The sequence below is a fragment of the Eulemur rufifrons genome, chromosome 5 (genome assembly GCF_041146395.1).
Source record: "Eulemur rufifrons isolate Redbay chromosome 5, OSU_ERuf_1, whole genome shotgun sequence".
Classification (NCBI taxonomy): domain Eukaryota; kingdom Metazoa; phylum Chordata; class Mammalia; order Primates; family Lemuridae; genus Eulemur; species Eulemur rufifrons.
Genome location: NC_090987.1, coordinates 8,021,083 through 8,093,171, shown reverse-complemented (window position 1 = coordinate 8,093,171; position 72,089 = coordinate 8,021,083). Strand labels below are relative to the sequence as shown.

The window sequence follows — 72,089 nt, the reverse complement described above, 5'->3', positions numbered from 1 at the left end:
ATATGTTCAAATCTTTTCATACTGGTACATTTATTTCTTTAAGATAAAATGCCTGAAATGTGATTTTAAGACTAAAGAGTAAATATATTCTTTTTATTTTAATTTAAAAAAATTCTTTGTCTAAAAATTATCAAGAAGTAGCAGGGTAGTAATCATAATGCTGTGGGTAGAGGAGTGACAACAGGAAAATTAGTTACATACTTCCATGTGTAGATAAAGTATTGTTAAGATGGGATAAATCAGTCAAGTTACCTTTTTGTTATCTAGTTGAACTTACAGTTGTATCTTCCATAGGCATGGAATGGATATGATATACTTTAACACCAAATTATTTCTTACCACGAGAATTCAGTTGATGGGAGGTAAAGAGTTAACTTTGGTATGAAAAGACACAAAATGTAGAAAATAAACAAAAAACACTAAATAGGGCTAGGTTGTGGCATTTGTGAGGTAGTTTTCTAGGCCACAGGCAGATTTTTCAGAGTCACAGATAGGACTGACTTGTGGTCTGTTGGGGTTTAATTACTTGAGGCAACTGACCTCAGCAAATGTCTGAACTTAAGAAAAGTGAATGTAAAGAAAGAACCTAACAGAACTGACAACCTTTGGGATAGGTGGTTCCAGCACTGGCTAACAGAATTATATTACAAGACACAAATGTAAGATACACATACAAATTTTAATTTTGCAGTAACCATAATTTAAAAAATAAACAGGTAAAAATAATTCCAATACCCTATTTTACTTAATTGAGTATGTCCTGTGCATTGTCATTTTCAAATGCAATCAATATTAAATTACTGACATGATATTATATGTTGTTTTGTTTTCACTTTAAGTCTTTGAAATCCTGTGTGTATTTTACCCTTATATAACATTTCAATCTAGAATAGCCTCATTTCAAGTGTCAAATAGTCACATCTTTCTACTAACTATCATATTGGACAGTCTAGAGTTGGTCTTCTCATCATGTTTGAGCTATTGAATTCAACTGGTTAGAACCAGTTGAATTTACACAATGTATCACTGGAGCATAGCTGAATAGGATCTTATGTGCCTTAAATTTGGGGTAACTGTTAGAAAATAAACAAAAGTGTTACTCTTGAGAAGAACAGTTTTTGGAGAAATTGGGGCATCCAATCTAGGACACCAGTATAATGCTAAGAATGACTCTATGGTTAATTTTGTAAGTTTCGTGTGACTCCCAAACTTAAGCAGCTGAGATCTCCATTTGTTCATTCTTTAATATTTACCAAGTGACCACACTGCAGAAAGCACTGGTCAAAGTACAGAGTTGCTAGTGTTTTAGAAACAGACTATGTTCAACTTAACAGTGCAGTCAGTGGAACAGAAAATAAGTAGTTTAGCAATAAAATTTATAATTAAAAATTATGTCAAGTGCTATGTAACATTTTTTAAAAATATATTTAGAAAATAATGATAAAAGTCATGCTTTGAATGAATTACCTTTAAATGTCCTTTCATATTTAAAACAGGATTTGAAAAATAAGTCTTATAAATAGTAACATAAAAACTATTTCACAGAGGATAAATAATGTGCAAGAAAATATATCAAGATAATGTCAGTATGTGCAAGACAATGAAAGAAACTCATTGGGTCTGGAACATTGTGAGTGAGAGAAGAGAGAAAGAACTTGGAAAAATTAACAGTAGCTAGCACAGAAATGCATGGCAGGCTATCTCTAGTTCTCATATTGATTTGTTGAGTGGCCTTAAATAAGTTGTATAATCAATTGTTTCATTTTCTCATTGATAAAATAGAGATAATAAGAATGTGTACCTTCTATGGTATTTCTAATGCTTCGATAGGATAACAAATAGAAAATCATTAGTATAGTTCTTGTGCATAGCAAATATTTAATAAATATTGAGTTTTTTATTGCTCATCCTATTTTAAGGGGTTTGTTTTTATTTGAGTTCGGGGGAAGACAAAGTAGTCTAAATAATGGCATGGCATAATATAGTAAGCACTTTAGAACAATGACTCTGACAGCTTAGAAAATATAGGGAAGACAAATCCAGTATTAAAAGTATTTAGAGACCAGCTAAGAATCATTGCAACAGTTCATGTGAGGAAGAATGTTAGCTTGTAGTTGGATGATAATGGTAGACATGGAGATAAGTGAATATATTTGAGATCTGTTTAAGAAGTAGACTCAAAAGAACTTGATAATGGATTGCAAGTGGATGATAAATGGAGAAAATGACATATATTTCAACTAACAATCTTGCCCATTATCTCCTGGCATTCTCTGGTATCTTAGGGACAGGGAGCATTGCTAGCAAGATTCAGGTTGAGGTTTTGCTAGTGAAAAGTTTGAAAGGCAGAGAAGGAAAGCCAATTTGGAAGGCAGAAGACAAGTAGAAACTATTACTTCTCCCCTCAGTGGCCTCAAACACGTGCATGGTTTTTGGCAAATATGAATTTGTGAAGCTTTTCTGGTATTTCCCAGAAAATCTCTCAATTTCATACTTTGAGACATAGCAGTACATTTTTTGTCTTTAACTTCCCCAATACTCTAAAGGAAATTTTAGCATATCATTTCTTGGATTAAATAACTATCTACAGGAAACAGTGTTTTATTTATTTATTTATTTTTCTGTCTGACTTTGGCTGAACTGTGCTTGATTTCAGAAATGGGCTGAAGTTTCCCTCCATCCTCACTGTTTCAATTTTAACTCTATGAGTAAGAAGCAGTTATGTGAATTCTGGAAGGTAAAACATAAAAAAATAAAAGTGATTATTCCAGTAATGATGGGCAGACCCCTGGGTTTCTGAGGAATTAATATTCTGAAGCTCCCAGACTTTATTATTTTTTCTGCATATTTCCTGTAAAGTGCTATAGGTATCTGTGATCATTGACATTTCCCTGCAAATCTGATAACTTTCTGATCCCTGAAAATGAAAAGGAAACTATGTAGCAAAGTTTCTCCTAGACTTTTGCAAATCAAATCTTCCAATAATTCTCAAGCATTTAATTTCCTAAATTAAATTTTATCTCATTTGACTTACTCAGAGTGATGAAAATCAAACCTCAATATCACTCAATCCTGTAATTTATGTTTAGCAATTATATGATTAAGAAATAGAGTAAGGAAATAATGTGTCTTGATTTTAACAGAAACAAAACCCTTGACAGTGTTTGTTACAACATTTTTGTGGATGTCTCAGAGAAAAATAGGTTCTGGGATAGTGTTTTTAGAAAGTGTATTACATGTTAATGAAAGTACCTAAATGAATTCACCATTTGATACCTTAAGGTATTATACTAATGATCTTAGATAGAAGCCAATTGTTGAATTTTACACTTTCAAAGTGTCCAAGACTTCTATTAAAAAAAAGAAGAAATGTCATCATATTATCAGATGCAATAAAACTGAGAGATTGAAAGAACAAATTGTATAACATTAAAACTTCTCTTCATCTTGTGATTTTAGCCAGTTTACTAGTGAAGTTTATTTTGACACTTGTCAAATCCAAATCTTTAGTTAATTTATTAGAAGTCATGGAAAATCTTTCACCTGCTTGGCATATTTTCCAAAGTTTGACATAGGCTATGTAAAATAATGTTGGTGTAAATTCACACAATATAAATGCATGATAACATTCAGGCTGCCTCAGCTCATTTAATTCTTATTAACTTGAAATAGAAGGCGTCTATGACCCAAAAAGAGCAATCTTCTCTCTCAGCCCAGCTTTAACCATTCCTCTCTTTGGATAAGTGAATTTCCTAAGGATAATTTATACCCATCCTAAGAGCCTAATTTATGATTTCATTGATCACCTATTAAGCACACAGCTCTGTACTATGCTCTGTGATTATTAAAGAGATAACTTTTTGGCATCATAAATTAGGATCAATTCAGAAAGGAGTAACAGATATGAATAAAAAAATCAAAGCCACCTAGTGATAAAAAAGATAAATAACCACTATATCTTCATATGTCCTGCAAACTATCACTATGGGACTCTGCAAATGAAGTGACTTACATTTAATCCCTTTTTTAAATGTACTTCTTGATGCATTTAGAAGTCTCTGAAAAGTGCATGTAGTTGGAGACAGTGCTTTAAAATTATTTCAGAATGTGCTTTCTTAGTATTAATTTTGAAATCAAGTAGACTGATTCACACTGGGCTATGTTTCAAAATAAAATTGCCCATAAGAATACTGTAGTTACATCCTGACAAATTCATGTTTTAGAAAAATTTCCATAATTCTTTAGTAAAGCATTAAACCCACTTCACTGTTAAATTATATAACAAAAAAAATGATCTACAGGCTTTTGCTTTAAAGAAATGACAGGGATGGCCACTACTTTACAAAGATCTGTATCTTCTGAGAAGTAATGTATATGATAATCACTCTACCGAAAGTGTCCATTCAAAGAAATGGCTGCATTGGGAGAAATTATGGATGAAATGTGGAGTTATGGGCTAAAAATCTAGGTTATTTCAAAGTCATGTACTCTTCTTTTAACCAAGCCAAGTAAAAGCAGAGCAGGCTGGCAAACAGAATTGAAAGCCCAGAAGCTGAGCCATACACATTATAGACAAGTGATATTTGAAAAAAGGATAAAAGGGACTTCAATGACTATAAAATACACAGTTCATGTAGTCAAATCTCTCATAGTGTAAGGACTGAGGAGAGACATAAAATGTAAAGGACAAGAGAGTGTATGGTAAATCTGCTAACTTGGATATGCACAAACCTTATGGAATATAGATGGAAGTCTTCACATCCAACATGTGAATCCCAAATGACTCCCTAAAATATTTAATATTTGCTCTCATTATCGAGGAAAAATAGGTGATGTCCAGGTAGATTAAGGAATGAAAGCTATTCTTAGATAAGGGAACATCTTACATAACAATGTGCTCTAGATATATTTGGACAACTGAAATATATTTTGTATTAGCAGAGTGTAAGGTGAAGTGTTTTGTGAAGAACTGCTCAGCAATAAGGCTAAAGAACCCACTTAAAGCCAAATCATGGAAGGCACATTATCATGAGCATGCCAGATTCTGTTTTCATATGATATCATAAAATTTTATTTTTTCTATTTTTTCTATTTAAGGGGAGGAGAAGATTTTTTAAGAGATACCAAACTTTCATGATTTTATAACTGAAAGCATTTGGAGTAATAATATCCCTGAAACTATATGCATTACTTTTGCAGTTTCCTTCATAAAAATTAATTTGTGTACTTAGAATAACCAACACATCATTACTAGAAATATCCTCTTGGCCACCAGTTTAATAGCTTTGTACTCATTAACATTGTTTTTATATGGTGTGAAATGGAATACTCTCTAGTTTGTATTCTGCTTTATATATACTTTTCTAGATATCTGCTACTGAGACAAGTAATTGGACAAGCTGTTTCTTTGTTTTTCAGTTTTTAAAATCATAAGAACCATTATTATAACTTCCAGACATTATCAGCATGGCAATGTAAACAAAAGAAGTCTATAATATGAAAGACTAAAGGTGATATATAAAATAAATAGAACTTTCAAGATTACGAAGTATCTTGAAACAACATTAAGAACAAATCTTGCTCCTTCTGCTCAAATAGAAACATGCATTTTTTATTTACCTTAAAAAGGAAATAGACTTACGTTCTTTATTATAGTGTGTAAATGTTGAAACTATATTAAAAATTCAAGTGTTGGCATAATAGAGCATATTATATTACTTGTAATAAAGTAATGTTAATCTTGTACCTATGCCTCAAGTCTTTAAAAAACCCTGGCCCTGTTTAGGACTTTCGACTCATTTTCTCAAAAATTTATAAATCAAAGTAAATATTGTATTAGAAACAGAAATTTCATACGTTTTTAATACTACATCAAAAACATTCCTTGAAGAATTATGTGTTTCGATCACTGAAATTGAGAACATGTATGATAAAGCTCTTAGTATACTAACACATCTTCATCTATTAGGATGAGAAAATTGTCCAAGTGTGCTATTATATTGAGATCATATTACATGAAATCAAATCCTGTGTTAGGGATATTGTGGAATATTTGCCTTCATCTTTGCTACTGATATATTCATTTTTTCTATGGTCTGAATATTTGTCTCTCCTCAAAATTCATATTTGAAACCTAAACACCGATGTGATGGTATTAGGAGGTGGGATCTTTGGGAGGTGGTTAGATCATGAAGGTGGAGCCCTCCTGGGATTAGTCCCTTTATAAAAGAGGCCCAAGAGAGCTGCCTTTCTTCTTTACTGTGTAAGGACACAGTTGGAAGCTATCATCTATAAATCAGGAAGCAGGACCTTATCGGACACTGAATCTGCCAGTGCCTTGGTCTTGAAATTCCCAGCCTCGAGAACTGTGTGAAATAAATTTCTGTTATTTAAAAGCTACTCAGTCTATGGTATTTTCTCATAGCAGCCTGAACATACTAAACTATTCCCTACCCAATTTAGAAATCTGTACTGTTCATACTTAAGAAAAATTTTAAAATGTATATACATATACCCCCTTGTATAATGACATATATAGTGTATTACATTGTTTCAAAAATAATAAAACCAGCTTACTTCTGGGAGAAGTCTGGTTTCTTTAGACTTCAAATGCTTTAGCGAGACATATTGAAAAACAATATATGTTCTTTCAGTGATCCTGAGAAAGAGTCATAATTTCTTGCTTGTTTATGTTTAAATCTTTTCTAAAAACTATGAAATAAAAAAAAAATCAACCTCGAAACCTAATAGGTTTAACCACACCAACTCCCTTAAAATGGGGTGTTACTTTTACACCATTATCAAACAACCATCCTAATACACAATCACTCATTTTTGCACAGGTCTCTGAACAAAATAGAATTTTCTCTACTTTTTAATCCTGAGTGACATGAAAGTGTGCTAGATGAGTTAATGAACTTGACCTGGTGCTCAGTAGTGATGGTGCCTATTACCTGGGTATTTAGCGTTATCCATTGGTTAGTTGCTGTGTCCTTTAATTAAGAAGTGCTGTATTCTTTGATATAATAGAGAACATGCAGTCCAGACACCTGCATGGCAGGAGGGGAAAGTTAAAGAAACAGGTTGGACTGATTATCTTGCTCTCATTCATAGGATACAGAATATTGCTGAAAAAAATAACTCAAAGAATGAGCCCTGTGTATTCACGTAAGCTTACTTAGTGTTATCGGACAATATCAGCATAGCTTGTGGATTTTGGGGTCTTGGTGCTCAGTTCTTAATCTCTACGAATCTCAAAGGTCATTGCTTAGAAATAGCTAATGTCTATTGCTAGTTGAAGATTAAAATATGAAAAAAGAGAAAAAAGAAGCACATGTGAATATAAGTGCACATGATACAAAAAATGTGCAAATGGAAAGAAGAGCAGAGGAAGGAGGAGGAGAAAGGGCCAAAAGTATGCGCGTATATGCAAATAGATGGCAGTTGCTCTGAATTCTCCAGTGTGAATTTAGTGCCTTTTTTCTACTCTTGCCTTAATCTTCTTGTTTTTCTTTTGTTCATCATTTATTTGTTACTTGAAACAATATAAAAATCACACACGAGTATTTCTTTGCATGCCTTTTGTGAAAGAATCATTACTGTAGATAATAAAATGAGATATATTAAGTAAATTTATATAGTAGTTGATATGTCATTGTCTACTATAACGCTGATTTAAGAAAAATATCCTTGAATAAGTAATGTTTTTTCTGTACCCACAGGTGTTCTGAGTGTGTCACTTCTTGGATGTGTAGAAAATAATGAATAATATATAACAATAATGGAAAAGAATATGCTTGGCATTTTATTTAATAATAGAAACTCAGTCTTAGTAATAATAATATAAAAATGGGAAGAGGTTTTGAAAAAAGAATGTTATTCACCTATTTAACCCATCTGTGTGTATATATACCATTTATACAGTGATACCATCTAAAGTAATGAAAAAATCATCAGCACCAAATATAATAAAAGCTTCTATGTTAATAACCAAATAGTGATGTAAATGGAGAGCCTGCATGTAGTCATGGCTGAAAGCCTGGAATCTAGAACTCGCTTGCCTAAATTTAAGTTACAGCTGTGCTCCTTCTTAGCTGTATGACCTCAGGTAGGTTACTCAGTCCCTCTGTGTCCCAGTTTCCTTATTAGCATCCTGGTGGAAACAACCATAGCTACCTCGTTAAGTGAAATAGCACTTTGAAAACAGGTAATATAGGGGCCAGGAAGTATAACTGCTTAAAGAGAGAGAGAGATTTAGGAGAACAGATTTGTTTATCATAGTCATAAAAAATTGAGAAAGTGAAAATCCTCTTATTATTAATATTATCCTCTTTTGATCTGGAGTGTAACTCCATGAGGACCTGTCAGGAGAAGCGGTATCTTTGAGGAGTGTGGAGGGAGCTGAGTCTCCCCTCAGGAACAGCTTCTCATCCTGGCCGCATTCTCTCTTCACCTCCAAGTGTTCTTCATCATTATTATTTCATCCAGGACACAGATATTCAATTTAAGATTCTCTCCAGGGTTAGTTGCATAGCACTCAACTTGGAGATGCTCAGCAGATGCTATGAGGATAGTAGACACTACGAGCATAAAATGTTTGATGTTTGTTATTTACTTAATATAATATTATCTGGGATGATTGAATACAAGCATGAGGGAATCTTAGAATTTTCACATTTTACACATTTTCCTAGTTTGTTCTTTGGTATCAATTTCCTTTTCTGGTCTTTATGTAAAGAAAATAAACTATCATGGATGTAGATAATATGTTATAAAGAGAGAGATTTTTGCTGTTGTCCCCCTGAAAAACTGTATTATTGGGTCACATTAATTTAATAGTGTGTGATAATGGTAAGTTACCATGAATAAATATACTATATGATGTATCAACTTCTAATTTATCTTTATAATTAGTAAAACAAACTGTTTTCAAATTATTGGTGAAAGCCTCTCTATATCAATTGAATATGTCAAGTGTTAACATGTGTAAGTTTTTAACAGAGTTAAAAATAGATAATTAGCTCTACAGTGGAAGATTCCAGAATAATATAAAGGTCATTTTGGATAAGAAAGAAGTTTCTGAAAACTGAGATGTCAGTTTCAGCTGGAAAATTGCCTAGAACTTGCCTCAGCCCTAAGATTGGCTCAGATATAAGAAGACGGGATGATAAAAACTTATCAGAGAACATATGGCAATGTGACCTTAATTTTTGTTTTTTAAAAAAGGAAGAACAGGAGAAAGCAGATAGGAGAAGTCAAGGGTACAGCGTTTTATTTTGTATTGTCAGAGGTGATGAGAACAATCTGCTGGTAATTTAATTTTTATTTCTTAACTTAAAATTACAACTATGGATATCAGATGGTAGATATTAACAACATGTTTGAAAGGCTTTCTGTTGGAGCCACAAGCATGTTTATTTTTTTCCACGTAGTTATAAAATAATGTAGAAATAATTTCTTTCCTCCATTAGTTCCAAAGTGAGCAAAACCAACTCTTCCTTTTTTGATGGCTTTTCTTGTAAAATATCTACACCTAGAAAAACTAACCACAAAAAGTGGGTTACAACTTAACTTCCCAGATTTTTGTACCCCAAATAAATGCCATAGAGGAGTGGCTTTCCATATCAGAAGACTTCATACATAATGTATAACTAGAGCAATTAACTTCTTCCTTTGGTAATAGAAAATTACCCTAGGAGAGTCAAGGTGAAGAGGCAGCAAGTAACGGCAAGCTAATTATTATCCTGAATTAATTCATGTTCTCTCTTCATGTCTATACTAATTCTAGTACTTGAGTAAGGAGATATGTCTATGAAGATTTCTAATGGTAAAATTAATGTAATTATTATCATTACTTTAACAATAATAACAATAAGTGAAAATGTCAAGTATTTGCTATACATTTGGCATAGTTCCACATTCTTTTTGTATTATTTCAGTTAATTTCTACAGCAGCCCTATGACTTATGTATTTTTAATACCCCCATTGTACAGGTGAAGGTATCAAGAGAGAAGGTTTTAAATAACTTGCCCAAGGTTAAGCAACAAAGAACATTAGCAACTGAAAAATAATTAAAATGAACTTCATAGACCACTTATTCTCACTAGCATACAAATGAAGTAAAATTATGGAAAAGTTTAACATTATCACATGTGAATACAGTACATCATCTCCACTCCTTTTTATAGATAAAAACATTGTACTGATTTGTGCCTCTATAAAATCATGGAAATATTGTGGTTTCCATGTCCAGGTTTATTTGTAGCTGAGATAAATCAATTAGTACTGTAGAAATCAATAGGACATATCATATTTTAATATTAAAATGAATACATACAAAGGAAGTATATGAAATAAATCTGTGTAAACTATTAATACACTCTCACATGTTTTAAGGATATTATAAATTATATTTACTTTTGCTTATGGTTTATATTAGAAAATTGAATTTTAAATTATTACTTGAACTATATGAAATGACAAATTGATTTAATATGTTAATGTGTCCAGTTTATTTATTAGCTTGGAACTTGAAGGTAGTCACCAGCAAAATGATTTATTTTATTCGGTTTTAGACATATTTGCATTGATCTTTCTGATGCCCACCTTGACCAAATATCAGACAGTTTCCACAGTTTCTGATCACTTTCAAATATTAAAAATAAAATCCTTTTTCCATTTACTAGAAGATCTTAACCTCACATCCTATCCTATCCCAATCACTCTGTTGCTTCTGGTTCACTGGGGTCTGTATAGGAAAGGAGAGAGAGAAAAGGGCCACTGTAAACATGCTGGTGCCGTCATAACCTCATGGCCAGTGTCCTCTGTGACTACAGGCATCTGAAGCCTGGCCCAATATCCTGGGGTGCATTATTTCAAGGACTTGAGATCTCTGTTGTTCCTTGACCTATGTGACATATTTTTTGGAACACTGTTTTAAGCTCCCTCTCAGCTCCGTCTCTGCGAAATTTCTATAGCTGCAGTTACTTAACCTATGGGAAACTCATGCAGCTTCGCTGTGTGAAATGCTAGGAACTGCATTTTCCCAGCTACTGTCCTCTCCCCTTCCATGGTATTTCAGACAGTTCTGCAGGGCATCTTAGGAGCTCTCTAGGAAAAAAGGGCAACAAGAAATTCTAATAGTTCCCAAGGAACTACCTTGGAATTGAGATGCAAGTGTCTCCTCTTCCAGGAAATCACAATTTCCATAGATTGATAGACAGACATATTTGAATATATAAAATGCCATATATTCCTTTCTTCCATTTACCTCTTTAATTAGTCTCCCTTCCTTTCATCTGTTTTCTGTCTATTACTGTTGTAGAGCATATACAAGAACTTGAAGTTACCTTGTAGGTTTTAAGTAGCCCTGGGAAAGGTACAATGTACTCATTACTAAGTTGTACTGTAAAATGTGAAGCAGGATTTTCATGTAAGGCACATATTTTCATATTCCTCACACTTCATGGGCACATATTCATATGAAACTTTCTATAGCAATCACAGGAAGACTTGTTTTGACTCAATAGTATAACATCATCAAACTTTTGTTCTCCCTATACAATGAGTTCAAATAAGTTAAAATCGTTAACATATGATTTCTAGAGTTTTTGAAAAATCTTTACTCAATCCAGTAACTACTCAGTGTTAACCTATTTTAAAAATTATGTTAATTCCATATTAACATTCAATATGAACCAATAGGACTTCTATGCATGACTGAGTAAAATAGATTGGATTCCTTATTACATTATTCAAGGAATATTTATTGGTCATTTACTTTGTGCTAGAAACAATTTTAGACAATAGTAAAGAAACAAGACTGACAATTCTTTACCCACTAAGGGTCATATTATATAATAATAAAAGAGCAAGATAACAATAATGCCAGGTAGATGAGTGATTTGACAAAGACTAAACAAGGAAAACAAAAGCCACAGGAAGTGGATGGTGGTCATGTAGGCCTTTCTGAGGAAGGTGCAGCTGATCATACACCTGAATGAAGTAAGGGAATAAAACATCAACGTGTTTGGGGGAAGGTTGTTTTAGTAACTGAGGTGGAGAGAAGAAGGAAGAGAATCGGCAGAAATAAGTAGGTATAGGAAAATACATGGCTTATGGATCAAGGCAGAAAGTTGATTTTTCAAATGTACCCTGAAGCCATTGGGATGACTCAGTGCTGGAAAAGAAATAGATCCATGTGTTCTAGCAGAATAACATCAACTGTTATAAGGGTACAGTTATTTACTGAGCAGTTACATTTTGTTAGGTATGGTTTATGCTGCTTGTTTTCCATATTATATTACCTATTCTTCATAACAAATATGTGAAATAGGTAGGTTGGACCTCATTTTAAAGATTAAACTGAGGTCCAAAAAGATTAGAGAGTTTGACAAAGTTCAGTTATTTAAATAGGAGGGAACTAATTCAAACGCTTGTCTGTGAGGCTCAAGCACATGCACTGAGTGAACTACTAGTATTGCTGATATTTTCTGATTCCTATAAAGGACTTTCAATATTTTTTTATTTCTATCAGTCATTTACAGCTTACATGTAAATCCATGAGTCAACTAAGGGTGATATTTAAGTACTGTGGATATTAATGTGAAGCTGTACTTTCTTAATAAATATCTGTATTAATTTAGACTTCATTAAAATTTACAAAAACAAATTCTTCATGTAATGTCTTTAGCTTAGGAGACATCTGTATTCTTGCAACTACTCTTATGAATAGAAAAAAAAAAGATAAAATAGTTATTGAAACAGTACAAAGTATAAATTCTAGGAAATTGCTGCTTTTTTTACTAGAATCAACAGTATTTTTTGATATGGTTGAAAGAAACAATTTTAAAACGAGCAAATAGATATGCAATCATGTATGTGCTTTTCCTACATATCCTATGATTGGCAGTCTTATTAATTAAACTAGAATCTACTTTAACACAACTGCTTAGTGCTACTGGACACAAACATTAAAACTATTGGTACTGATTTTGCATCAGTGTGCATTTTTATAAGTTGTTTATTCAAATGTATAAGGTCTTTATAAGGCTTTCATCAATACAGAGTTTACTGTGATCCCCAGAAAACCCTATTTCTTTTTTCTAACCTATTTTCCATAGATTGCTTCATCTGTTGTTTATCATATTTTACAGTTCTTCAACCAAGATTATATGGTGCTCTTTATTAAATACAGGGACCAATAATACTTCATGGAATAATTTATGCAATATTTTCTTACTCTACTCTTTCAACTTTTATGTCAATATGATAGAAATATGAATTTTCCCTCAAATTGCTCATTGCTATTTTACTTGCAAGGTTTTGATCTTTTTAATCTTTTGTTTAGTGTTTTCAATCTTTCCTAACTAAATAATGATATTAATGTATAAGGACTTACTACATCTTATGTCCTTTCATCTACTTTTAATATCTTCCTAATTTGTTATATTTCAAATCTGATTTTCTCATGATTTTGTAAAGTCACAATATTTATGTCACCAATGCAATCGTGCCTGGTTCATACTGATGAAAAACTTTCTTTTATTACATTATATAGACGTTTAAGTTTCTAAGTACAGAGAAAAAAATACTATAACCATTCAACTATTCTATCCATAGTTCAAAATTATTCAAAATATTTGATTTAAGCATATATGGCCAATTTGCTTCATCTCAGTCTCACATGCTATTAATAAAAAATGGTCATATAAACCAATTTTAAGAACTTTGTAATCACTACTTTCTTCTTGTTCAAACTATAAATTTTGAAGTCTACCTTTATTTGGATATAATAAAAAGGATCATTCTTAAAAGGTTGATTAAAATTAAAGTGTTTTATTATATTATTATCCACTGTTACCATAAACTTTATGTCCAACAGCTTAGCATTTATTTCCTTCATAAGGCTACAATAAAAGTAACTATTATGCCTAATTTTATATTCAGTAATAAAAAAATGACACACTGAAGGATCAGTCATATTTTAAGTTCTTAATAGAATAGGAAATGTGGAGAATTATATCGTTTTATTCTATGAATGGTAAGAGTCAGTGCAGTTGATCATAATACTTAGAATGAATAATTGAAGTGTGAATCCAATATTCCTTCCACTTATCTAAATAATTTGTAGTAAAAATAAAATACACTTAAAATTTTCACACTTTCCACCAGTTTTGTAAAGTTTAAATTTAATGATGAGTAAATATTGACATATATTTTGCCATTGCATTTTGACATGATAAAGTATATTTTCCATTTCATATGAAAATAATCCAGCTATAATATCAAAAATAATACAAATTCATACACTATATAACTCTGATTAATTAATACATACCAAGTATCTGTCCAAATTTGAAATCAGTTTTAAAGACTGGTCTTGGCAAAGATTTTAAAATATCAAACTAGAATGAATCATGGAATCTTAGTCAGCAACTTGTCACCTAAAGTAAATGTTTTTAAACTTTTATGTAATCACCCAGATTCTCCTAGGTGTTAAAGTTTGTCTCTGTATAGTATCAGGAACTTAACACACAAACGTTTTACTCCCACTTTCTAAAAGTAAAAGAAAAAAAGTATAAATAAAATAAGACAAGATGGCCTAATTCAGTGCCTTTCTTACATTAGCCATTCAAAAATTTTAAGAATTTGCATTAGACAATATTGAAAAATGCTAGAGGAATATTTCAGTCATATGCTAGAGTTGCCTTGCACTGGCGCCCCTGAAAGCTGATTGTTGGTATCTCTTCTCACACTTTGTTCAATGACAACATGTGTGTAGCCTGAAACAATCATGGAGTATTAACTCAAAGGAAGTCAGAAAACTCTATAAACTAGGGCTTCCCGCCCCCCCCAGAGAAGCAAAGCACACAGCTCATTACCAAGAGACTACAATTTGGCCCAAATATATTATCACTTTTTACATTTTGATGGTAAAATGCTCTAATTATTTGACTGCATTGCAGAACCAAACATGCATGCTAATCTTTTAAAGCGAGGTCCCAACTCATTAAGGTAATCATAGTTTTCATCCTGATCAGAGACTGCTGATCCTAAGGAGCTTAGGGATCCAGCTAAGGACCCCGTTCCTTCAAAAGCGTAGGTCTGGAGGGAGTCAAAGGGAGGGGCACACGGATCAGTATTAGCTTCTTCCAGCTTTTCTAGAATGAATTTCCTGAAGATGGCACTGTCTGGGCCAACCTGCAAAGACTGCCTGTATAGGCTCCTGATCTCCGCCCTGGTGGTTTTCTTAGTCTTGCGTTCCCGCATTATGGTGCTACTCCTCAGCTCTGCAATATCAAACGCCTCTGTATCTTCTTCTCCGCCTCCTTCATCATCATATCTGAATATATTCTCTCTGAAATCTTCACCTTTCTCAGGAAATAGAGTCTGTTTTCTTCGTTGTTTTAGACACAAGATCAAAAAAATAAACCCTGACAGAAAAAGCATATCAGAATATTAATTAATGCATAAAGACTATTATAAACATAATAGTCCTTGCTCTTGTTACAAGCTCAAGACAAATGCTTACATTTTATGGCTATAAGATAAAACGACACATTTATCATTGAAAATTTACCAAAAGGACTTGCAAAATGACAAAAGGAAGTATCACAATCTTTCTGTCTGCTGACTTAGAGGAATAACACTAGAAAGATTTAGTGAACTGTGTTTAATGATAATCAATTTAACTTAAAAACTTATTTTTTTTTCTTAAATATAAAAATAGAACAAAGTAGATAACGGAACATTTTCCAATCTGAATGCACTTGTCAATCTTAGTAACCAATCATCCATGTTAATAAAGGTTCACAACAATAGAATAGATATTCCTCATTGAGGCCAAATTCTGCAGCATAATTATTTCCTAAGTTAATATTTGTTGACTACAAAGTATATGTGGGGAACGGTTCTAAAAGCTTTACATTTATTTATTTATTTTGTTCTTATGAAACCCACATGTTATCATATGCTATTAAATATGGGAAAACTGAAGCACAAAGATGTTAAATCACATTCCCATAAACACACAACTAGATGAAAGATACAATGGAATGCTATTTAATGCTATTTAGCTATAAAACAGAATGAAATTCTGTCATTTGTGGCAACATGTATGAACCTAGAGGGCATTATGTTAAGTGAAGTAAGTCAGGCATAGAAAGACAAGCACTGAATGATCTCATTTATATGTGGAATCTAAAAAAGTTCATATTTTAGAAGAATAGAGTAGAATAGTGATTACCAGAAGTTGTGGAGGGTGGGGGAAGAGGGGATGAGGAGAGGTTGGTCAACAGGTACAAAGTTATAGTTCAATGGGAAGAATAAATTGTGGGGTTATATTACACTTAGGGTGACTATAGTGTATGGTTTAGTTTAAGATAGCTGAAAATGAGGACTTTGAACATTATTACTATGAAGAAATGATAAATGTTTAAAGTAATAGATATGTTAGGTACCCTGATTTGATGTACAATGTACACATGTACTCAAACATCACATTTTGACCCCAAAATGTATACAATTATTGTGTCAATTATAAATAAAATAAAATTTAACAAAATAGACAAAAGCAGAAAGTTGGTTCAGAGCCTGTTCTCTGTGATATGAAATTAATTTCAGAAATTACAAATCTATCAGGTATTTGAATGATATAGTTTGTCCAGAATTGATGTTTATTACATGAGATAATTTTAGTATCATGTAGAAATAGAAAATTTTCAGAACACTTCTTTTTTATATTAAGGAAAACTCGTGTGTGTGTGTGTGTGTGTGTGTGTGAATTTATAACCAACCCTACCTCAACCTTGGATCTTATGTAGCTATTCATAATATTACACATAGGATTTGAAACAAACATGAAGTAATGTTATTAATATTATCACAAATAGAGCTATATTCAGTATGTAATATTTTATATAAAACTTACATTTTAAATACTTGAAATTCTGCTCTTGAAATAAATAAGGTCAGCATGTTTGAATTCATGTACTATACTTTAAAACTCATATGATATATATGGTTAAAATAGAAAGGGTCTAATAAATAATATTCTAATCACTTTCAAAGGAAATTAATGACTATTGGTTGTCTCATATTCCCACTTGTCCTAAATGTCAGTCATGCCTGTCACTGTGAAGCTGCCCCTAGGGTATTTGTAGGTGTTCAGGGCTTGATTTAGGTCTGTATTTGTAGGTAGGTAAGTGCTTGCCATCCTCCAAATAGTATACTGTGATTACTGCTTCTTTCTTCTAGTATCTCGCTACATAGCTCTGAATTCAGTTTTATGCAAAGACCATTAAAAATATTTGAAAAACTGAAGTGGGGCCCAAAGGAATAGTAATGTTAAGTGGTAAAATAAGAATGGATGGTTTTCAAAGCTTTGAGAAAGATGAGGAATGCAAGGCAAGTCCTGAAACATATCTTGTGTCAGTTTAGGATTCTGGAACCAGTGGCTGATATAATTGATGTCAGTACTCAATATAGTTGTGTTGGCTTTTGGGGTGAAGTTACTAGGGAAGTAAGAACAGGGTTTGTATCATATATATTGGTATTAAAAAAAGAAAATGAGAAAAGTTTATATTAGATGAATCATTTGTAATCTTGAAAGCCTGGGTAAGACATTGTGGGGTTCAACTGTGTCATCTGTAAAATAGATATAAATTAAAATGGATATAAATGGATATAAATCTGCTTATGAAAACAACAATAAAAGCAACAATAATAGGCAAACAAAAACAAATGAATCTATTTTAATTAGATTTCTTTCTGTTTAATTCTTTGATTAAATAAGACTCTCTCTTTTACATTCCTTGATCCTAACATTTACTGTCTTTTTCATTCACAGAAAAAAAATAATGAAATTATTATTTTTTAATTAAAAAATAGTAATTCTATACATTTATGGTGTATAATTTGATGCTTTGATATATGTACATACATTGTGCACTAATTAAATCAATTTAATTAATATACGCATTGCCTTATATACTTAAAAATGAAATAAGTATGGTGAAGAGAGATCTGTACTCCCATGTTCATTGCAGCATTATTGGTAATAGTCAAGATACGGCATCCACCTATGTTTCCATCAGTAGTTGAATGGATAAGGAAAACGTGGTATATATACACAATGCAATACTACTTAGCCTTAAAAAGAAGAAAATCCTGCCATTGCAACAACATGGATGAACCTAGAGGACATTATGCTAAGTGAAATAAGCCAGGCACAGGAAGACAAATACTGCATGATATCACTTATATGTCAAACCTAAAAAAATCTAACTCATATATAAGTAGAAAGTAAAATGTTAATTAGAATTGGGGGAATAGAGGAATGTGGAAACGTTGGTCAAAGAACACAAAATTTAAGTTAGACTGTAGGAATAAGTTTAAGAGATCTACTGTACAACACAGTGACTATAGTTGATAATGTATACTGAAAAATTGCTAAGAAAGTAGATTTTACTGCTTTTTTTCCTCCTAGGGCTCTATTCAGTTAAAGTATAGTATTGCATAGTGGTATGTTGTGGTTATGAAATCTCAGCACATAATTTTTTAGCTGCATGACCCTTGGTAAAGCATATAATTCTTTGAGTTTCAGGTTTTTCATCTATACAATGTAGGGATAAGAGTTGCTACTTCATAAGGTTATTGTGAAGATCAAATTGCATAATACATGAAAACACTGAAGGCTATCTCCAGAAGTATAATAAACACCCAACAGAAGCTCATCATTATTATTACTAATTTTTACATATATTTGTTGCAATGCATTTGTGTCAAAACATGCATAAACAGATGTGCACAAACATGCATACTCATACAATTCTAAGTTCATTTATTTTCAGCTTGAAATGCATATTTATCCACTCTATTTTTCAGTTACTCCATTTAAGAATTGCATTACATTCAGAGGAACAATAAACACACACACAAACCCACGCTATACTGCTATAATAGAATTAACTATGTTATATATTATGCCTTCAAATAAATGAGTATATGTTCAGTTTAGCACTACTTACCAAATATTACCATAATGCAGATAAGAATAGCAGTTATGACTTCTGTCTTGAATCCCATGGAAAGCGTAAATTCCTTATTCCTGCAGATCTGTGTATTCCCATTTTCATCACAATCACAGACATATATGGTAAGGGTGTTTGTACTTGTAAGTGATGGGATTCCATTGTCAGCAATTAAGATGGATATGTAGAAGACAGACTCTTCTTGTAGGCTAAATCCAGTTCTCTTAGTCAAAATTGTAGCTGTGTTATCTAAAACAAAAATCCATGCACTAATTTTTTCAACAACATAAAAGAAATTCATATGTCATATATACTAGAGACAATAGTAGAGATATGATCCAATAAGCTCAAATAAAAGGAAAGGAAATTTCTAATAAGAAGACAACTAAAATATCTACACCAAAATTGTTATTGTTGACATTACCAAAACCCTACTTATGTGATTGAATGAATTATTTAAACCATCTAATTTTATTTAATATAATTAAATATTGAATTGACATTATTGAATATGATTATTTACATCACTATTTAAATTATTTCATTATTTATATTATTATTGAATTATTTAAATAAATTCCAAAATGTCTTTGACAAAGGAAAGATATATGTGTAACACAGAAAAGAAAACAGCTTTTTAAATAGATATCAATATTTTGTAGGGGCTACGAGCATTACATTTATGCTGATAAAGCCATCTCTGTCTGGGTTAATTACACATAATTAGTGCATTTCCTAATAACTGGAACCCACTGTTTTCACAAATACTGGAAATACATAAGATTTTCAACGTTACCTAACATAGCACATTATCTTAATGTATTTTCTATTGAGACAAAATAATCTACAGTTCAGAAAAACATTTAACTATAGTCATACTGATTCATTCATCTAGAGAGGACATTCAAAAATTTAAAAAATAAACAATATATACTTCAACACATATAAAATTATTCTTCCCTAAGTCCCAAAATATTTCTAAACAACTTTTCTCAGTGCAATTTTTTGTGCCTCAGGACTGCATTTTTGCTTTAGCTTTTGTTGTGTGTGAGATTTTTTTTTTTTTGATTGCCTTCCCCCAAAATATTTTCTCTAGTCATCAGACAAACTTTAGAAGACAGTATCAATAAAATACAAATAAATAAAAGCCTTTTAAAATGAATACTTATGACTTTTGCCAAATCATCTCTTTTAAGCCAATTCTCTATCAAGTTCTTGAAGTCTGTAAAGCCCATATGATTTTATTTACCAGACAGATCTAAGAGGTGAGAGAGATGCCTGACATTTTTAAAATATGCATTTTATTAAATTACTTAAAATTGCAAACATTAAACCAAATCAATATTTTATGTTGCAATATACTTATTTTCCTCAGTAATTTATTTTATATTAATATAAACAAATCTAAGAGGGCTTTTTAATATTAATATTTGTGTTTTTTATCCTAAGTATATTTGAGTTCCTCCCTGTGGAAATTTGACAAGAGCAAAATGGAGAGAAACACGTTTGTATTTATTCTTCCACAAAAGATCTCTGGATCAAAGCTTAACCTCAGGTGTTCGGACAGCTGGAGGTATTTGGTTACAGACACTTGAGTAATAAATCTTACAGTGTTTCATATCCTTGAAGTATAAAGGAAAGTTAAACTTGAAATCCATATTATGACCAAGAATCTCTTACTGAAGCAAATGTAAAAGGAACAGGGGGCTTTGTATAAAGTTAATCCACTTCTACACAGAGAGGAAAAAAAAAATTTCTGTCTCTACACATAAAATTCATCAGAACACTTTATCCATAGATTGATAAAATCATTTAGTTTTGAAGGAAAAATAACTGTCTTAAATCAATTTCATATATTTATAGCTCCTAATTAATGATCCCCAATATCTTTGAATCCATCAAGCTAACATGGCTGTAAGTTAAGTATTTATCATTTTCTCTCTCAGACATAGATTGATATTTGAGTTAGATGAGCTCATGAAAGGAGCCATGGTGTCAGAACTGCAATTATATTTGTAGGGTCATTTAGACTTTACAAGGCTTTACAACCACTGATGACTTTAAAAAGTGCTTCTACTTTGAAGAAATGCAGTGAGAAACAGAGCAAGTATTTTTAGTACTTTACTTTGGGTTTTATTTTTCATTTTTATCATCAACCCTTTGCTATATTTCTCAATATTACCTTGTTGGAAGAGCAGTATAAATTTCATTACAGTCCATTAAAATGCCATAAATTCCACTGAAATCAAACATGATTCACAAAGAACAGATCAACAATCATTATGAGTGAATGATATTACCTTGATTATCTTTGATTGCAAAACTTGAGTTGTTTGTGTCTTCTAAAGATAGATTAAAGTAAAAATGGTGATCCTCTATGGATTCATCTCTATCTACTGCACTAATGGTCTGAATTATCTAGAAAAAAAAAATAGAGACAGATTTTTGTTATTTTTTTGGATTCAGGAAAAAGATCATTGCTGTTATTAATATTAACTTTGATTACAATTGCTTTACCAAAATCATTAGGGACATTGCTTAGAATAACTGTCAAATTGGTGTAGATTATTAAAATATTTTCTCAAGTTAAAAATATGTTGATTGACTTCTTTCAAAAGAGTGTTATGACATTAGATAAATTCTTCTTGATGATTCAGGTGAATTTCATAAGCTAAATTTGTTAGAGGCTCTCAAAGCTTTACTGTTACATCGCAAGACTTCCTCCCACCCGCACTACCTACAATTCTCCCTTCTTTCTTTCCTCCTTCCCTCTGAATGCCAGTCATTATAGTTTGCTAAAATTATATATTTCCGGCTTATACTGAGAGCAAAACTGTGGTAGAGTTATTGGTTTACTAAAGTATTTGTCAAAGTAATGAGATTTTTAATTGATTTGAGGAAATAATGCATTTAAAGCTTAGGAGCAATATGCGTAATTTTTTGACCCATAAAGATTATAGGAAAAGTGTTCCACATCAAATAAGGTTCTCTCTATATCTCAGATCATAAAACAGTGAAGTAATACAGATATGAACAAATCAGTTCTCAATTAATTCTTTTCTTTCAAGACATGAATGTGTCAATCAAGTAGTTCATTATTGTCAAAAAGATATGCTGTCAAGATCACAGTGAGATGGTGATTAATTCTGAAAATTAAAGTAAATCGATTACAGAAGTTATTGTTTTGAATTTTCTAGAATTAAAATGCTTTTAACAGTATGTCAAACAAAAATATCCTCAGATGCAAGATGACAGACCGAAATTTATGTTATACTTTAAAAAATAGTTCTCTCTCTATAGACATAAAAAGCATTATGAAACTAATGTAATTTGTACATTATTTCTCTATATTGATTTATTTTTTCTCATAACACATTCCTAATTAAATAAAAATCATTTAGTGTTGATTAAATTATCTAACAAAGCACATTTTTATTCAATTTATGTTTATAATAATAAACGTGGATGTTAGGGTAAGGCTTTGATTTTAGAATATCTTGTGATTTTGTACAGGCTAGATGAAGGGCAGGGGCTTGGAAATCTAATATTATGAATCCAGGCTTTACCATTAATAAGTCTTCTAGCCTTGAAAAATGAAGATTCTAATACTGACCTTTTAGAATTCATTTTTAAGATTCTGCGACTTAGCTTGTGAAAGAGATTGTCGCATGATGAGTACCTGCCTGTTATGTGTTCCTCATGAAAACATTCTTTGGTTCAGATTTTAATAGAATGGCATACTGAATATTGTTAGTAATTTATTATATGCGTATTTTTATGTAATATTGATAACAAAGTATAAAATTCATGTTTATCTTGTTAGCATAGACAGTTATTAGTTTTTGACAAGGAATATTTTATTTTACTACCTGATGTTCTATTAAACAGGACACCTAACTAAATATTGAAAATGTTTCCCTTTTGTGTATGAAGGGTTCAGAAGACTAGAGAGATTTTGGCTTCATATATATTTTTAAAAGACTCTTAATTAATCAAACCACCTTATAGATATATATGGGTAAGCGGAATGAGCAGGGTTTCAACACTTTGCCCCCTTTTCAATGAACTTCCACTTACATTTGCTTTGTAAATTGGTTACCGAAAAGATATGTTTTATTGGGCTCTATTTCTTTATAAAAATAGAAAGGCACTGGCATAAAAAAATCAGTCATATATCAAGTATCATTAATTCTATTGAATTAACCTTGAACATGTACACTTTACATGAAAACACAAATCTCATACAAGGTACAAATTAGTGTGCACATAAGTCTTGACTGGGGATATTCATTTTTCCTTTTAATATGGTAATGGAAAAGTTTTCATTTTAATATTCAAATGAAATGTTATGAAAAATCCCTATTTGTTTTATTGGTTGCTATTTACTTATATCTATTTACCTGTGCCTATGGTTGGCCATATACTTTTATGAAAAAAAGCAATGACTAATTAAAAAGTAAAAGTGTATTCAAAGAACAGTCATCACTTGAAGGACTGGGAAAACAGAAAAAAAATAACCATAATTCCAAATTATGACAAATTTTGAAAGATTTTTTTTTAATTTTCCTTTAGGTCTCTGGGTAGAATTTTGTCCAATTTCTTTGTGACAAAATGCATTCAATTTTCTATCTATAGTACTTTGAAATCTATGATGGAAATGTATTGCATCAGCTTTGAGAATCTACCTTTTAATAAGAACTACATATGCACTAGATTCTGTTCTTTTTATCATATCTAATCTTCACAATCTTCCTTTGGAATAAATCTTATTATCATCCTCATTTTTAAAATACTTACATTAAGCTTCAAATAAGCTAAGTATCTTAGATAAATAAATTGGCTGGGTCAGAATTAGAATGAAAGCTTGTGCCATGGCCAGTGTGAAATATAAGTGGTACATGTGGCTTCCGCAGAGCAAGTTGTTCATACCCTAGACCTGTTCTTCTCCTTGCAGGTGTGCATATAAAATAATATTATAATATATCATCAGCAAAGAGTGAGAGTTTGATCTCTTCTTCCCCTATTGGGATGCCCTTAATTCTCCTCTCTTGTCTGATTGCTCTAGCAAGGACTTCCAACACTATGTTGAATAGAAGTGGGGATAGTGGGCATCCTTGTCAGGTTCAAGATCTAAGTGGGAATAGTTTAATTTTTCCCCATTCAGAATGATATTGACTGTGGGTTTATTGTAAATGGCCTTGATAATTTTAAGGTATGTCCTGTCTATGCCTATTTTGCTAAGAGTTTTTATCATAAAGGTGTGCTGGACTTTGTCAAATGCTTTTTCTGCATCAATTGAGAGAATCATATGGTCTTTGTTCTTGCTTTTATTTATGAGGTGAATTGTGTTTTTGATTTGCGTACATTGAACCAGCCTTGAATCTCTGGGATAAAGCCCAGCTGGTCGTGGTGGATTTGATTTGCTAAAATTTTTTTGAGGATTTTTGCATCAATATTCATGAAGGATGTTGGTCTGTAGTTTTCTTTTTTGTTGTATCCTTTCCTGGTTTTGGTATCAAGGTGATATTGGCTTTGTAGAATGAGTTAGAGAACATCTTCCTCAATGTTGTGGAATAATTTCTGTAGTGCAGGTATGAGTTCTTCTTTGAATGTTTGGTAGAACTTGGAAGTGTAGCCATCTGGTCTGGAACTTATCCTTTTGGAAGGTTTTTAATAACTGCTCCAATTTCTGTGCTTGATATTGGTCTGTTCAGGAATTCTAATTCCTCCTGGGTGAACTTAGGGAGGTTGTATGTTTCCAGGAATTTGTCCATTTCCTCCACATTATATAGTTTTGGGGCATATAGGTTTTTATAGTATTCAAAGATAATATTTTGTATTTCTGTGGTGTCTGTTGTGACTTCTTCTTTTTCATTTCTAATTGAGTTTATTAGAGTCCTTTCCCTTCAAGTTCTTGTCAATTGGACAAGAGGGCTGTCAATTTTGTATATCTTTTCAAAAAACCAGCTTTTGGTTTTGTGATCTTCCGTATAGTTCTTTTATTCTCAATTTCATTTAGTTCTGCTTTGATCTTAGTTATTTCTTTTCTTCTGCTAGGTTGGGACTTGATTTGCTCTTCCTTTTCCAATTCCTTGAGACTGTTTGTTAGATTGTTGATATTTGAACTTTCTGTTCTTTGGATGTGAGCATTTAAAACTATTAGTTTTCCTCTCAGGAATGCTTTTGCTGAATCCCACAGATTTTGATAACTGTGTCCCTGTTATCATTAAGTTCCAAGAATGTTTTGATTTCTCTCTCCTCCTTTACCCAACAGTCATTCAACAATAAATTGTTTAATTTCCATGATTTTGTGAAGTGATGTGCATTTCTGTTGGAATTGAACTCTAATTTTATACCACTGTGATCTGAGACAATACATGGTATTATTTTAATTTTTTTAAATTTGTTGAGGTCTGATTTGTGGCCTAGTATGTGATTAATTTTCGAGAAATTTCCATGAGCTGATGAGAAGAATGTATATTTGGCTTTGTTTGGGTGGAAAGCTCTGTAGAACTCTGTCAGACCCTTTTGTTCTAGAGCTCTGTTTAAGTCCATTATTTCTCTGCTTATTTTCTGTTCAGAAGATCTATCCAGTTCATTTAGTGGGGTGTTGAAGTCCCCAGCTATTATGACGTTATTGTTTATCATGCCATCAGACAGGATTTTCTTTATGTATCTGGGTGCTTCTGAATTGGGTACATGAATATTAAGAATTGTTAAGTCTTCTTGTTGGATCTTCCCTTTCGCCATTATTATAGTGGCTGTCTTTGTCCTTTCTTACTTTTGATATTTTAAAGCTTATGTTATCTGAAATAAGTATAGCTACCCCTGCTTTCTTTTGACTTCCATTTGCCTGGAGGGTTGATGTGGAATACAAAAACCAAGTAAAAGCATGTCTCATAAAAGACAGAGACATACAGAGAAATAAGTAACATAATTGCTAAGAATAGATAGAGATAAAAAATAATGGTTAAAAAAAATAATCTGAGTTTTGATATTGGAGAAAGGAAAGATTTTCTAGAGTAGGAGTACAGAAGATGAGCATGTGTAAAAATATCTACTAATGGGGAAAGTATGATACAGAGCAAAGAATACCACACAAAATACATGAAGTCAGGGAAATCATATATTAAGTAGAAATGAATGAAATTAATATTTTTCAGGAAAAATGTCAAATATTGGAAGTTTCATCAGTTTCAACTTAGATATTTTACAAAACTACATACAGTATTTGATTTCAAAGATAACCATGGGAAGAAAGATAACCATTTTCCTACTATTAATCATTTCGCACTGTGTTTTTTCTAGAAAGAACCACACTTGGGCAGTTTACTAAAATGCCATTCTAGATTAATTATCATGATTCAAAAATTAGTTCAATACTCACGCCTCACAAACCATACATATGGCCTATATTAAAAATGCAATTTTTGGATAACTAATCTAAACAGCAACCATTGTACACCATGATTTGGAGCAACCACTACATTTGTGTCTTTTCCCTTACCTTCACAGCAAGTAACAATGAAACCAACTTCCAGGATTAGTAGAGGAACAAATTGTTGATTAAGATTATAAGCTAAAAATTAAATTATAAACTGCAAGTCAACATACAAATATTGAGTATTAGTTTATATAAATTATTAATTCCTTGTACTTAATAATTTGATTTTTCTTTCTTAAATTAGTTTTTTTTTTTTCAGAATATTATGGGGGTATAAGCATTTTGGTTACATGTTATGACTTTGTCACATCCAAACCATGATTTGAGGCGTGCCCTTTCCACGCCTACAAGGCTCACCGCATCTGTTAGTTGTGAGATTGCTCAACCCCAATTAGTTTTTAAGAATACTTTTAAAAATCACATACAGATCAGAATATATACACGAATAAAGTTAAATTATAAAAGATATCTGATTAATATCTCAGTTGTATCCATTTAACACATCTTTCTTTGGCACTTAGAACACTCCAAGCAATCTCAGGGCTGGGGGATGCAAATCCCGTGGTGGATAAAATCTCATGTCTCCGTCACCACTTTTTAGTGGAGCACAGGGCCAAGCAGAATTGCAAACTTAAAAAGAACTGAGGAAGTACATGATACCTAGAGTACATAATAAAAGTACCTAAAACACCTAAAGTATGTAATACTTAAACATATAGGGTGTTAGAGGACCTGGCATCTAAACTGAAATTAAAAGATCATACTGCAGAAGTAGGCCAGGCATACATCACAAACATTCCAAGAGGGCATGTTGCAGAGTTTGTATTTTATACAGAGGGACACTCACAAGTTCTATGTTGGGAAAGACATGATCATTACTTTTATTTGGTATCCCATTATCCCAGGGAAAGAAATGCATTTTAGAATGTTCCTTTTGAGGACATCCTTAAGGTAGGTCTGGAAACAGAGAACCTAGTCAGCAACCTGTTGTGATGCCAGTGAGCAAATGCTTGGTAATCAAAACCTCTTGATATGATATACAGAAAGACTCTAACAATCACAATTATGGAATATAAGCTACTTTTAAAGAGAAACAATACAGAAATCACTGAGCTGTTTCCTTAAACTGAAGATGGTACAACATGCTTCCAGATGGAGCTATAGTTTCCTGAGTCCCCAAATGTCCCTAAGAGTATGCTGAGTTCCATATGATGTCACCAAAGCAATGTCTTTTCATCATATCCAAGAGGGCGTGCACACTTGCGTTCTGTCTTTCTCTCTCTCTCTCATATATATATGAGAGTAGTAAGTTCTACTCCAGAAGAGATGTTACATCCCTACTAGGGTAGAAAGAGTGGGGATAGAGAGAAATTGACACATTAAAGATATATTTAGCAGATGGTATCAACGAAACTTAATGATTGATTGGATATGGAGAATAAAGACTAGAATCAATTAAGAATGACATCCCCTTTTTTTCTTGAAAAACTTGATGAGTAATAATAATAATTTTACTACGGATACTGAAAAAAAGGGCAAGCTTAGGAGCAAATTTGGTGTAATGACAGGACATCTGAGTGGAAATTTTCTCTAGTTAATGGGATGTCTAGCTTAAGATAGAAAAAAGAGCAGAAATATACACATAGAGATCTGTAGTTGAGACGTGGAAGTGAATGAAAGAAGAGAAAGCTCAGGAAAACTAAAAAGGATGCACACAGAGGAAGGAAAGTGAGAAGAAAAACAGGGATTGCAATGTGGGATCATTGAAATTTAGACAAGAGAAAATTTTTACTTGAAGACAAGGTAAATGTCTTTACATTAGACAAAATATCAGTATAAAAGAATCTAAAAATCACCAATATTATACTTTTCTCTGATATTTACTATTATTCAAGATAGTGGGAATCATTGATTTGAAAAATGATAACTATTTGCACCAAATAGGAAAGGAAAATTACTCTAATGTCAGCTCATTTATTATATTAATATTTTGCAAAGTGCTAAATGTACTCTCCCTCTTCTCCTCCCCACCTTGGCCACTGACACATTAAGAACAAAACCAAATATTCTGATTACCCACTTAGATCATTGAGGAAATGTTTGGTTTCCTCTAGAGCAGAATGTGACTATTCTAACATTTTAATTTTTTGTAATTTATGTATTATCTATCCAAAAAGGTAGATACAGGACTAGCATCTTTTAACCTGTCATTTTTGTCCAGCTGAGGGAAATGAGACAAAAATCATCTTTATAATATAAAAAATAGATGTAAAATATAAAATATTCTGTTAATGAGTTTTAATTATTTTATATTAAAATGATGATATTTTGGATATATTGTGTCAAATAGACATCATTAAAATTAATACCATCTTTTTCATGGTTTTAAATGTGGCTACAAGAAAATTTAAAATTCTATCATTTATTTGGCAATATTGAACTACATAATATCTTTTCAAATAATTTTTCTTCTTATTTTATTTCTTATGTAGCTTATATATTATTGTATGGACCTCAGCATTAGAATTCATTGAAATAATAGTGTAAAAGAAGGCATTTATTTCTTAATACTGTTTTAAATGATACTACCCCATGGGTTTCAATATTACACTAGGTTTTGACTGATTAGAGTATTAGCTATAACATTTTATTATTATATTTATTATGTGTGTATTTTTACTTGTTATAAGTAAACCCAGAATTTAGGTTTAATTTTGTTAAAGGAATTCTTCATAATCAAATGCAAAAAATTTTGTGTATATTTTACTTCTTTGACTTATTCATATAATGTAAAATATTAAGATATTTCAAAATATGTTTTGTCACCTTCCTTAGGTGTTTTAACACTATTTTTGATAATATTTGTATAGCATGAGGAATAGTTGCAACTGATAATATTTAAAGTACTCAATTATGCAAGTCTTTTGACTTAAAATATTCTTTAGGAGTTTTCTATGAGAATGATAACTTCAAATAATTGATTTATAGAAAATGGTTTTAATCAATTACTTACGTGTATATATAGCAATTCCAAGTATGTAAAAATTGCATGAAATGTATTTGAGTATCTAAATGATTTTACTTAATTGAGGAATAATTACCAAAGTAAACAATGTTTTAGGACACTGTTTACCTAGTAAAGCACCTTAAACCCCCCAAAAAGAAAAACCATCTTTCAAAGTAGCTCCTAGATTAATAGAGCAGCCAGTTTAATGAGTCTTGAAATAACACAATTTGAGGCAATTAGATTCCATAGCAATCAATTAATCATTCTATAAAAGCAACATTTTCCCTTGTTACCTTTAACATCAAGACTGTCAAAATTTTTAAACTTGTATTTACAAACAGCAAAATTCTTTGAATTGTGAAACTTTATAAATAATGAATACTGTAGGAAAGAAGAAAGGATGAACTTCATGTGAGATTCTTAACATAAACAAATCCTCACTAAGTCCTGGCACAAACTCTCCCTTCAGTTTTTGATATTCAGAAACTATATTTCTTACCTCAACATTGCCTAAGTTACATGTTCTCCATGTTTCATCCTTCCCCTGTCTTATTTTTAGCAATTCACTTTCGGGGATCTCAGGCTCAGAAGTCAAAGAAAGTTCTTTTCTCTGTATTGCTTTCCTTTTCTCATTCTACATTGAAAAGGTGTCAAAGTGATTTTCCACTTTGCTTTAGCCACTGCATTCCCTGCTTGAAATCTGAGCAAGTACACGTTGGTTCTTGGTTTTCCCTTGACCTAGTCATGAATTTACATGATTTTGTAACATGTGACATGTATATTTCAGAATTTGTGTTCTGATGATGTAGTCATGTCCTTATTTTATTGTTTATTCCTTATTTTTAAGCATTTCCTCTGAAAACTTCTAAATAGAATGTTCTTAATAATATTTTGCTTATCAGCACCATTTCGTTTTCTTGTTCACAATATGGTGAACTTAATCAAATAACTTTTACTACCCTTTGTAAAAATTTTTAAAAATATTTCCATAGATATTAAAATACTTACGGTTTTTGCATGTACACAATTTCAGTCACACGAGTCATGCTTTATTACCTTTTAAAGCAAGTGTTTTTTGAAAGCTTACTTCATAAGTTTTAATGTTCACACATTAATATTTCACTTTCAGGAAGGGTAAGAGATTAACAGCGCCTTTGAACATTTTTAGTGGCAGTTTGGGAGGTATATATTAAAGATTAGGTGTTTGGTTTTAATTGTACTTGGAAAAAACCTACCCAGTAAATTTCAAACCAGAAATATGAACCAAAAGTCAGCTTGACTCTATGATTAATATCTGAGGAAACATGTGGCAGAAATAATGATAATCTTATAGATAAATAGCTATAATGCCTAGATTATTGAAATAAGGCATCTCAGTGTATAAGGAAGAAAGTATCCATGGTAATGCTATATACATTGGTGGCACTCAAATCATCTGTCCACTGATTTCAATCCATAAACTATGGTGTATAAGGCAGAGTGAGAAGGAAGGCTTGGCTTCCCCTTGGATTTGAGTGGAGGAACATGACAAGTAGCCATGTAGTATTCTTTCAGTTACTTAATGGATTGAGACAAACTTGCAGAATTTCATAGTGACATCTATAAGTCCCCCAGGGAAGTATATGATGATGGCTGGCCTTCCTCCTTAAAGGAAGTTGATTATAAAATAGGGCTGCCTGATGTGACTTATTCTGAGTTTGATCAGTGCCTACCCCAGAAAGGAGGTAAGGATTGTTCAAATTAAATTTCTTTTTATTTTCGCCCTTAAAATTGTAAATGTTATTCCATCTGAGCACAAAAAGAGAAAAACCTGTTTTTCATATTTCTTTTTCAATTGTGCAAATAATCTATAGTTAGCTGGTCTTTATGATTAGCATTGTATATGTAGCTAAAATAAACCAGCATCATTCTTGGAGACATATTAATTTTAGTCCTAGACTCAAACACTTATAAACTATCTGATGTTAAGAAAGTTGCCTAAACTTTTTTAAGCATAGTACATACATCTATAAAATTTTAAAAAGTATATCACTTCATAGATGTTTTTCATATAGCTTCACATTTAAATGTTAAGCAGGACACGAGAAAACTTTACCATTATATAGACATTTCTCTGCCTCAGCAGAGTTTAAACCTGGGTAGACCTTTGGAGTATATTGTAACAAACATTAGTATTTGTGCTTTTTTAGAAAATAAAAATTATTAATTATTATGGGTTAATGGATTCAAAAATGTAGTTAGATTGAATGAACAACATTTAATAGCACAACAAAGTGACTATAGTATTTGAGTTTCTTTTTGAGTAGTTCTACCTATTTGCAGAGATTGGTAATTATTAATTTAGTTTTTGTTCTTAGAGGTATGCCAAAGAATTAAAAAAACATATTTTAAATGAACAAAACCTAATTTTATCTGCAATTAAAGTATGGGCACATGGACACATTTATAAATCTAAGGATATATTATAAAAACTTAGTGATATGATTATTTTTAGGTATTGAATATTGTCAAGATATTTGTCTTACACATTGTCATATTTCAACATCCAAGGAATTGTTTCATTGTTGCTCATAATTTTTTCAAATATGTTTTTAAAGACATATAATTTGAAAACTTATTTAATAAATAGATAAGAAGAATAATACAATGATGAAATAAATCTTCACCATTGCATCATTCTTCTTCTTTTTTTAAAATTGTATTGCTCAAAGTATCACATCAACTTTGAGAAATGTATAAAACAGGACTACATACCATCTTCTCAGTCTAATTTTAAATTTCATTGAATACAGTTGAAAATTCAGAATTTTTTCATTTTACATCTATAATGACAGAAAAACAAATTGACTGTGGAAGACATTTCACAATTTTTTTTTTTTTTTTTGAGACAGAGTCTTGCTCTGTTGCCTGGGCTAGAGTGAGTGCCGTGGCATCAGCCTAGCTCACAGCAACCTCAAACTCCTGGGCTTAAGCGATCCTACTGCCTCAGCCTCCCGAGTAGCTGGGACTATAGGCATGCACCACCATGCCCGGCTAACTTTTTCTATATATTTTTAGTTGGCCAGATCATTTTTTTCTATTTTTAGTAGAGACAGGTCTCGCTCTTGCTCAGGCTGGTCTTGAACTCCTGACCTCAAGCGATCCACCCGCCGCGGCCTCCCAGAGTACTAGGATTACAAGTGTGAGCCACCGTGCCCGGCCTTTGACATTTCACAATTTTTAAATTAATCCAAAGATGAATACCAAAAGCAGAAACCAACACTGTAGACTCAAAATGCTGATAAAATTGATCATGTAAGCAAAATTTTAGACTATGAGACTTTAGATGAAAATATACCAGATGAAATTTCTCAAATCAAGAATGAATGAATGAATAACATAATTCTATGAATAAAGAGAAAATATGGTAATCATCTTGTAAGTCATTCTACAGGAAGAGCTTCATCAGCCCATATTTTGTGACAAAAATCTGGGCCATTCTGTTTTGCTAAACATAAATGTGACTGTATTTTTTCATCTTTTATGAGATTTTTTACATCAAAATTTACTTGATGTATCTTGCAAATTAAACATTGCTGTAGGCAGCATGTATCCAAATGTGACTGGAAAGGAAAAGATACAGCGTAATTTTTCCCTTTGAAATAGAATCATCAGGAAAGGTATTGTCCCTCCCTCCTAGTCTCTGTGGGAGAATAGAAGCCTAACATTGATGATCATCTCCATTCAACAAACACAGACAGTCTAATCATGTTGGACCAACTTTCCCATTAATATGTCCTCTAGGACTTTTTCACTAACTTACTCTTGACATGAAACTCTCCAACTTTTTTTTTGTTTGTTTTTTAACAGAGATGAGCTTGTTTCTCTTCCTTATTGAACTAGTCTTGACTCTTATTGCAATAGTCTTGGAATGTCTTCCTTGCCATTGTTAACAAGTGTCCAGTGCAATATATCTTTCATACAGATTAATAACTTGTTCTCCACTGTCACTTTATTCATATATTTATGAATTATTTGAAAAATTATATCTATTTTTAAGAGTAAATTTGATCAGATGGCAAACTGTAAGAATCATGATTTTCCGGAATAGTGAGAGTTAAGGGTATTTATACTTCCTCCTTCAAACACCCTCTCTTCTGTGCATGTCCGTGTTGAAAATTTTCTTGTTTCCTCTCTATGCCACTGGTTATACCTCCTCAGTCTCCTTTGCTGTCTTTTCTTCCTTTACCAAATCCATAAATATTGATACTCCTAAAGACTCTATACTATGCCTTTCATATTCTCACTTTATATTTTCTTCCAGGATGATATGTCCTTTGTTATCTACAGATATTTTACTAAGTCTAAAATCTCTATTCTTAAATTCAGTGGGAACTTTCCTGCTTTTACTTGAATTATAAACAGCATGGTAGCAAGTAGTAACTCCCTACTCCATGGGACACTTTCTTTACTTGGTTTCTATATTACCATATTCCTCTGGATTATTCCTTATAATAATTTTCTAGTGTTTTCCATCCCTTGGGAACACTTGATATTGGAATATCCAGGCCTTGTCTTTAAACTTATTTTTGTCTATCCATGCTCACTCCTTAGGGGATCTCATCACACCACAGGGTTTTAAATATCACATATAAGACTGATAAATTCAAATTTATATGTTCACCATGAACTTCTCCCCTAAATTGTATACTGGTATCCAGCAGTCTATATGACATATCCATTTCGATGGCTACTAGGCAATAGACATCTTAAACTTACTTTGAATTTATTCCTGACTCAGCTTTTCTCCTTCTACCTTAAATCTTATCTCTCAGAATATTCTTACCCTCAAAATATATCCAGAATCTGATTACTTCTACCACCTTCTTGACTAGTTCCATGGTGTAAGATACCATTGTTTCTTGACTCCATTATGGCAATAATATAATCGTCTCCCATGCTTCCAAACTGGCTCCTCTGTAGCTCCTCACTTAAGCACATGTCCAGAAAAATCGTATTGAACACCCTACGCCATCTTCTTTTAATGAACATGGTTTTCCTGCTCATTCAAAAAAATGTATGGTTATCAAACTGCTTTCAAACACACCATGGTCTGGCCACTGTTACTTCTCTGGACTCTTCCATAGGGCTTTCCTCCCTCCTAGCCCTGTTCCAGCCACATGGGGTGGACGCCCTCCTGGGACTGACTGTCCACAATCACGTATCAGGGAGTGTTCACATGCTTTGTCTTCCCCCAGAGTTACCCCTTACTTCAACAGCCTCACCCCTCCCTCTGTCATCTTCAGGTCTTAATTATTAAATAAAATACTATCTTTTCAGTGAGACTTTCCCTAAACATCCTGTTTAAAATATTACTAGCCCCTGATACTCTTTATTCACTAGCCACTTTTTCACACTTATTTTTTCAAAGTATTTAGCTTTTCCCAGCTATCATGTGATTATTATTTTAGTATTTTTGTCTTTTCCTCACTACATTGCTAGATTCGTGACACCCAGGATTCTTAGTGATTTTATTCCATAGTTTTACATATATATATATATATATATGTATACACACACACATATATATATTATGATGTCACAAGTACTGAATTCATATGATTTCATAGCATATATATTTCACATGCAACCTAGACAAGGGATTTTACGTGTTTTGTAAATAAGGAAAAGCAAACAAACATGACAATACTAATATTACAGAATTATATAGTTTTAAACAAAAAAATGAATAAATGCCGTTTGTTAGCTATACTAAAAATGATTTTAGTAGTCAGATGGCATCACTGTAAAACTATTTATCACCTAAAATCAGTACTCTAGACCTCGTCTTTAATTATAGAGATTTTTTGTTATCTTCCTAGATCTTCTGCCCAGTAACCTCACTCAGCCCTACTTTACAGAAATAATAATATAGAAAATGAGGTAAATTAAGCACTTTTTTTAAAGTTTAGAAATAGGTTGTCTAATCAATGGTATAACTAAATACATTCATATTTGTGTAAAGTGTATAAAATAATTTACTTCACATAAATAATTTACTGTACTAGTATTATACTCAAAATATTAAATACATAATTACAATAACTAGTATATAATTATGCTTACAATAATTGCATTTTAAGAACTATTGATGATTTCTAGTATGTTACAATTGAACAATCAATAACAATTAAAATATACCTATTTCTTAAGGTATATATGTCTATTTCTTACCATATTAGGAAATTGAACATAAAACATAACTTTGACTACTGCTACTTGTTGGTAGAGAAATATAATTTCTGCATTTGTAAAATCCAAATGGTCTCCAACTACCTTCATTGATAAATTCAAGGACACTTAAAATAATGTAACCATACTATATGTATTATTAAATATTCTGAAAACTAGAATATAAAATTTTTGAGATTAGTGGTCATTTCTTAAGTGAAATAGCCTATGGCATTTAATAGTCTTCTATGTTCTCCAAGGACTCCTAATAATTATGTAAGGCTGTCATGTACTAGAAGTGAGAAGTACACAAAGAACTATCTAATTTAAAATCCATATTTTACAAATAAAATTTTAGCTTGAAATGAGAAAGTGTACAAAAATGTGAGGTAATAATAATGTATTTCAAAATGAGCATGCTCTCATAAGTGTTTACATATCTAGTAATATATATAATACTGAATTTTATTTGTGTTGCTATATCTGATGTAGTAGTTATAAGCTATGAAGGAAAATTCCAGCCTTTTTCCCCTCAATATGTTTATGATTATATGTCATTTTACCTTTATCTGCAGCACAAATGAAAAAGTAAAAAGTAATTACAATGTCATTATTTATCCTACAGAATTACAAGAAAAGTCTTTACTGTGTTGAAAAAGTATAAATGATTTACTATTGAATCCCCAGTGTTATCAGATAATTTTTTAAATATTTGAGGAATTTAGAAGTAGAAAACTTGAGGTTTACATGTTATTCCAAAATTTTTTAAAAATTATATTATACAGAACTCACAACATAAAAGCATGTAATTAATATAGTTGAAATAAAGTTAATTTTTGACATTTCAAAATGAGATGATTATATAACAAAATATATGTAATATTTCATATATTAACTTATATATATGTAAATTACAATATAGCATCATAAACTATTATATAATATAATTATATTATATGAAGTATAACATATGAATATTATATATTAACATAATATCTAATATTAGACTATATATGAAAAATTATAAAACAGAATATAGAATATAACAATATTATATAATATAAGGAAGCAATAACATACAATATATGAAACAATTATATATTTTTGTTTGGACTTTAGTAGTTTATTAGTAGTTCTTACCTGACCAGAATCTGCATTTTCACAAACATAAGTCTCATAATATTGAGAGAACTCAGGAGCATGATCATTAATATTAAGAACTTGTACATACACAGGGACTGAAGAGAACTGTTGTACATTGTCTGCAAATTGAATACACAGAATGAAAAATTTTAAGAAATTAATGCTGTCTTTAGGAAAAAAAATCATGACATGGCATTAGAAGCTACGTAGTATATTTTTATTTTACTTGAAAAAAAAACTTTCTGAGTCAGGATCCCTATATGATTCATGTATTTATCAAATATACAGCTTAGAAAAAAATTCTGTGCTCAATGTGTTCAACTCAAGCAATATTCCTGTGGAAGGATAGGAGACTCATTTCTGCAAAAGTCTTGTTCCAAGTTGTAAAACTACCTCTTTTCATAAAGATATGAAAAGTTTAGGTTTTAGTTGGATAAATTCAATTAGCAAACACAAGTAGTCACTCCAACTATCCAGTGAATTTAAGATGAACTCTATGTGAAAAATGGTGCTGTTAAATCCTCTTATGTGATGTCTAGTTATTGTTTATCTTGAGAACATTTATATAATGCATTATATCTCCCTGACTATTTAAAAAGGTAAGATTTCTATCTTCTCAATCTCTTAGCAGATTTCCCATGATAAACTTCACATTCTAGTTTAATGTTTTCCAATAATAAAAGTTTTCTTTGTGTTTGACCTCTGTGGAGAGGTTTTCCGGGTTGAGTAGAGATTTGGTTTCTAATTATATTTCCCTAATAAATACCAGTGACATCTATGAGAGAAATTGATATTTTCAGTTAATTAAAAATTAAAATTTTCAAAATTTGTTACACACACAGTCCATGACCTTTAAAAAATGCATAAATGATAGCAATTATCATTTTAAGACTCCACTGTTTTGTGTTGCATTTTGGATGAAAACAGATGAATAAAACATTTTAAAATGAAAAGATATTTCTAAAGATTTCAAGATGAAATTATTAAAAAATTATTTCATATTTTTATAGTATATTACACATATATTACCACAAAATATCTTTTTTTAAATAAGTAAATTGTGAAAAGTATTTAAGATATGAATAAACTGAAGGAAAATTAAGAAATTCATTTAAAATTTTATCTTTCCATCTGAAAATTTTGCTTACAATTAAATTCAAATTAAACTTGTGGCATGATTGCACAAAACATGCATATATCTTCACAGCTTCACTTTAAAGGAGTTAGTAGTTTTATTCACTTTGCTGGCATATTGATAGTGTTGTGCTTAAATTGGGAAGCTTTCCAGGAAAGAGACTAAGCACAGTGAACTTCACTTGCTGGGAAAAAAATGTTAAAATAGAACATCTCTTTCCTATGATCAGTATAATGCTATGGTACAAGCTTTACAAGGTAGTTAACGTATGCAGTTAATGCTTTTTAAAACAATTTTATGTGATGCCCTGTTTTCCACTGGCCAGGTGGTTTGTTTATGTTACTATTGAACTTTAAATGGCCAAACAATCTTTTTTGGTACAGTGTTGATATCATGGTTGTAAGAAATTGACACTTACACATATTTCTTACAAATAGTTCTAAAATAGGATTAATGATGTAGGTTTTTAAGAAATGCAAAAACAAGAAAAAATACATTAAAATGTGTTATCCAGTGTTACAAAAACTCTTTATAGCCAGTTTTCCCTTTTAAAAAGTTCTCGGAAATTCACAGTGAATAAAAGTTTGCTTTTAGAATAAATCTTTGTGTTTTCTGACATGAAAAGCCTTGACATTTCCTCTCTTGCAGCAGGCATTTATTCCATTGTCACATTTGCTTCCCATCCTTTATTTATTGTTTGGTTAAATGGAAAATTCAAAATCCAGACCCAAGTTCTCCTGCAGTGCTTCTATAGAGCTATTCAATGTTTCACAAAATAAAAATAAGAAAAGTGTGAAAGATGCTTTCCACTTCACCATATCACCTGCCAACTGTTCAATGAAAGGAGGAATAAGAGAGATATTTTTTAATGCCTTTAAAAAGGCAAGAAAGAAAGATTACTAAAATTCTGTGTAAAATTAGTTAGAAAGGATGCATCCTAGGAATATTTTATATTCACAGTTTTAATCCTTTATGGTACTAAATCCACTTACTAAATAATGGGAATGATTTTGATAATCTTTTATATTGTGTTATATCTATTCCTTTAAGCTTTAATTAATATGATTGATTGAATAAATGACCGATTCATAATTTTAAGCACAATATCCATGTGGTAAATCAGAATAATTTTATCTATTTTTACAACCTGAAAATGGAATCATCTGCCTATCTGAAAACAACACAAAACAAAACAAAAAATCTGGTCACTACTGACTATTGAAGAAGATTTGACTATCAGCACAGTTGAAACTATGAGTGTAATTAGAAAATGTATTACAGTTTTTGTAATGTACAATCAATGAATATTATTTGAATCCTTCATGATTCTTTACTATAATTTCATTTATACATAATTGATTTTAAACATATAAGTTTTTAACTTGAGTTATTACCTTTTCCTAATGTGCTAGATTATCTCTAACATTTTATCCCAGAAATAGTGTAAGGCACAGGTATTCTGTGTTTGACTTTTAGAATAGTTCTGCAAGAACTGATAAGAATCAGTCTAACCTGATTATGGCTAAATGGGACAACATTCCTAGTCAATTTTAAATTATTTTGAATTTAAAATTTAAATTCCTGCCCAATTGTTTTACTACTATTCTAATGGTAGTACATTAACATTAATTAAGCCCTTCTTTAAATTGAAAATTTTGCTCTAAAGGAACAATTCAGGATGAATGTGTTTTTTGGAAAGCACATAAAGACTAATCTCATCAATTAAAAAGGAACCCATAGAAAATATGTTTAAAAAAACATGAAAAATGTCTATTTAGTTTAAAAATTTATATGAAAATATATCTATGAAAAAGATTTTTAGAGACATATAACTATATAATAAATATGCTGTAGAATTTCAGGTGATTTTCATTTATATCTTGTGATTTCCTCAATTTGTTTTTTGTATTAAACATTATTTATTGTTATAATAAGAAAAACAGTTTACAAGGTATTTAGTAGTAAGAATAAAAATAAGCTGTAATAGGAATAAGCAGATATTAATATAAAATAACAAAATAAAATATGGGTACATAAATTTACATATAAAATATTATTTAATTCTAATTCCAACATTTTGTAGTAGCTTTATCTCAATGTTTAGAAATTATGTAATGGTTTATATGATGTGGTGACCAACTGTATGGTTCCCCAATGAGTACTTACATCTTTCTGTGGCTGTAACACTTAGGTTGTACCAAGCATTGATCTCCCGGTCAAGTAGGTTAGTTGTAATGATTGTGCCATTGTCATCAATATCGAACACTTTGCTTTTGATGATAGAATACCTGAACCAAAAAGAAAGTATTCCTAAAAGTTATTATCCTCTCTATATAATGGTGTTACATAACACTCTTTTTAAGCAATAAGACACATTATTAAATGCATGCTCTACATATCTAATGTAATATTGAACAATTTTTAAAATGGTGCTGCATTCATGTATTTAAGAGTCAACTCTATGGAAATAGGGGAAAAAAAAAACTAAGATGACTTTAGATTTAAATTGATGGATGCTAAATCTAAACATATGTTACCCATCCTCATGTCCAAAAAGAATTTCAATAAGTGAATGACTTGCTTAAAAAAATGGCAAAATCCATTTGTCAAATGAAGAGAACAATGTACAAATAAATAGGGGGAAAAATAAATGTGAATCTTTTTTTTTTCCTTTGAAGTAAAGTAAAACATACCTTCACCCTAGAGTAGTACTGGTCTCTTTCCTACACTACATGTGTTGCTTGCTAATCTGTGCATTATATTATAATCACTTGACTGCTGATATATAAAAAATGTTTGTTTTTATTTGTTTAAAGGACACAATTTGATAAAAAATAAATTCTCTTTATGTAGAAGATAGATTTTTAAGACTTCCAGGAAATCTGAAAGATTTCTGGAATCTGGAATCAGCAATCTGAAAGATTGTATGTGTGTGTGTGTGTGTGTGTGTGTGTATTTGTTAGGTAGATAGTGAGGGATTCTGGGTCTCCTAAAGATGAAAGTGGGTGCTGTTGTGGTTCACTCCCCAAAATGGGCTCTCAGAGAGGCTCATGGGAGATCTCCCTGTGCAGTAAGACTCAGGTCATAGAACTCCCAACTGTCCAACCAAAGTGGTTCCATGGTGACGTCTGAGCCATGAGGAAGGTCCCAATCTGAACACTATAAAAGAAAACAGAGACCATAACCAAGCCCCTTTTTACTCTCTTTTGCTACAACAATGGGTCTGATCATCATTTGTGGCATATGTATCTCTCTCTGTAAACCAATGTCTTGCTCTTGCTCTATAATCCTCTCTTTCTCTCCTCAATAAAACTCATTTTTGTGCTTGCCTTACTTTGGTGCATCTGGTCATTCTTTGGCCATGAATGCACAAAACCAACATTTCAGAGTGTAACCTGACAAATTCATATATATATATATGTATATTCCAAAAGGAAAGTATAGTAGATCCAATGTGCTGTTAGATGTTAGAGCATCTATGAAAAGAAGCCAGGTTATAAAATTCCCTCATGTAAAAGTCTGAAAAATGATTTAAAACTCCATAATGAAAGAAGCCTTTGAAGTATTCAGCATGTCTTATTTGCTTGTAAGTGATTAATAATAAAAATTAAAGAGTAGTAATAACTTGGGTTCAGTGATGGCTTCTCATTGCATATATATTCTAGAAGACTTTGATGAGACATGAATGAGATTTGCCGTAATTATGTGGCAAAAGATGAGACTATTTTAATCTTGAATTGAAAGATTTCTAAAAATATTGTACTAATTTGTAGCTTGGTGTTCGTAGGAGAAGTAAAGAGGAATTACAAAGAATTAAGCTTTAGAGGAGTTCAGTTTTAACTATAGTCAATTTAAAACATTTATAAGCATTTTCCTTAATTATCCGCAAGGGGTTGCATTTCTTACTTAATAGATTTGCTGACAAAATTAAACAGTATTTTAAGAGTTGTTATTTTGTATTAAACATCTAATCTTATTTCTATAAAATATCATTCCAAATAAATCCCATTAAAAGTTTGACAAGAAATTATAGTTTATGATAATTAATAGGGTCTTTTAGAAATTAGGAAGAAGAGCCATGGTCATAAGAAATAGGTTCAAGTACCATTAAAAAACTAATACAGAAATAAAAACAGATGTTGCCCTCTAGGAAGAAGGGATAAGCTGGAAAGTTTAATACGATGCTAGTTACACATTACTGTGTAGTATGTATTATTTTCCTTAGCCCCATTTAGAACCACTGATTCTGGTCATGTCAATATTTTCTCCCCAACTCCAATTTCACCAGATTAAATCTAGTTGGCCTTGACATAAGTTTTAGTTAATTAAATTTTACATATGTGCATATATGTAATATATATTTATGCATTATTATATGTATATTTGTAATATATTTATGACTATATATACATATATGTATATTTGCAATATATATGAATATATATGAGGGCTATTCAGAAAATATACCAACATTATTAATATAATGAGAATGGTTACAGGGGTGGATATTTCCGGGCAGCCCTCATATTTCCCTTCACTTTATGTTTAAAAATTAGGAGACAAACATCAGAAAATTCATAAATAGTAAACAGCTATGCTATTTTGATATGCACCATCATCACCTTGGCCAGATTTAACGCTGGTAATTTTCCCACCACAATTCATTTAAAGACATATTTTAAAATAATTTCAAACTAACAAAGATGTTGCAAGAACAGCATAACATGTTTCCATATGCCCTTCACCCAGCTTCTTCTAATGCCAAAATCTTATATAAAACCTTTGTATTATTATTGTTTCAAAACTAAGAAATTAATTGCTATAATAATTAAGTAAACTATAAACTAGAGTTGAATTTCAGCAATTTTCCCACCCATGTTATTTTCCTTTTAGGATTCCATACTGCATTTCATTTTCATGTGTCCTTAGGCTCATCCACAGTTCCTCAATGTCCTTGCCTTTCATGATCTTGATGCTGCTGAAGAGTACTGGCCACTTATTTTATAGAATGTCTCTCAATTTGGGTTTTCCCGGTCTTTTCTCACAATTAGATGAAGGTTATACATTTTTGGCAGGAACGACAAACACGTGATATACCCTTCTTAGACTACCCTCTCAGGAGTATGTGGTATAGACTCTATCTTATTAATGGTGATATTAACCTTGATCACATGATTAGGTGATGTCAGCCAGGTTTCTCTACTATAAAGTTACTATTTTTTCTTTTGTAATTAATAAAGATCTCAGGAAGATATTTTTAAATTATCTGGTTTCTTCTCAAACATTTGCTCACTAATTTTAGTGTCCATAGGTGAATAATGCCCACAATAATTATGACTTTGGTGTACTAATGATGATTTCCTATTCCTGTCATCCTTCTACATTTATTAGTAACAATAATTCTATAAGAAAAATGTGTCCCTTTACTTATCTATATCAGTACCAACTCATAATTTTTTTCAATGTTTAATAAGCCAAAAATCATCATATAAACCAAATACTGTTATGTATCTGTGGCTTAAATATTTATAGCTTTGGATATTTGGAGTAATTCCAGTACAGTTTTGGGGCCCTTACAACACTTCTCCATTCTTTCAATTATTTTTTGAATAATTCCTTTCTTTCTGGAACAAGATGCAACAGGACCATCTTGCATTTTCCCTGCTCTGGTTTCCAGATCTCTGATGAGTCCCTGTTATCTTTAATTGGAGAATTGTATTAGAAAGCAAGATCTATGTGCCAAGAGTTTCCACTGCTGCTTCTTCTGTTTCATTGCATTTAAGGCCCTTTGAGCAGACATCAAGAGGAAATATATGTATGTATACCCATGCATACAAACACATCTACATTTATTTCCGTGTCAATCCACCTATAATATATGTTAAGAAGGCATTAGTGCATAATGATACCTCAGATACCAGTCCAACACCATAGCCTTCATGTAAAACTTACCCCATTTCTTATTTGGGCTCTCTTTTAGATGATAGCAAATCTTACTCTCATCTTCAGTATATTTACTTATGTGTTCAATTCTAGCATACATATAGAGTAGCATTGCAATCGCTAAACAATAGCCCAGTAAAAAATAAATTCAGCATGTAGAGCACATTTCTTTTGTACAGCTGGTTTTTTTCCTCCAGATTTAGAATTGAAATACTGTTTTCCAAAATTACTTAGGTTATATTTTTACCCCTAATCACCCTCATTTTGGTTACGTTGTTTATTTTAAATACAGTAAAATACATTTGCAATAATGTACATTCCAATTTAGGAATATCCCCAAAGTTCTGTTTGAATTTTTTTTCAAAATTTACATTAAATAATATTTACTCTATGTAATGAAGCATTATATGAATTTGGAAAAATGAATAGTCTCACGTGTCCACCACCACAGTAATGATACAAAACAATTTTATCATCCTCCCCTTGCCTTTGTAATTCCTTTGTACTCAAGGGACCAAAGGTTTTGTTTGTTTTTGTTTTGCTTTTTAATCCATTCATTTACTGAAGAATATATGAGTTAATCCCAGCTTTGAGAGATCATGATTAACGTTATCATAAATGTCTGCATATGGGTTTTCATATCAATATAAATGAATGAGTTTTTTAGGCCTGCTGCAACAAAACACCACAAACCAAGTGGCTGAAAACAACAGAAACATATTCTATCAGAGTTCTTGGGCTAAATCAAAGTGTCAACACACCATGCTCTCTCTGAAACCTGTAGGGGAGGATCCTTCCTTGCCTTTTCTAGCTTCTAGTGTCTTCTGGCCATCATTGCCATTGCTTGTCTCGTGGATGCATCGCTCCAATCTTTGCTTCTCTTGTCACGTGGCTGTCTTCTCTCTGTGTGTCTCTGTCTTACTATAAAAATATCAGTCATATGGGATTAAAGGCCCATTGACTCCAGTATGATTTTACCTTAACTTTTTACCTCTAGGACAACTCTATTTCCCAATAAGGTCGCATTCAGAGGTAGTGGATGTTAGGACACAACACATCTTTTGGGGGACACACTTTGACCCATAACATAAAGTATTTGTTTTTTCTTTTTGCTTTTCCTCTTGGGTAAATACTTTCAAGTAGGATTGATGGGTCTTATGGACAGTATATGTTTAATTAATAATAATCTTGTATATTTCTACCTTGATAAACTCACTTATGACTAGGCTTTTTTATAAATTTTTTAGAATTGTCAATGTAGATAATCAAGTCTTCTGCAAATAAAGAAAACCATGTCCTTTCTTTCCAATTTGTATTTTTTAATTTATTTACTTGACTTATTTCATGACTCTGACTTCCAGTATTATGGGGTATTGGACTGATGAAATTATGTACTCCTACCTTTTTTCCCATCTTAGGGGAAAAGTACTTAATCTTTCATCATTAAGTATAATATTAGTTGTACATGTTCTGTAGCTACCCTTTATCTGATTAAGAATCTTCTATTCATAGTGTGCTGATAATTTTTATTATGAATTGATTTTCAATATTGCCAAATTCTTTTTCTTCACCTATTAACATCCTTATATGACTTTTTAGATCTGTTAAAATTGAGTTAATACTGAAATGTTTTTATACATAGAAACCTCCTTGCATTCCTGGGTGCAACCCAATTGGTAGTGATGTACTCCTATCGTTTCTACAATAGCTGGAGCTGCTATTGTTTTGTCAGTAATTTTTGTCTTTTAGTTTATGAGAAATATTGCTCTGTAGTTTTCTTTGCTTATAGTATTTGGTAGAATTTATTAGTGACATCTTTTCATCTGCAATTGACCTTTCATTTTTAAAGATTTTTAACTGTATTTTTCATTACATATTTTTTGTGTATACATATATGTATATATGATTAATGAGATTATTTATCTTTTTAAATATAAATGTTGGTGATTTATCTTAAGAAATTGGTCTGAATTTATGGGCATAGAGTTACCAAAAACAGTCCCAATAATCAATTTTTTTTAATGTCTGTGGGATCAATATTTACGCTCTTTCATTTCTGGCATTTCTGATAATGGTAATTTTTATTCTCTCTTCTCCCACCCCTATCTGTCTGGCTAGAGATTGATAAATTATACTTGTGTTTTGAAAAAAAAAAAAAACAGCTTCTGGTTTTTGTTTCATTGTATTTTTATATTGCTTTTAATCGCATTGTTTGTGATCTAATTTTTTTATTTCATTCTTTCTTGCTTGCTTTGGGTTTCACTTGCTTTTTTGTTTTTTGTTTTTCTTAAAGAAAAGAATACGCCATTTTTCTTATACTTACAAAATATTTCAAAATTTGACTTTAGGTTTAGTTAAGAAGAAATCTTCAATAATATACAAAGAATAAATTATACCCAGTGATGATAAAAAATTATAATAACCCTCATACCTGGGGTCTAAATAATATGGTAATTGTCTTAGTCAACTTGGGCTACTATAACAAATTACCATAGACTGGGTAGCTTATAGACAACTGAAACTTATTTCTCACAGTTTTAGAGGCAAGAAGTCCAAGATCATGATGCCAGCAAGGTTGGTTTCTGACAAAGACCCACTTAAGGTTGCTCACTGCTGACTTCTTGTATCCTCTGAGTAAAGAGAATGTGACAGAGCTCTCTGGGGTCCCTTTTGTAAGAGCACTAATCCCATTCACTAGGGCTCTGCCCTTGTGAGTGATTCCCTCCCATATAAATCACCTGCTAATAGCATTACCTTGGGGTTTAGCATTTCAATATATGAATTTTGAGGGAAGCAAACATTGAGTCCTTTGAGTAATACATAGTCTGAGGGATAAAAGGAAAGTCTTAAGGAAAATTCTTTATGAAGTTCCTCATAATTTTATGACAGTAATTGTATTGCAGATGGTCTCTGGGTTCCTCTAATTTCTACTATACTGGGCTCCTTAAAGCAATTCTGTCATCTCACTTTCAGGTCTAATATTGCATCCTTCCTTCATTTTTGCACCCATTTAAAAAAAAATTTGACATACGGTTTATTATTATAATTCATATCAATGCAGATCCTACTTTACATGCTTTTCTGACCTTAACAATAACAAGACTATTTTGTTAAACCAGTTTATTTATCCCACCCAAGACTTGCTGACACAAAGCCAAGGAATCTCCATGCTTCACAGAAACAGCAAGTGACTCTTAGTAGGAAAAACTAATATGAGTTAAATGAATTGAGTATAATTTACTTTGTTTACTATGTGTGATTCTGTGTCTCCCAAAACAATGAAACATCCCTAAGGCTAAAATCCAATATACTAATATTTCCTTTGCTTTTCATAGCTCTCACCATGGAGTGAGTATTAAGAAAGAGATATTATCAAACTAAAACTCAAATTGAAATCATTTTGCATTTTGTATTCAAACATCTGGATTTTTTGTTTCCTCAAAAAAGAAAAAGAAAACCAAAAAGAATAAACCTCCTGAAATGTGCTAAGTGGCTATATTCATACAAATCCCATTTTGTTTTCATAATATATATTGAATGTTTGCTAAATCAAGTTATACCATATGGAAAAACAGCAACCACCACAACAAAAAACTTCTGTATTCTCAATGATTCTAAAATATATATGAAAAGCAATCTTTTTAAAAAGAAACTTCTAAATGAAAGATCATCTATCAAATCATTGAAACTTATTCTTTTGGATAGACACTTTCAACTTATTTCTAAAAGTAATTATTTCGGTATAAAAATGAAAATTGTTAGTTAAAATATTTTTAGTTTGATAATTTTAGTAGCCACTAGTAGTGATACTATAGAACACATAACTTCTTAATATTTGGCTGCAGCCTACTTTTTCTAATATATAATATCTGTAGTATTTTTACATGTAGCAGACATGCAATTCTTAATTTTATAGTATGATTTAAAGGTATGCCATATTTTTATCTATGCTTCATAAGAATTCTTATTAATTAAATTTATTCCCTTAATCACATCCCTGAGATTAGTGTCCAACACTTTATGTTAAATGATAACATTGAACACCTTAAAATCAAAATGCTTTCTAAAATTCTAATTATCCAGTATTCTCTGAAAAACAATTAATAGCTTAATAGATACATATTTTTTAAAATGAAATAATTGATTTACTGGGTCACACACACATATATTTGTGCATATACACTTATAAAATTTTTAAAATTACTACTAGTAAGAACTATACCTACACATTAGAAGGCAGCATTTTATAAACAAGAAGTAAAATGGAAAAGCAGAACATCCCTTTGTACCAAAAATTTAATGGAGCTTCTTCGCTGCACCAGCAATGCCTCCAAAGATCAAAGCAATAGCCAGCATGTTAACGAACACATGGGAGTTTATGTGATTCTGTAGATTATGAGTTATGGAAAATAGGTGAGCAAGGGAAGTCAGTGGAAATATGTAACAATTTTTTTTTAATATCCAAACAGACTACATCTCAAATATTGAGAGAAAAAAAGAGAGAGAGATATCACAACACAGTAACTAAAAATAACAGATTATTTTAACACATGGGAAATATTTGTTTAATTGTAACACATACATTTATTTCTAACCCGTTGGACTTATATCATTTTACTCCTTTAAATGATAACCTGTAAAAGCTTTCTCAATTTTTGAGTATCATTTCAATTTAAAAGTATTTAAGTGAGCCATATTGTGATCAACTTTGCTTCAACTCCCAATTTAGGATAAAAAAAGGTTTCTTTTCTCTTACCTCATTACTCCAATGAAAAGGGAATCAATTATACTGATTTTAGTTGGTGATTGCCTTTTTCTTAAACATGTTTGCAATCATCTATTTCACTGCCTATTAACCAATATCGAAGCTCCAGATTTTAATTTGTTTGTTTAAAGTGTTACAAATCCATTAAGTACCATATAGAGAAATATAGATACAGACGTATCTTTGAATTTGCATTCAATTTTATTTTCAGTCTAACCTGTGTTTACTTATTTATTAATGTGAAGCTGACCTTACAGACATACCTGATAGGAGATTTTCTATGATCTGGGTCTGTGGCAGACACCGTGCCTACAAATGATCCATGTGGGTTTTCTTCAAAAATTTCAAACACATAATATGGAAGGAGGAAAATAGGAGGTTCATCCTCATCTTCTACCTGAACCTTAATGAAAGTGCTGGAAGCCTCAGTATGGTATTTCGTAAGCTTCTCATCAACATGACGGTTTTTAACTTTCGCTCTAATACCATAGTGGTTCTGGTGTTCAAAATCCACTTTCTACAAAGAAAAACAGTGTACATAGAAGAAATGACTTTAGTAACCAAAGATATTACTTAGGGGGAAAAATAAAGTTTTACTTGTTAAATTAAGCTTCATTTATCTTTCAGTTACCCTTTCCTTTTTATGTACTTGAATCCCTCTTGTATAATAATTAATCAGGCATAAAAATCTGTTTGTATTTTGTTACTTACATCTGTAATGAAATGTTTTGTAATAGCAACTGTATTTTCATTTATGACTAAAATTGTATTTTTCTAGGCATAAAGATCTTATGGAATTGAGAATTAATTTCCTCATATTTAAGAACTTTAAAAAAAATTCATGTTTTATTTGATTTTTTTAAACTGTTCTGCATATAATTCAAGGAGCTGGATAACTCTAAACTCCATTTCTCCCTAAACCATAAGTCACAGGATCTTATTTCAATTACTTAATGAAGAAAAAAAAAAAAAAAAAACTAACCAGATACACAAAATCATTACATGTATTTCTGATTTGATTTTGCACTATTCTGCAAAGCAAATAATTTTAATATGTCTACCTTTTTTAATATAACTATTCCTTCTTGGGTCTCATTATTAGTAATGATGTCAAATGTTTGTGAATCATCCTCTTCAATGCTATAATCCATTTCTGCATTCTCTCCTATGTCACTATCATATGCCATGATTGTGCCTATAGAAGTGCCAGTGGGTGCAGATTCAGAGACAGTCAGACGGTATAAACCTTTAGAAACAAAATTCAAGATATTTCAGACAAATACCTAACACAAGAAACTCCTAATGATAGCATCCTTTATACCCATACTTACCCTTTCCATTTACTTATTCTAAGCGTCAGTCTCAAACTCTCTCTCTCTCTCTCTCTCTCTCTCTATATGTCCTTTCACTTCTTATTTTGAAATCTGAACATTTTCCCACTATCCTATTTGAGCTTCCATCACTGTTTCTCAAATATTTCTTAGGCAGTACTATTACTAGTATGTATTACTTCAAATTTCTATTCATATGTACACCTCCTCAATATTCATGACTAATTTGTTATTGTATCCTTCAACTATCCTTAATTAAGTTTGATAAAAATGTTTTTCAATTCTCCTCAAATATTCCTTGATGACTGAAGTTACCAATAAATGTAAGTGTAGATTAAAGGTGGGAGAGACTGAATGCAACTATTTGAGTTCCAAGTATAATAGTTTGATTTTGAGATTCTGAGCCTGGATTACACTAGCCATCATGGAAATGCAAGTAAGATAGATCCAAAAGAGCTGGTAAGTGGAAATAGCAGAAAAACAATATCAGAGTCAAAGATGACCCCAGTGATTTTGTCTCAAAAAAATAATTTCAGATATATTGGAAATACATAGATACAACTACAAATTACTGAGCTTTTTTTCTTTATTTTTCAGGAGTAACTTGTCAAAAAACTGATAATTAATTAAATTTATTTTAATTGAGAATTAAATTATTATTTGTAATGTATGTTAAAATGTAAAAATCATCATACATGTGAATATTCTAAAGAATAAACCTCCTTAGAATTAAAAGGAAGGAGCACACATAATGGAATTTTTCTTCAAAGAGATTCTTGGTTCCCTTAGAAGCGTAGAGCAAGTCACTTCAGAGATTGCATTTCAAGATTTTACTTTTTAACTGGGAGAAGTGTTACTTAAAAATTGCTAATATTTTACCATTTTTTTAGAGTGAAAATAACACTTTAACAGTGCAGTGTTTCTCTTCTTATAGGAAAATTGAAAGAATTGTTTAATTGCACAAATTAAAAATTGTCAAGAAATTAATCTACAGAAAACAATCATACTACCATAAACTTGAAAGCAGACTTAAATGTGATTGAGTTTATATTAAATTATTGGCCATCAAAATTAGAAACAACTTAAACATTTCTCTTAATCAACACTTAATCTATACAATTTTCCATACATTCAGAAATCATTTTTGACCACATATTTTTCACAAGGCCCTGTTCTAGAGGCTGGGGATATAACAGAAAACAAGACATAGAAAGTTGCTGCCATTAGTTTATATTTTTGAAGATAAAGCCATAAAGTTTATGACAATTTGTTACAGCAGCAATAGAAAACTAACACATTAATTACTCTTTCATTTGTGTTTGAATGATTATGCTAATGAAAATATTCACAATTTAGAATAATTAACAAATTTATTTAATTCTAGGGCTGGTGCAGCACTTTTAGAATGCAAACTCCAACATCTGCCTATATTCAACACAGTTATTATATTTACCTTAGAATGAAGACTCTGGATGCTTTTTACTTACTTTCTTTAAATATAGGCTTATTGTCATTAACATCTGAAAGTTTAATTAATACACTTGTTGTTCCAGACAGTGCTCCAGGCTGACCAATCATGTCTTTGGCTTGAATAATTACCCAATACTCATCTTGCAGTTCTCTATCCATTTTAGAAGATATTCTTATAACTCCTTTAAAAATGTAATAAAATTCCAATTATTATTTCATTATTAACCATGATAACTTCTTAGTTAATTTCTTAAGCATTTCATCATACAATCCTTCTTTTGATATATGTTGAACTACTACAATATGTCAGACGCTGCCCTGGTGAAAAATAATAATAATAAATTAAATAGCAACTCTGCTTAGAGTCTAGAGTGGTCATCACAATAATAACCACACAGGTAGGCCCTTATAAAATACTATATTAAGGATAATCCACAGGTAGGAAAGAAGAATTTTTATTTTTACCTCAACTTATTTCTGCTATCTTCTCTAACACAATATTGGTATGCTACAGTTAACTAGGCCACAAACTCTGAAATCAGCTCATTATGGATAACTGTGTAAATTATAATACCAAATTTATGTAAAAAAATATTTGGCATAATTTTATGATGTTAAAATTTACTTTGAGTCATGTCATAGGACCTGAAAAAGGCTTTGCTGTTGACCTACAATTATTCAAAATGTAAATATATACATAATATATGCATATATATTTAAAGAAAGAGAAATGCAAATTCAAACTCAAGATAGTCCATGATAAATGTTCATCTTCTATAAAATAATTTAGTAAAAATCAATTATTAATAATTGTCACTGAAAAGAACCTAGGGAGAACTCAAGACAAGAGCTTTGAGATAGGAGAGGACCAAATAATTTTAAAGATTTTGGGAACACTTAAACACAGATATAAGGAAAAAAAACAAATGGCCAAAAAACATATGAAAATATGCTCAGTATCAATAATTATCAGGGAAATGCAAATTAAAACCACAATGTGATAACACCTTACCCCTGTCATAATGGCCATTACTAAAAAAATCAAAAAACAATAGATGTTGCGACTGGTGCATTGAGAAGGGAACACTCATACACTGTTGATGGGAGTGTAAACTAGTACAACCACTATGGAAACAATATGCAGATTCTTCAAAGAACTAAAAGTGGACCTACCATTCAACCCAACAATCCCCCTCCTGTGTATCTACCCAAGGGAAAACAAGTCATTCTATAAAAAAGACACCTGCACCTAAATGTTTATTGCAGCACAATTCACAGTTTCAAATACATGGAATCAACATAAGTGCCTAGCAACTGATAATTGGATAAAGAAAATGTGATGGCCGGGCGCGGTGGCTCACGCCTGTAATCCTAGCACTCTGGGAGGCCGAGGTGGGCGGATCGTTTGAGCTCAGGAGTTCGAGACCAGCCTGAGCAAGAGCGAGACCCCATCTCTACTAAAAATAGAAAGAAATTATATGGACAGCTAAAAATATATATATAGAAAAAATTAGCCGGGCATGGTGGTGCATGCCTGTAGTCCCAGCTACTCGGGAGGCTGAGGCAGGAGGATCCCTTGAGCTCAGGAGTTTGAGGTTGCTGTGAGCTAGGCTGACGCCACGGCACTCACTCTAGCCTGGGCAACAGAGTGAGACTCTGTCTCAAAAAAAAAAAAAAAAAAGAAAATGTGATATACATATTCCATGGAGTACTACTCAGTCATAGAAATGAATAAAATAATATATTTTGCAGCTACTTGGATGGAGCTGGAGACCATTATCCTAAGTGAAGTATTGCAGGAATGGAAGCCAAACATCACATGTTCTCACTTATAAGTGGGAGCTAAACTAGGGATACATACACTCATAAAGTGATGTAATTGACAAAGAAAACTAAGAAGGGGGGTGGGGAGGGTGAGAGATTAAAAACTACCTATTGAGTACAATGCACACTATTCTGGTGATGGATACATTAAAAGCCCTGACTTCAGCCATTATACAATTCATCCATGTAACTTCCTCAATCTATTGAAATAAAAAAATAGCCAATTCCCAAATGTATCCAAGACAAAGCATTCATTTAAAAAGTTGTGTTACTTATTTTTTTAAAGAGATAAATTGGAGCATAACCTGAAAGAATTTTAATTGTAGACTAAAGTGTTTCACTAATGTAATCAATTATATGAAGTAGAGTAGAAACCATTGAATATGTTGACTAGATGATGCTAGCATCTCTCCATGTGCAACTCAAGGGAGGATTGTGGGGTGGGCATGGTGGCTCATGCCTGTAATCCTAGCACTCTGAGAGGCCAAGGTGGAAGGGTTGCTTGAACTCAGGTGTTCAAGACCAGACTGAGCAAAAGTGAGACCCCATCTCTACTAAGATTATCTGGGTGTCGTGGCACACTCCTGTAGTCCCAGCTACTCAGGAGGCTGAGGAAGGAGGATTGCTTAAGCCCAGGAGTGTGAGGTTATAGTGAGCTATGTTCGATGACACCACTGCACTCTACCTAGGGCGACAGAGTGAGACCCTATCTCAAAAAAAAAAAAAAAAAAAATTGAACCCTCTTCTCACTCCCCCACCCCACTTCAAAAATATATATATATATTTTAAAAAGCTTTTAAAAAGGGAGTATTGTGTTTCATATTAGCAAAAGAGAATAGTATTAGAGTTTTGGGTTATCTACACTCAAATCCATAAAGATTAGTCACTCAAGCAATGGGTAAGAGAAACACAGAGGCCTTTGCTTCCCTTACCATGTCTTTGGTTAACTATGCTTACTTTATTTTCAAATTTTCTTCTCAGCCTTCAGACTGAACAAAGGATATATATTCCTAGACCCTCTTATATATCCCAAAACTTATGACTTCAGTGTTTTGTTCAGTGTTTGTCTTGCTGTTAATTCTAACCCTCCTTCATTGATGCAATTTATAGTTTGAGCTAACTTGCCTAGTATATTTAAGAAGCCAGTGTGCAGGATCGGGGAGTGAAGGGTGGGAAGACAGCAGTTAACATGGTCACAGAGAGGTCCAGTATGACTCGGCATGTATTTATTCCCTAGACACCTCTCTTTCTATGCTCTTCTGTGCTTCTCCTCACTGGCTTCCAGTAGGTCTAAGAGCTTTAACTGTTTCTCCTCTCAGGAATTTCACCTACATTCTTCCCATAACCTGGAACACCCTTCCACTCTATCTTCCCTTTGGCCACAGGCTCAGCTCAGCATCTGGTTTCAGTGTATTCTGCCTTGACCACAGAATCTAAGGTCATCCTCATTTTCTTTCTCCTATTGGAACTTCTTTGTTTCATTTCATAATTACTTACAAGTTGAATGTATGTATATTAATATTCACATGTTTAATATTTATGTTATGTTCCAGGAGCGGAGTCCATGTTTATGTCTTGTTTTTGTTATTAGTAATATTTTTGATTTTGCAATGTCATAACTCTATAAACCTAGTATGTTATATAATGCCACATACATATTCAGACTTTCTCAACTAGGATTGTGTGAGGGAATTAAAACCTAATGTCTTAAGACATTTATTTCATGTAATAAAATAACTTCTCTACTGTGCATCCACATTAATAAAAATTATATTCCATTATTGGAAAACTTAAGAACATAGCCACTCAAATCACATTCCTTATAATCTGACTCTTTCAAGAAAGCTTTATTGAGAAATGCTGTGCCACTTAATATTTGATGAATGAATGAATGAATAAATAAATAAGAAATATTTAAAGGTCCAACAAAAAGCTTTGATTCTTTAAAGTTTTTCATGTAACCAAGCTCTAAATAACATTTTTGTTTTATTAACAACCATAAAATTTTACTTCTTTGGCACTTGCCACATTCTGGGTGATTAGTTATGTATTTTTTCTTTTCATTTTTTAGAGACTATAAGGTCCTAAGGGAAATATTCATATGGGCTTAGTCTTTGTTTTGAATGTAACAATTAATATTTGCTAAATGAATTAGTGTCATATAATTATTATGGATTCAATACATATGTTTTAAAAAAAGAGAAAAATCTCTGTTCTATTTATTTTATAAAGTTTTCAATTGATTAAAGCTAATTGGTAAAGCAATAATAGAAAAATAATCAAATACAGTATTCATCTGAGTCAAAAATATATAATATACACCTATAATCCTAGTACTCTGGGTGGCCAAGGTGGGAGGATTGCTTGAACTCAGGAGTTCAAGACCAGCCTGAGCAAGAGTGAGACCCCATCTCTACTAAAAATAGAAAAATTAGCTAGGTGTCATGGCGTATGCCTGTAGTCTCAGCTACTCAGGAAGCTGAGCCCAGGAGTTTGAGGTTGCAGTGAGCAATAAGGATGCCACTGCACTCTACCAAGGCCAAAAGAGTGAGACTCTGTCTCAAAAAAAAATAAAAAATAATAAAATTAAAATACAGAACTTTTTTAAGTGAATGCTTCATTCTAATTTGTATACTCAGCCTTATACTCAGACTTAATCTCAGCCATTCTGTTTGGGTATGCAAGTGTATTTGTGTTTTTTATTTGTATTCCCTGATCACTAATGAGGCTGAACATTTTTAATATGCTTATAGGCTTTTTTTATATTTTCTTTTGTCAATTGCTTTTAAATGTCTTTTTCACATATTTTTATATTAAGCCTTTTGTCTTTTTTCTAATTGGTTTATAAAATCTTTGCATATGTTTTATACTCCATACAGAAGTCATTTGTGATTTGAATAAGGAAAATCCAATCTCTTAACCTTAGAAAAATAAACTAAAAGGCTGCAAGACTAACACTAATTAAATGCTTAGGAATTACAACCCATGTATTTACTGAAACATCAGGCCTACTGTAAAATATGTTTCTAAGCAAATATTTTTGCTGACATTTGCTTACTTCAGAATCATGTAAATGGCACTACATTTCATTCACAAATACCTGTTGTTGGTTCAATAGAAAAATATGGTTGGCCTTGTAATAAGCTGTATAGGAGACGAGCATGATTACCAGTTGAAGGATCATCAGCATCACTTGCTGTCACCTGGATGACTAACGTTCCTGAAGAGAAAATATGTATTAACAGTAAATTAAGACTGTGGTCTTATTCAAGGATGAATTCAGTTCTGTAAAGCATTCTGTCTTTACCAAAGCAAAATGATTTTATAAAATGAAAACTCAGTTCTTTTAAAAGTAATACCTTCTTGTGTAGACAAAAGAATATACCTTTTATAAAATGTCCCTAATTCTCATATGCAATGTTGAATTTTAAACATGTACATTTGTGACATAAGGTATAACTTTTAAACAATTCATTATAATGTATAATTTATCAATTCTTAATCTTTCCAATATGTGTTCTTAGTGGAGGAATCAAAAAGAACTTGGAAATGATTTTCACCAAAAAGTCATAGTGTAGCCTGTCCCTTAAAAGACTGTGAAATGTTGATAAATATATATAAAGATTATTGAAATGAGCTTGAAAGAGTATCCAGTTGGGGATGGGCATAATATTTAGCTTGTTCAATTACTTTCTGTAATATACCTACTTGTTTTGAAGAATTAAGAAAAAAAGTAAAACAAAATCTTGCATATATTGACAAGGTAAGCATTCTCATTAAAAATCAGTAATAAGCAATAAAATCATGTGTAATAAATATTTGTACTTTTGAAATTAATGCTACATTTAAAAAATTATTTACTGAAAAATATTGTGCTTTTTAATTTGCTTTCTGTAAACACAGAATTGAGCATTATGGATCTTGTTAGAAATCCATATTTGTTGGAACGCTATGTACTGTGTTGATAAGAATGGCAACACAAATGGCACAAAATCAGATAGCCTCTGTGGTTTTCTTTACAGCTAGCATAATGAATTTTCCCATCACAATCCAATGTTATAAACTGAAACACTCTAATAGGCAACCCTTCTATACTTTACTAATTGTTGAAACTTTAACTGCTGCTTTCTTTGCTGTTCTGTCTTGTCATTGTTAGGATAGTTGTTTAATGTTTGTTTTAATAGCATATAGCATATTTTACTCAAGTAGAATTTCTTCTTATTCATATAATGTTAATAGGTAACACTCACACCTCATTCAAAAATCAAGAGCAGTATAATACATGAAAAGAAAACTCTTCACCTACCCCTTCCAATACTTACTCATTTCCCCAATTATTCCATGTATAGACACATATTACTTTTAAATGTTTTAAAAATATCTTTCTGTAGTTATTGTGGAGAGTTATTCCAATAAAATGGTTCATAGGGACCACCAGTTTAATCAGTCTGTATTGGACAAGACTTGTTCTTTTAACTACCGTTCTGTGCACATATTCATTTACTCCTCCCACTTTTCCTCATTGTCTCTGTATTATTTCTTTCCATAGGGGTTTCCCAACGCTAGTTTCCAGAACTATACTACCTGTCTTTAGCTTCAGAAGCCACCCTAAAAATCATAGTACTGTTAGTTATTAATCGAAGTACATTTTTAGTAATCTAAGTCTTTAGAGTTCCTAACCTGGGATTATACAAATAAGAACCAGGACGATCCAGCAAATGCAATGACCCACAGAAGATGACTGCATTTCGATGATAGAAATATAAGTCATGTAGTTAGGTTCTCTTTCCCAAGCCAGCTTTTTTTTTTTTTTTAGCACATTTTATATTGATAGCTTCCCTTACCTCTAACAAAAACTTACCTCTTCAGTGTCTGAATGAATATGTCATTCCCTTGTTCTCTACATTAGGTTTCTAAATAGAAAACCTAATGTAGCCTGTTCATGAATTACACAAAATAATTTCTCTATATGGAAAATAAAAGAAGTCAAACTCTTAGGAACCTTAGTGGATAAAAACAGTTTGATATTATAAATATCCAGAATTCCTCTCATGTGAATTTAATAGGGAGTTCAATTTCTAGGGAAATACTTGTTATTCTCTCTTATGAATATTTTGAAACTTTTAAAATAACAGTACCAAACCTATAGAAGTGGGGTAATTCTACAATGTTTCAGGGGTGTCAGTGCTTGAGAAGAACCACTGATGACTACTCAGGGATTTACTCTTTATATTTATGCATGTGAGAAGATATATATATTTATGTATATATGTATATATGAATGTATATGTAAGTATATGTATATGTGTATATATCTCTAATTAAGATGTCAAAAATATATAGCAATATTTCTAAAACTTTAATGAATGTAGTTTTACTCAATTTGTACTCATGTTTTGGAAATATTGGCCATATAAATCAGAAGGATTTTAGCAATGTTCAATTTTTATATCACCCTATTTATCTTTGTTTTATTTTATTCTGTTGTTTCCTACTTTCTCTTTTCCTTTTTCATTTATTATTGATATCACCTTTCACAGAATACAGATCAAACAATTTTAAATTCTCTTGAATATTTTCTAAAAGTTCTTTTTTTTTTTTTTTCTTTAAAAAGTGAAAAGACCAGCAGAGTTGCTCAGCGGAAGCGTGCTGGGCCCATAAAAAGCCAACCGAGGGAAGTAGACTGGTATATTTTACTAGTCAGTATTTTAAATCTTGCAGAAATCCTTAAGAAAAACTAGGACAAATGTTTCCAGGACAAAGTGACAGAAAAACAAGAGTAAAGCAGGACTATCCTGAGTAACACTAGAGACCTGATCACTCCATGTTAGTACCACTGTGACAGTGTAAAATGACCACCAGATTGCAGATAAAGGGAAGTGAAAATAATCCTGAAAGGATATGCATATGTTGAACTGCCTCACCCTTAAATCTTATTATTATACCTTAAGACATCATCTAGTAATTATAATTGAGTAGCTCATGGCAACTCTTAAAAGTTTAAATCAGATCCTTGAAATCAAATTAGTAAGGGATACAAACAGTGAGAAAATCTTTCTCTTGGGGACCCAAGGGTCCCAAGGTCGGCCTGTCCGTCAGAGTGGAGTCACCATAACTCGATCAGAGATGGCAGAGCTATTTGAGAATGCAAAGAGCCAAGAGGACTGGACTGTTGCAGCCTAAAGATCCTCTTAAATCATTTTGCATTTATCATTTTAAGTGAACAAAAATGTAAATAGAAAAAAATTCTCTTAGAATCATATTATAATTAGCAACTTATCAGTTTATTTATTCTAATAATAAACATCAAATATATTTAATATATTTCTATTATTATTATGGCATGGATAGTTGATGTCATTTTCCTGTATCACTCTGGAGAGATTTTTCATAACAAATTTAAAATATTAATTCTCTCCTTCTAGATAGCTTCTGAATCTTGACAACTTTCTATTGCAAAAGGTCTTTATGAAAATAAGTTTAAAACAATATTTGACTTTGCTCATTTTATCAGATACACTATTTGCAGAAACTTATTGCTATGTAGATGACACAAGATATAAACGTACTAAGTTCCTGAGGGGAATATAGTAGTTTATTAGTCTCTGAAAACTGCATTTGCTAATGTACTTTTTCATTTGTTATGATGTAGAAATTTTAATGAGATGCTGGTCTATTCATATGATAAAATATTTATTATGTATGTGAAATTACATATAAATTACACATTCTCTTGTGATGTTTAAAAGTGTTAAACTTTTTAAAACTGCATAAAATTTTTGAAGATTGAAATCATTAAGGACATGGATAATATAATTGCTCAACACATCAGAACTATTCTTCCACCACTGGGTAAAACCTCCTGTAAGAATAGTGTAAATCTGTCTATATTGACTTATGTGGATTTTATCATCAACCAGTTTTACAGAGGACTGGATTATTCTCAATCAAATATTTAACATTAATAACAAAACTTTATTGGATGGTATCATTTCATGTCACATACAATGTTTTATCCACTAGTGATTATGGGAGACATCCAAACATAAAAGAGTGATAAATTATCTTATGTAGACCAATTTAGACATCATGTAGGCAATAGAGAAGTCAGCAAGCTATGGCAAAGACATTTCATAATTAAAGCTTACATTTATTAGAGAATAATGAAGTATGGGTACCATAGTTTATTACAGTGAATGCTAAGATTTAAACTGTACATTTCAAAATGATTCATTTATTTTAATATGTAATATTTTATTGGTTTTGAATTCAGTGGTAATAAGGTTAATAGGATTTTCTTACAACGGGGATATAAATTGTATATAGAAAAGCTATTTTTATATGTACTTTTAGTTTGAGTACACCTTGATTAATCTGGAACAAATTTATTGAGATGTTGAGTATAATGGTCAACTCCAAAGCAGCATAGATTGAATAACATTATTTTGACCTACACTCTGAATCTATGATTATAATAACAACAAAGCAGATATAAGATGAATTAGGTAATCGAGTGATCAAATTCATGATAAAAATAATGGTTTCATCAGCACATTTCTCACTCCTTCACACTGAAACCTTATTTTATTAGTATGAGAAGCATTATTTATCTATAAGTACTGATTAGTCCATCCTTACGGTATTTATATTTGAGATGCAATAACTTTACAACCTAAAACCTCCATTAGAAGATGGAAAACAGCTAGTATTTTCTCACTTGTCACCTTAAATGTGTATTCTTCAATTATTTTTTGTTTTTCTGTCCACAATCACTGAAAACTAGATCATTCTTATTATTTTCGTGTGGTATTTTTAACATCTGTACATTTTTATAATCTGAGATAATATTAATAGAATTTAAATCAAAGCAAATTATAGTGTGTTTAATTAAAACTAACATTTGGAGGACTAAGAAGAATAATCTGTCCCAATCTCAATCATTTTCAACTTATGTGTCCAAAGGCATAAGGTTCATAGAATCTAATTTCAGATGTTAGGAATTTCAGAAAATGAGGACTTTTATTTTTCTGAAAAATAACTGAAATTTAATTTGTGTGTATTTTAAATTAATTGCATTTGATCTCTCTTTTTATAATGGTTCTGCATTACAGCATATGTGTGCCATATTGATGATAGAGATTATTAAAGAGAATTTTTTATCTGATTTTCAAAAAAAACTTGCAATTTAAAATACAATATTTTAAAATAATTGCAGAGTTCAGTATAACCCACTTTATTTGTACTTCCAATCTAAAATGCTATTATAGTCTTTCTTAACTGGTAAGGTAAAATGAGTCTCACTCATAAGTTACCTTTTTTGCTTTCAAAAGCATCCTGGTTTTGATAATAAAATGATTAACATCAGTGTAAGGAATGTTAGACACTTGCTAATGTTAAAAACAATGCACTCAGTGACTACTGTTATAAAAAATTTGGTGGAGGATATGTATTTGGTAAAGCTCCAAAGAGTGAGGATGGAGAATATATTTACTAAACAATATATTCTTCTTGTTTTCTTTTTTTTTTTTTTGAGACAGAGTCTCACTCTGTTGCCCAGGCTAGAGTGAGTGCCGTGGCGTCAGCCTAGCTCACAGCAACCTCAAACTCCTGAGCTCAAGCGATCCTCCTGTCTCAGCCTCCCGAGTAGCTGGGACTACAGGCACGCGCCACCATACCCGGCTAATTTTTTCTATATATATATTTTAGCTGTCCATATAATTTCTTTCTATTTTTAGTAGAGGTGGGGTCTCGCTCTTGCTCAGGCTGGTCTCGAACTCCTGAGCTCAAACGATCCGCCCACCTCGGCCTCCCAGAGTGCTAGGATTACAGGCGTGAGCCACCGCGCCCGGCCTCTTCTTGTTTTCTATAGGCAGGAAATATATAAAACTAAATTTTAAAGGAGTCAAGTTTAAAATTTTCTTTTAACATATACACATACAAACATATATAATAAAGTGCATTAACTCTAATGAGCATTCATAATGTATAAACCATAAATATTTCTTTCTTTTCTTTTTTTCTTTTTCTTTTTTTTTTACTGGGGCCCAGGAATATAAATATTTCTTATTGTTGTTTTTCACACAATGTGACCTAACTTGATTCACTTTTAGCAGGATTATGTACTGCAGAAAATAAATCACCCAACTGCTTTTTAAGATCACGTGAAAGTAAGAGTTAGGTGTTTACCACAAATTTACTTTTAGGTACAACTATGAATTGTCATTGGCATAATCAGCCAAAGCAGTCTTAATTGCTTATTAAACACATGCTACGTCTATTTTAAATGCCACCTCTTTTCTTGATATGGCTAAAGTTTTATATAAAAACTAGCAACTTTTATTGAAAGGGAAGATTAAAGCTTTGACAGGCTGCTATTCAGTTACAACCAAAAGGACATATAAATGAATATGCAGCTTCTGCACTGAAAAATTTCAGAATGATGAGTCACTATTTAGCAATTACCTGCAGCACCTTGGGTCACTATATTCTTCAACCCACATTCGTGGAGTCTCTTTGGATTTCACATCTACTTATATCCTCTATTCATATCCCAAAGCGGTCTATTCACTTACATAGCATTTTTATCCATCCATGCACCCATTCGTTTATTTATTCTATCATTCCAAACATCAGGTGCTTTGTGACTCCTGGCCTAATAGATCTTACATTTATTTGTGGAAGAAAGATAATAACTTTGCAAATCCAAAGTGACAAGTGGGAAAACATCATGGTTTATCTCAATTTCACTTGAAAGTTCTAGTTTGAAAGTAATTGCATTTCAAATATAAATGTAATCAGTAAAAGCCGATCATTACTTGTAAATAAATGTGTTTAACAAACAACAAGTACTTTGCAATTTTCTTGGTTTTCTCCAAACCAAATTCTAAGTTTAAAGTGCAGATTGAAATATGATAATAGACAGTTGATTCTAATACAACAGAAATATATTTTAAAACGATAACAAACAATAAAATATGTGCAATGGTTGCTTTTTAAAGAACAAAATAGTTGGGTAAGGAATTTGGAAGCAAGGTCGATACTCAAGAATCCATTAAATATTCGTGGACATAGAAAAAAAGATGAAGGGCCGGGCGCGGTGGCTCACGCCTGTAATCCTAGCACTCTGGGAGGCTGAGGTGGGCGGATCGTTTGAGCTCAGGAGTTCGAGACCAGCCTGAGCAAGAGCGAGACCCCATCTCTACTAAAAATAGAAAGAAATTATATGGACAGCTAAAAATATATATAGAAAAAATTAGCCGGGCATGGTGGCGCATGCCTGTAGTCCCAGCTACTCGGGAGGCTGAGGCAGGAGGATCGCTTAAGCCCAGGAGTTTGAGGTTGCTGTGAGCTAGGCTGATGCCACGGCACTCATTCTAGCCAGGGCAACAAAGCGACACTCTGTCTCAAAAAAAAAAAAATAAAGAAAAAAAGATGAAGAATTAAGGATATAGTTTGGTAAAATAATTCACAGTATTCATTAAATATTGAGATTGAAGAAAAAAGAGAATCATGTATAATTTAGTTATTTGATTTTTTAACCTCTAAACAAAGTCAACAAAAATGCAGAAATGCTTTAGAGGGAAACTGTTAGTTAAAAGGCTGACAGAACATTAGGAATATTTTATTTCATATTAGACAACATTTCTGATAGCAACTGACCACTGCTCTGTTGGTTCCTTCCTCTCATGGAAAGGTTTAAGAAGTGCTCGTTGATTTGTGTATGATTGCATGCAACACCTGAAACCTAACTGGCACTCCCCCAGGATGTATTGACTAGATAATCTAGACAAGTATCTCCAATTTCAATGCAAAAATAGATCTGTGGTAGTATAGACCGAACCATGTTTTGTAATCTGTACTGACACCATGATTCCAATAATGTATTGTACAAACAATAATTTCTTTGTGGGCTCACTATCCAACTCTCTAAAATGGCTGTTTTGTACCTCTCCTTCTCTCTCTAAAATTATACTCCTTTGTTCTCAATTACTGTATTTGTTATCATAATTCACTGATAAAATAGAAGCAAACACTTATTAACTTATTGGTTATGAAACAATATATCAGCCTACTTGAATCTCTCCCTTCTACTTGTGCCCTGGATTCCAAGACTCTTGTTTTAAGAAAGTTTAATATAGTAGTAGCTATATTCCTTTTGGATCATTCCCTATTGTATACAAGCATATAAGTGTGATTAAATTTCCCATCTTAATAAACAAACAGCAATAAACCAACAAAAAAATCCTCTTGACTTAATCTCCCTCTAGCTAGTGTCTCACATCTCTATTTTCTCCCTGTAGCATAACACTTCTTAAACACTTCTTAAAGTGTTATGCTACATTGTTGGCTGAATTCACTGTTACTTCCTCTTCTTCCATTTATGACATAGAATAGTCTCCAATGGGTATTTGTGCAATAGCACAAATTAAACCAAACTTTTCTTATCAAAATCGTCAGAGGCCTTCACTTTGCCAAATCAAAAGTCACTACTCTGTTTTGAGTTTCTTCAAACTCATAGCAGCATTCCACACAGTTAGAAGATCTCTTCTTCTGCAACATCTTTTCTCATGTTTTTCTCTTCTTCTTGTTATCACTGGCCAATTCCATTCATTCCAATTTGCCAGCCAACCCCCTACTACTTAACAGTCAAATCAGGCTGTATACTTTTCTCTTCCCTACCTGCATTCTCTGCCAAAGCAATCACATTCATTGCCATGCCCTACACATTTGCTATGTGTCAACAACTCCTGTATTGGTGTATGCAATCCTAATCACTCTATGTGGAAGTATTTTCCTAGCATAGGGCATGGCTAACCTCTTTGGATCATTCTCCTCACATATCAGCTCCTAAAATGTCCCTCTTTCCTCCAGGCAATTAATCATCATCACACTTCACTCATACTTAACACTTAAATAACCTACTTTATTAAATATTACCCTGTTTATTTAAAATTATTCTTGTTTGTGTGTTATAACTAAAATATAAGTTTCGTACTAGCAATTGACTCCTGTATCTCTTTTATAATTCTATCCCTAGTTTCAAAGAAAGATTCCTGGCACAAGTTAGGTCCATAATATATAACTGTTGAGAAAGAAAGAGGAGGAGGAAGAGGGGCAGGAGGAGGAAGACAGAGAATAAGGAGATAGAGGAGGGTATAATAGGAGAAGGAGGATGAAGGGGAGATAGAGAAGAAAGGGAATGGAGGGAGGAGGAAGAAGAACTGTGTCTTTGCCCAGCTACCAAAATAGAATAATTTTAAAGTGCTATTTACATCTAATGATAATTTGTCCTGATATATATTACACAGGTAAATTTGTTTATGCTCTAGTTAATACTTATGTGTTCTAAACAATGTAAACTAGCATCTTTAAATTTCTACCTGGAATGTTAAAAATGAAGAATCAGGAAAATATATGACAGGATATCTATTTTTAGAATTATTGACTAATGAATTGAAAATTTGGTAATGCAGTTTTGAAGAATGTTAGCATAATTTAAAATGACCATTATTGAATTACATTTATTTGTCACAGTAAAATAAATCCTTGAATTAAATTTTACCATGTATTATACTATGAAAATTATTTGAGTGAATAAATGAGAGAAGAAATTTTGAATAACCGTAATTCCTGCCCCACCCCGTTCCCCACCCAGTGGAAAGCTATTTATGACTTCTAAGGCAATCAATTCTTATATCTTATGGAAATCATTCTTTTCTCTGTGTATTATATTTAAAACATTAATAACAATAACATTGGGCTTTGAAAAGGAATTTGAAATGAATATAACCACGCACAGGTGTTCAACTATTTTGTTTTGTTTTTGGTCTTCTTGTTCCATGATTTTGATGCATATTAGTTGTTTTCATCTTAAAAATTATTTTCTTCTATTTCCACATACATATCTGACAGAATTATCTTTTTTTTTGAGATACAAAGGTATATTTTGTTTTGAAAAAGAAATTCTTATATTTAAGAGAATAGTAAATAAACAGGCTAAAGAATTTTATGAATTACTCAAATAAACATATCTAGCCTTTTTTTCTATTGCTTTGAAGATTGGGATGACATTTTAATAGAACAAATAATTTATTGATGTATATATGATTTTTTACAAAAATTTAATGCATAGTCTAAGTTCTCACATATTTTACTTAAACACGTTTGTAGAAGGAAGTACTAGTGTAGAACTTTAAATAATTCACTTCCAAAATATATGCTTGAAATTTTAAATCTGTTTTCATTGTTAATATTTCTTTGATGTAAATAATATGCAATACCTTCTGGAGACATCTCTGGTACAATGGCCTCATAAGGTTCATCTAGGAATTTTGGTTCATTGTCATTGATATCCGAAACTCTGATGACAAACTCAGACTCAGGTTCCACAGCCCTTCCAGTAGTGATGTCTATTACCTGGGCTCTTAGGATGTAGAGGGATCGTTCTTCTCTATCAAGCTTCTGTACAGCATATATGTCACCTGTTCTTTCATCAATGGTAAAAATACTTTCAGCTCCATCTCCCAAAAGTTTGTACTGGAAAGAGTTGTTTCCATTGTCTAAATCAGATCTTAGCTGCAAATGCAAAGAGGGATAATTTAATGTCTACACATCTGAAATGGACAAATCAAATTTAAATTTTATTTTCATGTATGTTAATTATTCCCTAAGTTAATAATTCTATATAATTTCCACATTATATTAAATAAGGTCAAATATCAATTTCAAAATTAAAATTTATCACCAGGCAGAGGAAAAAGTCTGAATTTTCAATGTAAAGAACTATACAAATTTTATTATTAGAAATAGATGATTCTAATTACAAACTATAATAATTGAAAAATAAAGCCTCTTTAATAAATTATTAACAACGCATTTGGTTTAAGTTTGATTCATGATTACATTGTTAGTCCATAAAACCATACTCTCAAATATTTATATTAGGTTAGGACTTGGAGACAGATAAGAAAATAATAATCTAGGTGTATTTAGACAGTTACATTCTGTCTCTTGGCTGAAAAACATAGAAAACATGAAAATACTAGAAAGGAAATTAGAGAGTATAATGAGAAGATAGTAATCTCAACCTATTAGATATTTAACATATGCCACAATATCTATAATTTGCTTTATATTAGTGTTTTCAAGTACCATTCAAAACAACATTGTGAAATACATATTATTTCGTATATGATGAATGTATACGATATACATATATGAGATAATCACTGTTTCTATATAGAAGAAAATAGAGACTCTGAAAATAGAGACTCTGAAAATCTCTGAAAATCTTCCAGAGTCACTTGGTTTTTGTGTAGATTTGTGATGTAGACCACAGGGCTTCTAATCCCAGATCCTCCCCTAATAATAACTAAGTAACATAATCGTTAGCCTTTGATTTTTAGCCAGAAGATATAAACCTCTTTCTTTTCAACATATTCTACTTAATTTTCAAATACATTTTTCCTGTGCCCTTATTCTTTTATTTTTTTAAAAACAAAGTAGATTTGTTCATTATTCATAGTGTTGATTAATTATTTATAATTTTGAATATACATGTAAAAAACAAGTATAATTTTGATGTAAATTAGTTGCATGGTTTTTCATATCTAAATTATTTCTACATAAAAGAGGATGCATGCCATGATCCTCTAATTATTGCAAATCCGTGTTTTCTTGATTCACCATTTATGAATGTACTCTTCTTCAAAGTTAAAAGACTCTCTGAAAGTTCACAAAGTTAACCATGAATTACAGTCCTAAACAAATTCATAACTTTTCTGATGGCTCAAGTTATAATTTAGTGTTATGAACTAATTAATAAATTTTTCTATGTGATTGTGGAAAAAAATCTAAGATACTTAAATCAATGAATTTAGCATTTTTTTAATAATGTGTTGAATATCAGTGCTATGTAATGAAAGAAACAAATTGAGAAAAATAACATCCAGGTTGACTTTCTGCTTATAGCTCTTTAAATTTGATAGTCTTCAATTATTCATAAAATAAAAAGGAATTATCTATGCCATGATGTTAAGAAACTAAGGAAAACAATTCCAATCAATATATTAAATGAGCAATGCATGGCCCATATGTTAAAAATGACATCATTTCAATGTATTTTGAGAATGTATTCAATATTAGAATTAAGATATATTAAATTCAGTAATGAATAAATGTATCCCAAACATATGCACAGTGTAATTTTCAAAGACTAGTAAGCTTGATATTTTTAAGACCCAGATAAAAGGGGAAAAAGCAACCCAAAAAAGTTTACTTGAATACTTGTCTCTTCCTGTCACAAAATGCATATGCTAATCATATTTTAATTTCATGTACTCTAGTATTACAAAATTTTCTATACATCTACTCAAAAAATATTTTCTGAAGAAGGCGGCTACTATCAATTGTGCAAACCAATATCACTTTACAATCTCACTTAATTGTACTTTTCAATATTAATTTCTTTTAACAAATGGATCCAAGGGAGAGTTATCTTGGACACATCAGCCACATTTTATTTTTACTAGCTCTTTAATTACAAGCACCTAAACATTCATTATTGTTCTCTTTTACACCAGTTATCTGTATGGTGTTTAAGCCTAATGAGTTTGTTTAGAGGGAAAACATCTGTTAGAGCATTTTCATAAATATTTTTATTGAATGAAACAATAGACCAAACCAATCACTATGTGAAATGAAGTAGCAGGAGATTTGTGTAGGAAGTAGAAACAAACTAGAAAATGTGACAGCCCCAGAGACAGTCTTTGTCCCAGTCACACTGATGCACTTCCTGTGACACCTTATTTACTGAAAGTAACCAGCTCATCTTAGCCTGTCACCCCATTCAGTGATGGGAGAGCCAGCACATGGTGCTCTGTGGAGTCCATTATAAGAATGGCTGGGGACACCCCTAGTCACCTAGCAGACACTTAACTGTGGACCTCGTTAGTGCCATCCGTGCTTGTGATTTACCTGCAATCATCTTAGAAAATAAAAAGGGATGAAAAATATCATTTATAGCAGGTGTGTGCCCTCACATGTTTTGAAACCTGTTTGCCTAAAATCCTAACCTAAAGCATAAGGAATAATTATCTTTATTGAATGTACTCATATACATTTGGCTGATAGCATAGGTGAACTTTACAGAGTCCAGACACAATTTTAACACTGTAGCTCTCCTGAAAGGGCTAGAAAAAGAAAGTTAATAAATTTTGAGTGCTTTACCCTTTGGGCCCAATTAAATTTTAGTACCAGTTAATTAGCGGTTAAACTTATTTCAGTTCATTCATCTAGAGAAAGAACCATACAGAAAAGGACATGATATTGTAATTACCTCTGTTTAAAGAAAATCAAATAATAAAATAAAAACCAAAAACATAAATAGGAGATGTTCTGTCTCATTAAGGAATTGTTCTTAAAATATATTCTTCTAAGAAAGTGGAGATAATTATTCCTTATACTTTAACTTTACTAATCAAATAAACTGTGTAGTCTTCTGAAGCTACTTAACTGTGAAAGGATATGGTATTAATCTGCTTCATTAAAAATGAATGAGGGGTAAATCAACAGCTACTTAGCATAACAGAAAATCAAGTTAAATACTGTTCGTAAATGATATTTGTCTCAGTGTGCCTGCTTTGATCCATTGCCAAAAATAACACCATCAAATTTCCAGATGTTGATAAATGAGGGCTGTGTTTTCATACAGGAGACTAAAGTGAAACTTAAAAATGGGAGCTATCCCTCTTTCTCAAGTTTTTAGTGGATGTTTTAGGTGCTTGTGTATCTGAATCAATTAATTGTGCTGGTGTATTAGAATTTCTAATGGATCCACTGAGAAAATAGAGAACTCATCAAATCCCAAAACTTCCCCAACGCATTTATTTACATTGTTCTGCTATTTACAGTGACACTTCTAGAAAATAAGCACCTGGCCTATGTGATGAGTCGTATTTATTTCTTCTGGTACAAAAAACTGATTCCACACCCAGCCACGCTTCACTATCAAATGATATCCCACTGGCTGCTTAGCTTTCTCAGTTTTAAAGTTTGCTGTTGCTATAAGGCAAGGCCATAGGAGAGGCATTTCCAACATGAAAAGTAGCAGTAAACAACTATTCATTCTGATGACTCTTTTTATTCCAATTGTTACTCGTCAGAAGAAACAGGATGATGCAAACAAAAGTCTTCTCTTCCTTTATAGTCTTTTTTGCTCTTGTATATGTTTCATATTCCTGAAGCATAAGAAACAAAATAAAATTTGACATTTTAAAATAACATTTTCTCACATAATTACTAAGGTTACAATTTTCATGTCTGAAAAGAATGGAATAAAAATATACATTTAATTTATCTACCAATTAAGCTAGTTAATTATATTTTGTAGCTCAGCAATGATTTGATTAGAATAATTATAAATTTCTGCTCAGGCACTGTTCATTTTAAACTGCAGTCATAAATCTGCCTGAAGGTTGAAAAATTGCTCTGGGACTCTACTGGATTGACAGCTGACATTGAGGTAGAATTTTTTTTTTTTTATTTGGCTTGCTTACTTTCTCAGTAAAACTCAAACTATCTTGTTAAAGCAACAGTCAAGCCAGGAGGGAAAAAAATCATATATTTCTCCTCTTTTTATTTAATAAAAATAAGGTTTCTCCTTTGATTTCTCAAATTATAATATTTTGTGTAGTTAATTAAATGGACAGCTTAAAACCTGGGGGATTTAATAACCCATAATACTTATGCTATCAAACACTCTGAATAAAAAGCCTGTGTAAGATATTTACCCTTCTGTAATTTGAAAGATATGAGAAAGAAGTGTTTTTCATCTTAACAACAACTACAAAAGGACCATTTTTAGATAATAAATACAAAATCATAGTGCCCGTATAAAATGACTGAATGTTTATAATATGTAAGATGAATAGGCAAAATATCTTAGCTGTCTTCTGGTATTTAAATATTAAAACAGAAAACTCTGCCTACTGAGTTTTACATTTGAAACTTAACTATTACCTGAGCCTGACCTTATCAACTATCTGGTCATGGTTGGTAATTCTCAACCTTATATGTAACTCAATAGCTTTGCATTTACCACATCTACATACAACAAAATTTGATTTATTTCTTTGCCTGTCATGAAGAAAAATAATTTTGTGAGATCCACAATGAAGTTTAAGCCACGTAATCAACACAAAAACCATGGAGTCCCATATTAGAAGTTTTTCTGTGTGATTGTGTTTTGAATCTTCTGCATGCATTCTTGAGCATCCCCTTAGCAATATTTTAGGTCTTTGGCTCTTGTTAAGCAGTGTTGTTAAAAAACACCTAATTAAGAAAGAACACAGGGATTCTGTGGTCCCTATGTAGCTCCTTCACGCAGATGTATTACTTGTTACAAGTTTACTTAATGAAGGTCATAAAGAAATTCAACTAAGGTGAAAATTAAAGATGAATTTCATCTTTATGTTAAATATTTGAAATTCAAATAATGCCTATTCTTTAGAAATGCTAAAATATATATTTTTGATGGCTGGTGAATAATAATATTTGGAGCAAGTACAATTTTCTTCATGAAAAGATATTTTTTGTAAGTTTCAAAATTATCACCAATACTGATATGAAGTGCATTTGTCATGTTTTGGTGACTAACATTTTTGTTAACTTTATATTATGATATTATCATACATCTAAAAATAGATAAAATAGCATAATGAATACCTATGCATCATTATTCAATTTCATTTCTTTTTCCTTTCTTTAATTATCATAGCCAATCTTGT

At 31.6% G+C, this 72,089-nt stretch overlaps 1 protein-coding gene across 1 annotated transcript; it reads right to left on the bottom strand.

The window, feature by feature from the left end:
- Positions 1-14,944: 14,944 nt before the first annotated feature.
- CDH19 (cadherin 19) lies at positions 14,945-70,429 on the bottom strand. Its single transcript, XM_069467882.1, has 11 exons — positions 70,238-70,429; positions 66,585-66,879; positions 56,405-56,524; positions 51,498-51,662; positions 49,741-49,925; positions 48,943-49,196; positions 40,138-40,259; positions 36,834-36,955; positions 21,333-21,450; positions 19,030-19,281; positions 14,945-15,435 (listed from the first exon to the last, which is right to left on the bottom strand). Exons 1-11 carry the CDS (start codon positions 70,427-70,429, stop codon positions 14,945-14,947), a joined length of 2,316 nt encoding a protein of 771 aa, XP_069323983.1.
- Positions 70,430-72,089: the final 1,660 nt, after the last annotated feature.

What these genes read in the sequence shown, in the direction of transcription:
- CDH19 (XM_069467882.1), bottom strand. Translation starts at nt 70,429, where the DNA reads ATGAATAGTTGTTTACTGCTACTTTTCATGTTGGAAATGCCTCTCCTA. An exon ending in GAATAGTTATATTAAAAAAG is followed by an intron (nt 49,197 to 49,740) that starts GTAGACATATTA and finishes TTTTCTTTGTAG; the next exon opens with AAAGTGGATTTTGAACACCA. An exon ending in CTGCATTATGGTAATATTTG is followed by an intron (nt 15,436 to 19,029) that starts GTAAGTAGTGCT and finishes TTTTTCTGTCAG; the next exon opens with GGTTTATTTTTTTGATCTTG.